Source organism: Arvicola amphibius, chromosome 12, assembly GCF_903992535.2.
Source record: "Arvicola amphibius chromosome 12, mArvAmp1.2, whole genome shotgun sequence".
Classification (NCBI taxonomy): Eukaryota; Metazoa; Chordata; class Mammalia; order Rodentia; family Cricetidae; genus Arvicola; species Arvicola amphibius.
Window position 1 is genome coordinate 86,638,757 of NC_052058.2, and position 60,948 is coordinate 86,699,704.

The 60,948-nt window shown below is 50.7% G+C and overlaps 1 protein-coding gene across 1 annotated transcript; it reads left to right on the plus strand.

Moving 5' to 3' along the window:
* Positions 1-14,488: 14,488 nt before the first annotated feature.
* Sox13 (SRY-box transcription factor 13) lies at positions 14,489-60,029 on the plus strand. The gene is made up of 15 exons (XM_038348632.1): positions 14,489-14,789; positions 48,922-49,120; positions 51,749-51,860; positions 51,939-52,025; positions 52,830-53,002; positions 53,197-53,265; positions 53,576-53,690; positions 54,992-55,074; positions 55,153-55,154; positions 55,258-55,418; positions 55,826-55,935; positions 56,033-56,129; positions 56,454-56,597; positions 57,592-57,808; positions 58,378-60,029. The coding sequence occupies exons 2-15, from the start codon at positions 48,923-48,925 to the stop codon at positions 58,652-58,654; spliced, it is 1,845 nt and encodes a 614-aa protein (XP_038204560.1). The 5' UTR covers positions 14,489-14,789; position 48,922; the 3' UTR covers positions 58,655-60,029.
* The last annotated feature ends 919 nt before the right edge of the window (positions 60,030-60,948 follow it).

The following is a 60,948-nucleotide window of genomic DNA, read 5'->3' on the forward strand; positions in this document are numbered from 1 at the left end:
CCAATTTGCGCCACCTTCATCCTGCCTCAGCTTCCCAAACACTGAGATTATAGGTGACTCATGCCCATTGTTGAGAGGGTTTTGTTTGTATTTTTGAGACAATGTCTTGCCTGAGTCTGGTGGGTCTTGAACACATGATCCTTCTGCCTCTACCTCCTAAGGAGGTTCCAGGCATGTATCATGCCCAGCATCCGCGTAGCAATTCTGCTGCTGCAGTGTAAGCAAGCCTAATATCTTCCTGAGGGAATTTTATCCCTCGGCGTCCTGTGTTACACGGTCTTGGTCTCACGGGGGGAGAAGCTGGCCTTGAGGCCAAGGAGCCATTAAGGGTTTCTTCAGAGGCAGCAGGGAAAGCAGAGAGCATGCAGCCTCCTCCCTGTGTGTCTGGGCTAGCCTTGATGCTTCTCCTGAGGGCTGTGTTTCCACCCTCCACATTTAATAAGCCAAGAGAATTGAAAACAGTTAAGAATGGAAGATAATACAGCAGACAATAAAAAGATAAACTAAGAAGAAATAAAAAGACTGTTAAGAATAGTTAAAGGGGAGAGGGGACAGCAGGTAATAAAAAGTAGAAACCAAATATACGCCAAATAGACTAAAAAAGAAATTAAAAGATAGAACAAAGACACCATAAGGCAAGGGTTAGAAATAAAAGGCAGTGAGAGAAGAGATAATATAATAACAGTAAATCTGGAAGATAAGATGAGATAAAAAGAAATAATATGAAATAGCTAGGAAGACAAGACAGATTAAAAATGACAGAGATAAGTAAAATCATTAAAACCCGAACAATAAAAGACTAAAGAGATGAAAACAATAAAATGCATTGTGAGGCTAGCAAAAGCAATGAAGTCTCCAGCAGGTGTGGCAGCTCGCATCTACAGTCTGAGCATTTGGGAGGTAGAGGCAGGAAGAGTAGGAACACATGGCCTTCTTCAGTAACAAACTGAGTTCCTGGCTAAACTGGGCACATGAGATGCTGCCCCCCCAAAGAAAAATGTATATATGCACATATATGTGTATATGTGTATATATATATATATATATATATATATATATATATATATATATATATATATATCAAAAGACTTGGTTACGGGGAGAGATCGATTTCCTTTCAAGGTAACATGATGCAGCAATGCAATCACACAAGCCCAGGCTCCCTCTGGCACAGCCTGATGGAGGCATCCCACTCACACAGACCTTGCTCTGAGCCACTGTAACAATCTGCCAAGGCTCCCTGAGCCAGGCCCCACAGAGTGAGGAGCTCGCCCAAATTAGTTGACTCCCAGCTCTGGAGGCTGAAGGTCATGGTCAAGGGCAGAGAGAGACTGGTTGAGCCCCCTACATGGTTTCACAGAGACACTTGCTCTAGTGACCACTTAACTCCATCATTCCTGTAAAGCCTTGGCTGGCATGGTGGCACATGTCTTCAATCCCAGCACTTGAAAGTCAGTGTCTAAATGCATAGCCCTGACTGTCCTGGAACTTACTATGTGGAGCAGGCTGGCCTTGAACTCAGAGAGATCTGCCTCTCTGCCTACTGAGGTCTGGATTTAAAGGTATGTGCCACTGTGTTTAGTATGATTTGAGGTTCTGATGCAATTGATTTTGAGTCTTTGGTTTTCATTTTTGATACACATATTCTTCATTTCACTTGGGTCCACACAGCAGAGGTGAGGCCCTTAGAGGCACAAGGCTATGGCATCCTGCCCCATCTTCCCTTATGATATTAAAACTACACACAGCAGGGAAGGTCCTTGCCACAGTTCTCTTAGTGTGTCCATGAGGCCAGAAACTTCTCTGAACAGAAATACTCACAAGGCCCAAGGCTCCTTCTGAGAAAATATGATCTCCAGGATTGTTGGTCATGCCTCATTCTCTTCTGCCAGTGGGCCTGGTCACCACTGCCCATTAACACATTTCCTCCTCCTCTTCTTCTTCTTCTTCTTCTTCTTCTTCTTCTTCTTCTTCTTCTTCTTCTTCTTCTTCTTCTTCTTCTTCTTCCTCCTCCTCCTCCTCCTCCTCCTCCTCCTCCTCCTCCTCCTCCTTAAATTTTTTCAAGACAGGGTTTCTCTGTGCAACTTTGGCTGTCCTGGAATTTACTATGTAAACCAGGCTGGCTTTGAACTCACAGATCCACCCACCTCTGCCTCTGGGATTAAACGAATGCCCTGCCACCACCTCCAGGATAGAACGTCTCACTCTTAACATTTTTTTTTTGTCTTGTTCCAAAGCAGGTGTGCCAGTCTGTCTGGGATGTTGGAACAAAATTCCACAGACTAGGTAATTTATAAACAACAAAAATTCTTGAGAAACCCTGTCTTTGAAAAACCAAAGCCAACCAACCAACCAAACAACAAAATTCATTGTACACAATTCTAAATAAAGGATGGGAAGGAGGAAGTCCATCATCTAGGCCTCAGCAAGGTAGGAATCGTCAGGTAAGAGTTCTTCCTCAAAGTTGGCAGACAGCGCATGTGTGTCCTGACATAGTGGAAGGGGCAGAGACACTTCGAAGACTCTTTTATAGGGCACCATCCTATTCAGGAAGGCTCTGCCCTCACAACAAAGTTAGCTTCCAAAGCCCAGGCCTCTGTGTGCCATCCACTTGTCACATTCAGCTTGTGAAGTTGACCATCAAGGGGGGTGGGGGTGGGACACAAACATTCAGGCCACAAGCACATTAGCGCATGCGCGGAAGCGAAACTACTTTTCACCTTGTAGAAAAAAGACGCACTGAATCTTGTGAAGGAGGTCAGCCAAGGGAAGGATCGCTCAATTCATTCTCCTCGGTGGTTGAGGAAACATAAACCCAGGAGACTGACTTGGAGTGGTAGCTCACACCTGTTCTTCTGGCTCTCTAAAAATGGAAGCAGGAAGCTCACCACAAGTTTGAGATCAGGATAGACTCCATATTGAATCAATCAATGGTGAAAGGCCTGCCCCATAGTGTCCTGTATGCTTCTCACTCAGACTAAGTAGGCCAAGAGAGCTCAGCCCCAGGTTGCCCTGGGAGTTGGCTTTACATCTGGGAAATCTTAGTGTGCCTTTGACTAACACTCTGTTGTAGCCATTTAAAACCCCCTCACAACTCCTGATCCAGGAACGCTGCCCTTCGTTTTGCTCTGCGCCCTGCAAGCTCTGTGTTGTCCGCCCCCGCCCCCTCCTCGAACCAAGAAGGAAGCCAGGGCCGTCAAGCTGGCTTTGAGCAGGCGCTGCCTATCCAGGGTAGATTTGGATGCAGTTCTCAGGACAATCAGTTGCCTTTGATTTGGTCTTCCCTAATTCCCCGGTGGGCTCTTAGGGATCAAGTCTTAGAGTGACTCTCCTCAGATCTCTTCTCTTGAGCCTTGGCCAGTCCCGGCCCTGCTCCCTCCAGGATCTCCCCGCCTCCCTGGCAGAAACCCAAAGTGGTGTGAGAAGGGAGGGCTGAAAGGAAAGTGAAAGGACCAGCCTCTCTGAATGGCCCCTACTCCTCCTCCCTAGCCCCCCCCCGCGTTGTCATGGAGACCAGAACAAAGCCTCTTTTTTCCCCCCCCTCTTTTCTGGATTGTTAATTGTCTTTACTCCATGGTGCCTTTGTTAATTGTTGCCAGTCCCTCCCAGGATGGGGATCTAGGTTTCCTCCAGACAGGAAAGAGGGTTTTAAAAAGTTAGGTGGTGGGGGTGGGGCGCTCTAAGCTTGGCTGGGGTGGAAGTGAAGGGCTCCCCAGCCAGAGACAGCATTTCCTACAGTGCTCAGGCTTCTGGGAGGGAAAGGATTTCTTCACTGTCTTCCTGCCCCCTTTCAGGTGGGTAGGAAGAGATGGGAGAGATAAGTTGAAAGACAGCCAGCACAAAGTGTATGCATGTGGACGTTTGTGGTGTCCTCTGAGACGCAGGTGGCCTGCCCTTTAAACTGGGACAGTAAAGACATGCAGACATGCAGCCTGCGTATTATTACCTGAGCATGAATCTGGATACAAGGGTCCGGGGAAATGGCACAATGCTTAAAGCACTTACTGCTCTTGCAGAGGACCCAAGTTCAATTTCCAGCACTCATTCTCACAAACATTCGTAAATTCCAGGGAATCCACTACCCTCTCTGCTCTCTGTGGGCAAAACACTCATACAAATCAATAAATTCGTGTTTTTAAAAAGTTGTACATGGTTGCTGGACATGGCGACACATGCCTTTAAATCCCAGCACATGAGAGGCAGAGGCAGGCAGATCTCTGGGAGTTCGAGGCCAGCCTGGTCTACAGAGTGAGTTCAAAGATAGCCAGGACTACACGGAAAAACCCTGTCTTGAAAGACAAAAATTGTATACAGTTGGGGGAGGTGAATAATGAGAGAGAGAGAGAGAGAGAGAGAGAGAGAGAGAGAGAGAGAGAGAGAGAGAGAGAGAGAAACACATGTACAGGCCACGTCCTAGAGTAAGAGTGACCAACCCTTAATTCCTCATTCCTCATGGCGACTAAGATGTGAGGGATAAATTGGAGGCATTTTAGAAGTGTGTGTGTATGTGTGTGTGTGTGTGTGTGTGTGTAAGGCATGTGTGTGCGTACATGTAAGACTCACCCATCTGTGTTGAGGGTGGCATGGGTTGGGTCTTCCAGTCGGAAGACTGAGAGCCGACTGTCACAAGGAAAGCAGAGAGCTGTTTGCTTTTCTAGGGTCCAGGATAGTGTTCGGGGTATTAGCAACACTCAAGAGCTGATTTCTAGGGTTCAGATTCTAAGTGTTACCCAATGTGGCCCATGTTGCCCACTGTCCATGTACCAATTACTGAGACACCAAGTTTTGCGAAGGACTTTATTTGAGAACAGCCACATGAGGAAGCAGGAGCTTCCAAGTTGCAAATATGTCTCCCCGAGGGTAGGGGTTGGGGCATTTATGTGGCCTGAGGTGTGAAGAGATGTGACTGGAGAGGTGTCCTTAGAAACCCTGGCCTCCAGAGGTCAAAGGGTCACCAGCACAGGCCCAAGTCAAGGGGTGGTGGTGGTTTCAATCCTTGAAGACAGACAACAGAGTACCTATACCTCCCGTCTCCCGTTTTTGGTTAGTAGTAAGACCTGGTATCATCATCAATTGAGCGCCATTGGGTGGAGCTACCCAACCTAGCCCAAGCTACACGATGCAGCTCTCTAAACTTCACATGGAGGAGGACCGGAAACAGGCAGGGCAAGCCAGACAGAAAGCCCATTCTTCCTCCCTTTTCTGTTCCTCTGCTTCTGCTTCAGCGCTCTCTCAGGAAACTGGCCCTGGCTAAGGAAAGCAATTTAGAACGTCTCTGGATTTAACCCTTTTGTGGCTCCCAGCAGAGGCCACAAAATTTTGCTGGTGAGATCCCATCTCTAACCTCAGAAGTTAAAGAGAACGTCCATCCCTGGGTAGTCCGAATCCACCAACGTTTTAGGTGCTAGCTGTACACAAAGCACATTGGAGATTGGAGTGGTGGCCCCATGCTTGTGATTCCAGAATTTGGGAGGCTAGGACTGGAGTGTTAATGGTGGTCGGTAGGGTCTGGATTGGGTATTTCCAGTATTTTGGCATCTTGTTCGAATAATTGACTTAAAGGCCAGTAAAATTGGAATGAAGTAAATAAAGCGGAACACAGATTGTGAAGCATTAAGTAAACTATTCCAAAGTAGAACGATAGTACAGGCAGCTAAGCTATGGCCGTCACTAGGTCTTTAGAGTAAAAGACCACTGTAAGGCTTGAAGTTATAGTCTGGGTTCTTAGGGAAGGAGGAGTTAAGTTGCTAAGAATCATAGTAGCGCAGTTCTCTATTTTGAATGACAGCATATGTCATGATGAATCTTTTAAAAAAATCATCTGCATGCCTAATTTTAAAAATTATCTTATACCTCTCATGCGTAGGTGTAAGATGGTAAACAGAATATTCTCCTTCACAGTACACCAAACGGTCAGTTTGCCTTCTGAACGCACACAAAACTAGTTTAATAGATCCATTTTAGGCTTGAAAGCCATCTTTTCTTTCTCTCTTTTTTTTTTTAGCCATCTTATAGTAAAGAAACCAGGTTCATTCCTGTTTATGATTAAATCTGTTTCTCAAGAAGTGGACTATGCCCCACCTGTAACCTTAACTACACATGGCTCCGCACTGCCTGTTCCAGGAAACGGCAAACATGCCTTTGTTTCCCACAGTTGTCATGACCATCTTGAGCTTCCCCCGAGCTATAAAAGACTTCCTTACATCCAACGCTAACCTACTGAACCCTGTCTTGGGGGAGGCAGCCCGTGCACGTGAATAAAAAAGCTTGCTTTAATTCATTTGGTCAGAAGATTTGGGTTGGTGGTTTGTCTTCTTGCATCTTTGGGATTAACACTGGAAGAGCTCAAGAGCAGAGAAATTTAGGTCATTGTTCAGAGTGCTGCCCACAGCAGGTGAGGGTCTTAGGTTGTTAGAACTTCTGTCAGGGAAGGGGCATGTGTGCATAAAACATGCAGGCAGAGACATAAGCTGCCACATGAATGGTTAGATCAGGGGTATGGTGTAGTCTAAACCAAACGAAGCCCTAAATTGTTAAACTACGCCCTATCAACTCGTCTGTCTTACGAGCATCAAGGAATTCAAGGTCATTTTAGTTATGTACCGAATTTGAGGCTAGTCTGGGCCACAAGAAACCCTGCCTCAAAACCCAAACCAAATCAACCAAACATGCCAACACGTTAGGACAGGCTTGATGTGTGACTGACATCTATAATTCTAGCCCTTGAGAGACTGAGGCAGAAGGATCATCTCAAGTTTGAAGTTAACCTGGCTACACAGTGAGTTCCAGACCAGTCTAAACTATAGTAAGGCATCCAAATAACCTTTAACATCACTTGAGTAATTATTATTTTTAAGTATTTATTTTATTTTATCTCTGTGTGTATGGAGGTTGTGCATGTGTGTGTGCAGGTGCTCACAGAGGCCAGAAAGAGATGTCAGACCACTTGCAGTCGCCGGATGTGGGTCTGAACCGTGGTCCAAAAGCAGCAAGCCTTCAACTGCTAAGTCATCTTTCCAGATTGGGTACTTACTTATTTTAAAATTTCATTTATTTTTTGTGTATGAGCGTTTTGCCTACATGTTTTGCATGCAGGGCCTATGGAACCCAAGAGATGGTACCAGATCCTTTGAAACTGGAGTTGTAGATGGTTGTGAGCCACCATGTGTGTGCTGGGAACAGATCCCAGGTCTGTTGCAAGAGCAGCCAGTGCTCTTAATAGCTTAGCCATCTCTCCAGCCCCAGGGTCGTTATTTTTTAAGAATCTACTGCAGACTCTAGAGATGAAATGGGGCACGGGGAAGACAAGATTCCCCTTCACAGAGCTTAGGTCTGAAGGGGAGCAGAAAAAAAAAAAAAAAAAAAAAACAGGAACAAACAAAGCAAGTGCCAGCTGTGGCTGATGTCTAGGAATGTTTTCATTCTCATCAGATGACGAGTGCCTGCTCCGTAGAGAATGAAGTTCAGCTGGGTTAAAGACACAATGAGAGCTGTCTGTGTGCTGCACACCTCTGATCCCACCACTGGGCAGGTGCGGGCGGGATCTCTGTGAATTTAAGGCTGGCCTGGTCCATAGAGAAAACTTGCCTCCAAAAGAAAGAAAGGAAGGATGGAGGAAGGAAGGAAGGAAGGAAGGAAGGAAGGAAGGAAGGAAGGAAGGAAGGAAAGAAGGAAAGAAGGAAGGAAGAAAGGGAAGAAAGAAGGAAAGGAAAAAAGAAGACACAGTGAGGGGAGAATCATGAAATATAAACAAATTATTTGATAAGTTATTGGTTTTCCCAGTTAAAGTATTTTCTGGAGAGGGTAGTGGTTTATAACAGCCTGTTTTCAGGTCAATTATCTTCAGAAAGTTCCTGAAGCAAATAATGAAGCTATTTACTGAGTGTTACCTTTCTGGAACAAATACCAAGGTCATGTGGAGGTAAGCAGGTGGCCTTGAAAGCAGAGATGCCGGTCTAGCCTGGCTAGGATGGTGACAGCAGAGAAATGGATTCTCTGACGGTCTAGCCTGGCTTGGATGGTGACAACAGAGAAATGGATGGGCTGGGATATATTTTTGGAGACAGAACAATGACAATCACTAAATTGTCTGGATGGGAAGAAAGCAAGATGGTGGTTAGATTTTTGCCTTGAATCACTGGGTAGCCAGTGGTACCATTAGTTCAGGACAGGCTTGGGGTAGTGTGTGTGTGTGTGTAGGTATGTTGAGTGAACTAATTGGCCTAGAAGGAATCTGTGACCCTAGTTACCCTGGATGTGAGGCTAACAGTCATAAATTCAAGACTAGCCTTAGTAACTTAGTGTGACTGTTTCAAAATTAAAAACAAAAACAAAAAGGTGAGTGTCTGGGAATATAGTTTAAGGTAGGGTACTTTTGTTTGCCCAGCATACGAGAACTCCTAAATAGTTTAATCACCAGTGGTGGCAGAGGCTAGGGGTCGTTGGTACCTAGTACCCAACATTATGAACACATAAAATTTCACCTTGGAGGACATGGACATGGCTCAGTTGGTAGAGTAGCAGCCTAGCATACCCAAGGACCCTTGCTTTCGTCCACAACATCACATAAACCTGCCTTTCTGCACGCTTATAATCTCAGCATTTGGGGGGCAGAGGCAGGAGGATCAGAAATTCAAGTTCAGCCTAAATAGTTTGGGGATAGCCTGGGCTACATGAGTCTCCTGCCCCCACTTTTTTTCATCTCAGGAAAGAAGGTAGGTAGGTAAGAAAGTGGGGCACAGGAGAGGATCCCAGAACAGAACACCCCTGTGGAGACAGGACAGAGAAAGGACACACTGTGAAGGTGGAGGATATCCTGGAGTGTGGGGGTGCAGAGTGGGTATTTCAGGGAGTGAGTTAAAGGTATAACTTGATGGTGTGACTGTAAGAAGGATCTAGTCTTTTCCCAGACTTTTGTTGAGTTAGGCTTTTGTCGATCTGTTGTTTCCTCCCTCCTCTTACTGTCTATAACTTCAACTTCATTTTTTTTCCATCTCTAGAATGGTGGCAATGATACACAATGCCACAGAATCAAAGTAAGGTGCCAGCATATATTGTATGGGGAAACAGTACCATGTCTAAGACTCAGCAGGCAGAGGCTCCATAGCTTAATCTGGTGACAGTGATCGGTGATCGGGGAAGGCCGTTACAAATGAATCATCAGGCAAGGAGTGCTGGAGAGAGAAACATTACCTTTAAGCTCTCTGTCACTGGTTTTAGAGATGCTAGGTGTTTGACTTTGCTTTAAATTATTATTATTATTATTTAAAATATTTCTTATAGTTTTTTTAACTTTATTTTATGTGCATTGGTATGAAGGAACTGGATCTTCAGACAGTTGTGAGCTGCCATGTGGGTGCTGGGAACTGAACCTGGGTCCTCTGGAAGAACAGTCAGTGCTCTTAACCGCTGAGTCATCTCTCCAGCCCCTAAATTATTATTATTATTATTATTATTATTATTATTATTATTATTATTATTAATTATATTGAGATAGTGTTTCATGTAGGCTTAGCTGGTCTGGAACTCTCTGTGCAGACCAGGGTGCTTCCAACTCACAGAGACCCACCTGCCTCTGCCTTCTGAGACTGGAGTTAAAGGAGAACAAATCCATGCTCAGTTCAAACTCTGTCCTTCCTATCTGTGGTAGTTTGAATATATTTGGCGCCATAATCTTATAGGGAGTGGTACTATTAGCAGGTGTGGCTTTCTTGGAGAGAGTATGGCCTTGTTGGAGGAAGAGTGTCACTATGGGGGTGGGCGTTGAGGTTTCCTATGCTCAGGATACTGCCCAGTGTTTCAGTTGATTTTCTGTTGCTTGTAAGATGTAGGACTCTCATCTGCTTCTCCAGCATCGTGTCTGTCTCATTCATGCTTTCTTTCATGATGATAATGGACTGAACCTCAGAAACTGTAACCAAGTCCCCTCACTTAAATGTTTTCTTTATAAAAGTCGCTGTGGTCATGGTGTCTGTTCACAGCAATAGAAACCCTAAAACACTATCTGTCTCCACTGCTATAGCTAAGGGCAGGGGCAGGGAGCGGCCCACGGAGGGATATCCCACTGAAACTAGTCAGAGACCAGAAGGAAACCACTAGGTAGGGATGTGGGGGCATGTTGTCTGGGAGGAAGAGAAGAAGGTGGAACCCGGATAACTCTTTCCTGGCTTCTGAAAAGGTCCCACCAGTCACTGCTGTGGGATCCCTGATCACACTGTGACTGTGAAACTCCTAGATTGTGCTAATAAAATTAACCTTGGATTGGGGCAGAGCCAGTGACTATTTGACAAGAATTGACCATAGAGAGTATGGAGGACCCAGGAATATGGATAGAGAGATGCACAGGAAGGAGCAGGAAGGTACTTAGAGATTTGAAGGCTTTTTTGGTTTGGGATGGGTGGAGTGACGCTCTCTAGCTGAGCCTCCCACCGAAAAGGAAGGTCAACTGGTTGCTTCTCAGCTTCTTTGATCTACCAGGTTTCCACCCAACATCTGCCTCCCCAGTCTTTATTGGTAAATAGAACAACGTAGATAAAAACGACGGTTTGTGTACCCTGAATGTACTTAGTGGATTGTGGCCCTCCAACCTTTAGGAGGTCTGCCATATATATAACATTTAAAAGGTTTTAAGTTTTCTGCAGTGAATCATGATCATTCCTAACAGTGACTTTTGATGTCTCCAAAAGGATGATGGGACCCTGCAATGACAAAGTCATCTAAACTGTGGTACTGCCATAAAGCTGACAACCACCACCGAAAGATCAGGTTTGGACTGCACACTGCTCAGGACATCTTCAAAGCTGCTAGCTGAGATGGTCTAGCCTCATAGACTACTCCAGCCAGGACTTAAGATAAGCTCTGCACTTCCCATCACACCACAACTGGACAACAGCTGGCTCTCCCAGGACTTGACCATTATCTCAGTTTCCTCAGGGTCTCCTAAAGATGCCATCGTCCCCAGATAACAGGAAGTAATTTTAAGGATAAGATGCCCACATTCCCAAGAGGTGGGATGGGTGGGTTTTGGTCACTCAGTGGGTTATAGATGTTTGTCATTGTTTAGGGGGGTTGGTTGCTAGTTATTATTGGTCATGGTTAGAGAAAAACTAACAAAAGAGGTTAGATTAGGAATCTCTATGAAAAGAGAAAAAGAGGGGTATAGGAATAATAGGATAAAAGGACAGATTATTGAATTTACTTTTAGACTAAAAAGCAACTACTAGTCTCAAATATTTTACTTTGGTATAGATTTTTATATATTGATACAAATTTAAGGTTATTTTTTGTTATAACATACTGTATATATGTTTCTATTCTTATTTAAGGTATGGTACCTATGAAGCTCATTTTAAAATAAAATGTAAGGTTCTAGTCCTTGAAAGGTGTGATTACAAACTGTTTAGGATAATGAAAAAATGAAGGCTAGGCCGGGCGGTGGTGGCGCACGCTTTTAATCCCAGTACACGGGAGGTAGAGGCAGGCAGCTCTCTGTGAGTTCGAGGCCAGCCTGATCTACAGAGTTAGTTGTTAGTTCCAGGACAGGCTCCAGGGAAACCCTGTCTGGAAAAACCAAAAAAAAGAAAAAAGATTAGTAGTTGGTAATCTATAACAAACTTTGTAGTCATTTTAGGAATGTTTTCAGGGTTAAACATGTATTAGATAGATAGGTGGTCTTCAAACAATTCAGAGATCTACAGAATATGGCACTTAAGATGTTTTTTAATAACATAAGGCTTTTCACGACAGTGAGACAGATCTGCTCCTGGCAGCACCAATCTACTTCAGAGAAGATGGTGGGCATCGAAGAGCCTCCATGTGGAGTTTGTTTTCATTGTGAAAAAGTTAGCCACTGGACAAAAAACTGCCCTTGCCTCAACTGTGGACAATATGCTGCCCAAATTGGACAAGCAGAACACAAAGGAAGTTGTTGTAAGATATTTATAGTCTGATACATTTGAGAAAGCTTGCTATAGGAAGTTGACTGCTGAACTTTTCCAAGATAAGATATGTCAGTTCTTCAAAATTCCAGCTTCACAGAAAAGTCTGACAGATATCCTAAGCCTGTAGGCTGGAGATGGATGCCCCAGTGTTGCAGAGAAACCTTGACTGTCCTGGAAACCAGCTGGTCTGTCATTTCTATAGTTTTGGATGTTGCTTGCCCTGCTCTTCCTGGTTACTCAGGTAACAGTCTATCCTTCTCCGGTCCCTGACAGGGGTTGAGGACTAGATAGTATTACATCATTTTCTTTGTTACTAAATTCAGAAAGGTAACTAACAAAAGAGGTGTAAGGTTTATAAAGTTGAGAGACATAAAAGCTTAAGTTGTTTATCTAAAAGAATGTTTTAAGGTCTAAAAAGGTTATTTTTAGGTTGGTAATACAAGTTATGATAGAAAGTAGTTTAGGTATAAAACTTTGGATCCACCAAGATAGGATAGATAATGGAGTATTGTCTCCAAAATTGCCAAAAACAAATGGACTGGACATTGTGAATGTAATTCTCCAATGGCAATTATTCTTGTTGCAAATAGTTTTACTATGTTAAGAGTTAAAATCTTCCCTTTTTACTTAGACAATACCTGATAATTGTTACAATTGTATAGTTCTTATTTTATATAGTTTTACTGTTTTAGAGTTAAACCTTTCTTTTTTTATTTAGACAAAAAGGGGAAAACATAGCAGGGTATTCGGTCACTATAAAACCAGATCCTCAGTAGTTAATGTTGGCTTTTCCCATCTGCTTTCCCATACCCTAGCCCTACCTTAGCTCAGGCTTTCATCCTTTTGTTGCTGGTCACTGGTCTAGCTCTATACCTCTGGCTAGACTAACCTCATCAGAGGCTCATTTAGAACCCCCTTGCCTTTAATCAGCCAACTGATAAAAGAGAATGTATTAGGGGCCTGCTCTTTGCCAAGTCCCATCTAGACACGAGGCTCTAACCTGAACAAGAGGCATATCCCTGTCCTGCAGAGTTTACCATCCAGTGGGGTACACAGGCAAAGGGATTGGGGGGTGGGTTCTCAGAGCCCATGCTTGGAGCTCCTGGCCCTGATCTGACTCCTTAGAAAGAATTCTTGAAGAGTTGATACCAGACTAAGACCCAAAAGGCAAAAGACAATGAAAGGACTTGTTATCCAGGCAGGAAATGGGGAGTGACGAAATGCAGTCCCTAGAGGGTTTGGGAACTTCCTGGCTGGCCATCCCTCAGACAGATTCACAACTGGCATTCCTTCAACCTGATCTACTCCCACAGGTCCCAAGACACACTCCAGACGGTGGCCTCTCTAAGGAGATTCCCATTCCAGTCCTTGGTGGCCTTAAGGCTTACCCTGCCTGAGTACTCTAGCCTTTTTCTAGAACTGTAGTTGACCCATTCCTTCACAATAGGGGAATGCAGGAAGAGTTGCCAACTGTGTCATTCATTCATCTTGGTGGTGCCAGGCACCTGCTTGGGTCAGGTCTGTTGTGGACATTCAATGAATGGGCTGAATGGGGAGAACCCTTTCTTCATACACACCTTCCTCCTGAATAGAGCGGGAGGAAATGAAGAATTTATTGGAGAGACTGAAAAATGACTGGGCTAGGGAGTGGTCAGAGATCTGTGGAAGCCGTCTGTCAGAGATCAGGTCGGGTGAAAGCAGGTCTGTCCTCCCCCTCAAGCTGATTTCAAATGAAGACCGTCCTGCCTCAACTTCCCCAATGTTGGTATTATAGGTATGAGCCATGGCCAGCTTCAAGGACGGCTCTCAAGTACGGTGTTTTTAAAAATTCAGTCTTCAGACTGGGACAGGTAGAGCTCACCTTTAATCCCAGCACTCTGGGGGCAGAGGCAAGACGGTTTCTGTTTGTTCAGCCTGATTTACACAGTGAGAAGAAAAAGTTCTGTCCAGGCTCTCTGTTTTTAGAGGAGGCTGTGAGCAGGACAAACAACTTCCCTGGGCTTGTTCCAAGGAGTGAGAATTCTCTATAGCAACTCTCAAACCTGGGCAGAGGGAGTGGGCCGAATTCACCTTTCTCCTATTTTCTTTACTCAGAGGTCACTACATCTCCATCGGCCTCCGCTGCGGAGAATCTCCGCGGTCCCCTTCTCAGCACAGGTCTCCAGCTGTTGAAGCCTGGACCAGCTGCTGGGAGGAGGAGGAAACTCGGTCCCTCCCTCCTACTCCATCTCCCCACCCTCCCTCCTCCCCCGCCTGCTCGCGCCCTCCCTCCCTTTCTCCTCCGCCGCTGTCGAGTGGCTTTCGCAGAAGCGAGTGGCGAGCGCCCTGCTCCAGTCCGGGCTGGGAACTGAAGTGTCGGAGCGGTGCTCCTGGAACCCGAGCTCCGGAGCGGCCGGCGCGGGTCGAAGACCGGGGCTGCGCGCTCAGCTTCGGAGGCTCTGGCTCTGGACCGAGCGGGCTCGGAACTGCGCGGAGGAGCAGAACGCACTACCCGCCGGCCTGGCCCGCGCAGCAGCGGGGAGTCCGGGAGCCGGAGCGCGGAAGGCAGCACGGCGGCGGCCAGCCGGGGGCAGAGGGCAGAGTGTCGAGCGGCCTGGCTCGGCGGAGGGCGCCGCCCGGTCCGGCCTCAGCTCGGAGCCCACGACAGTGGCCAGCGGAGCCCGGCCGGCCGCGGGTCCTGAGCGCCTCCAGCCCACGGCGGGGGGCGTGCCTCCGCCTGGCCGCGCCGCCCCGCTGCCCGCCGCGTTGCCCGGGCATGTGAGCGGGAAGACCAGGCTGCTGGCCGCCGGGACGTACGGAGCAGGAGCCGGAGCGCGGAGCTGCGACCCCGGGCCAGCGCCTGACCGATTAGTAAGTGCGCCCCTCCGCTACGCGCGCCCCTCTCCCCAGCCTCGCGAAGTTTGACACGCGCGGCCCCGCGTTCCTGGGGACACGCTGGCTCTCTTCCGCGTGACTTTCCATCTTAGGCAAAGTTTTGCCAGGCGAAGCCGATCTTACAGGACCCCTCACAATGCCGTCCGGTGGCGCCGCGCTGACCCGAGTCCTTTTGGAGAGCAGTGGCTGCGAGCAGTTGGGGGTGGCGTGCGCGCGCCGCGCGAGCTAGGCTTAGGGAGTCCTCTGCCCGCCCGCCCTCTGCGACCCGCCGCCTCTAGGTCTTTCTCTCCCAGCCTGACCAACCCGCCCAGTTTTAGCATTTCCAGTCGGTGCTTAGACGTACGGTGCGCGCCCCGCGTAGGGCTTGGGTGGTAGCGACGCGGAGCTCCAGTTCCTGGGTACGTGGGCCGCTGGGGTCCAGCGCGCACCCTTCCCACGGCTCCGGTTCATTCCCCGCGGACCAGTCGGGCGCTGCCTCCCGTTTTTCTGCCGTTGCTGCTCTTGTCCTCTCTCCACGCTAGCCTGCCCCTTGCCACCCCTACCTCCCACGGTGGGGTGTCGGCGGAGCGCCTTTCACCCCCTTTTTCAAGGCAGAAATAAATTGAACACAGAGCTGGTGGGATGAGGAAGGAGGTGGTCGCTTAGTCCCAACGGTTCGCCATTGTTTTCCCACCCCACGTTCGGTACGTAAACACACACTCACGCGAGTGTGTTTGTGTGTGCATGCGTGTGTGTGCACGCGCCGACTGCGGCTGCCTAGATTCCCCAAGAGCTCTAGGGTCGCCTGCGAGATCTACCAGCAGCCAGCCTAGATGTCCTAGCAGGACATTGCTTGGAGCTGGGGGAGAGGGACGCGAGAAGTGGGAGTTGCCCCAGAGTCCCTGGCGGAGCCGAGAGTCTGGCTTGGGCTGGAAGTGAATTTTGAACTTAAGACCTGGACCTTTCCGGGAGGACCCCGGGCGCTCGAGCGGCGGATCCCGCCTGGGAGGGTCCCCAGCAGCTGGCGATCTTGGCAGCGATCTCCGTGACGAGGGCTTGGAGGAAGCCGAGGAGTTTTCCTGGGAAGTTTGCTTTAGCTCTGTGGGAATTTCCGGGCCCGGCGCCCCCGCGCTGGCGGAGGGGTCTGACCTACAGCAGTCAGAGATGCTGCTGCCGCTCGGAGCTGGGTTTCCTGAGACCCTGTTTCCAACCACTTCATGCTTTTTCCAGTGCTGGGATTCAGCAAGCTTGGGTCTTGTTCCTCAGCGAGAGGGGCCGCTTGAGTTTGGCGATTTCCAAACATCTTCTGTACTTTCTACAATTATAAAGGGCGGATTGTGCACATATCTTTGAAACTAGCATATGTTAACGGTTTGGAGGATGCTGTTTGAAAGGCTTTAACCTGTACCACCGAGAGCCAAATAACCTAGTAGTTAGAACCAGGAAGCTGGAGTTGTACACACCAGTGCAGCTGCTGGTGGTGCCGCTCAATATATAGGCAGTTTAATACAACTTACTTGCTCAGGTTACTTATCTGTAAAATGTGGTTAAATTCTGACAATATCCACCTCGTGGGGGGTGGTCTTGAAGACGAAAAGTCTTAGTATAATCTCAGAACGCTGTGCCTGGTGCATAGTAAATGCTAGGCGATTGTTAACTGTTGGGGTCGGAGTGTAGCTTAGTGGTAGAGCGCTAGCCTGACGTGCAGGAAGTCCTGAGTACCAGTGTGTGCGTTTGGGAAGTTAGCCGTTGTCTACTGTTATTATTATATATTTCGTTGTTATTATTATTATTATTAGTTTATTTTTATCGATACAGGGTCTCTGTGTAGCTCTGGCTGCCCTGGTATGTCTTTTGTAGATCAGGCTGGCCTCAAAGTCAGATCACCTGCCTTGGCCTTCCAAGTGCTAGGATTAAAGCCAGCTGTTGTCATTATTGTAATAACATTGTTATGGAGCCCAGGGCCTAGTTCATACTAGGGAAGCGACTCCATGGAGTGGCTTCTCCAACCTGGCTCATTACAATTTAAATGACCTTGTACTACAGAGCCCAGAAGAACTCTTTGGGATTGTGCCCATTTAATCAATTTTGGTAATTTTCACTTCTGGGGAGGAGGAGATCTCACAGTTCTTCCTACCTCTGATTGATTCTTGCCATTTGTCAGCCTCAACCTTGAGTGTTTTTCTTTCTGCCTTCCCTTTCCCTCCAGTCACAGTCTTTGTGCAAGGCATTTCAGTCCCTCCTTCCCTCATTCTTAAAAATCAGTCCTGGCACTGCGGAGGATTTTCCCCGGGGACCACCCCAGGAAGGAAGTGTCTCAAGAGGGTTTTCCTGTACACCCTGGTCTGTGCTGCAGACTTGGGATTGGATGTGCACTTGGGTCTCGGGGACTGGATGGATTTCCACCGAGAGGAACCGAGGTGTCTTGGGCTCAGGGAAAGTCAGGTGGGACAGGCAGGCTGCCTGCCCTGGAGGGTTCTGTTCCCTAGGTAGTATCTGTTTCCTGTTGCTGGGGCTCACTTGAGAACCTCTTCTGGCTAGCCTGACTGGCAAGGCATACTGCATCTGGGACTTAGATAATAGAGGGGCAGTGGTGTCACCTTCAACTTTGCGGGGAGTTCTGGGAGTGTAGGGTAGGTGCCGGTTCTTGCCTTTATTGCTACATAGCACAGGGAGGGAGAGCCAGGGGCACCCCCTTTTGCCCTCTGATCCTCACCAGGCATGCGCAGGAGGGTGGGCAGTGTGGGAAAACTTGGTGTTGGGAAGGTCCTGCAAGGAGGCCGTTTGCAGATGGAAACCAGCACAGATGACATCTGCTTCATCCCTTAACAGAGACTTGAAAGGAATGTGCCGGTTACCTGCTACGCCTGTGCTAGGTAGGCAGTGATAGGTGGACTGCCTATCTGTGGGGAGGCTGCTTTCTACCAGATCATGAGAAGAAATACCCTAGGTGGGGAAATAGAGGAGCCTAGGGTGATGGGAGCGTTGGGAGGCCAGTGAAGACTGTCCTGGGCTGTATAGGCTGAAGACAGAAGGAGCCAGCTGCACACAGCTGGGGAGAGGGGCTTTCCAGGCTGAGGCACCCGCAGATGCCCTCCTACGCCCGCCCGTGTCAGAACCAAGTGTGCAGCTTGGTGGTTAGAGATGAGAGCCCGGCTTGTGGCACCTGATGGAGTGACTGGTGGTGGTGGCTGCGGAGGAGGCGGCAGGAGGATGCATTTTATTGTCAGCTCCACAGGAAGCCATTGGAAAGTAGAGGGAAATGACCCAGTTAAGGTTTTTAAAGATGATTTGAGGCACGGGAAACTGCAATTCTCATTGCCCCGGGTCAGGAAATGATGGCGGAGGGAGGGAAGATTGTGTTTTCGCTGTAATTTATTTTATTCTTTGTAAATTTAGTGTGCACACATATCAGCTGTGCCCCAAACCCGTTTGGCAGAAGAGCTTAGAACCTGGAAGAAGTGAAAAAAACTGATATAGGTACATGCATGCTGTATAATACAACTTGGGAAAGGTAATTAATGTGTATATATAGGGTTTTATGTCTTAAAAATTTTAAATTACTCTGTGTGTGTATGTGTGTGTGTGTGTGTGTGTGTGTGTGTGTGTGTGTGTGTGTGTGTTGGTAGTAGGGAGTGTCGCATTCCTGTGGAAGTGGAAGAGAAAGATGGCCCCAGGCGGAGACTGACTTGTGGGGAGGGAAGGGTGGGAGAAACCTGAGGGCAGGTGAGAGTGACTTGATTAGGCTGGGCCAGTAAGGGACCATCTGGAGGAGGTCTCACCTCCTCACTCTGTCATAGATGTGTGATCCAGGTTGCCAGGATGGGCCAAGAGACCTTTCCAGACTCAAGTCCACCTGAAACTTTACTTCCAGTTGGGAAGAGGCCCAACCTGGGCCTTTTGCTGGGAAGTCACCTGAACTGAGAAGTGTGAGAAGGGCTAAGAGCGTGTGCTAAGTGTCATCTCCAGTCCTATTCTGGGCTGTGAGGCTGCCAGGTAGCTGTTGGCCTGAGCTACACGGATCCTTCCTGGGGACCCAGGTTCTTGCCTTTGTGGGGCTAATGCTGGCTCATATGCACTAAGGTTTGGGGCGGCCTTTCTTGAACTGCTATGGCTAAGTTTTCTTTTCTTTTTAAATATTTATTTATTATGTATACAATATTCTTTCTGTATGTATGCCTGAAGGCCAGAAGAGGGCACCAGACCTCATTACAGATGGTTGTGAGCCACCATGTGGTTGCTGGGAATTGAACTCAGGACCTTTGGAAGAGCAGGCAATGCTCTTAACCTCTGAGCCATCTCTCCCTATGGCTAAGTTTTCAAGAAGCCGATGAGAGAGGACTCATAGCTCCTGTCTCATGGTGAGAGAGGACTCCATAGCTCCTGTCTGCCCTCCTACCCTCAGCTCACTGGAGGATGAAGCTCAGTGCTGTAAAGCCCTCTGTGCTGGGAGGGCTGCTCCCTTGAAGGGGAGATATTTTCCTGTTTGCTTTAGAGGGCTTGCTCCTGCCTGAACTTGCTGCCATTCTCCCCCATTCTTAGTCCCCTTCCTGGAACACGAAAATGTCAACCAGGGTGGCTGTCACAATGCCTGTCACCAGACTAGGAACCAACACCCACAATCTCCCGGATGCAAAGGCAGAAGGCAAGTTCTGAATGCTGGATTTTGTCTGGCGCCCCTCTTCTTGAGTGTCTCTTCCTTAGTCTTTTGGAAGACTTGGGTAGGAGATTTGTCACTTGCCATTTGGGTAAGGCCATAGCTACCCTTTGCTACTGTCCCTGAAGTGGGTGTGTGTCATCATGCTTTCTTTCTTTCCTTTTTTTTTTTTTTTTTTTTTTTTTTTTTGGTTTTTCGAGACAGGGTATCTCTGTAGCTTTGAAGCCTATCCTGGAACTAGCTCTTGTAGACCAGGCTGGCCTTGAACTCACAGATCTACCTGCCTCTATCTCACAGAGGTAGATTTAAGGCGTGCGTCACCACCACCCAATCCACCAGGCTTTCTTAAAAGGCACAATATCCTAAGCATGCTCCTTCAGGAGAATTCAGGGCCTCATGGCTCAAGGTTGGCAGGAGGGTTTCCCAGCTTTAAGAAGACCTCTCCTCTTTTATGGCTTGATATCTTTGGGTTGACCTGGAGGCCCCTAGGACTGTCAGGTTTTGATACTGTCAAGAGGGACCCCTAAGTTCCAGAGAAGCAGCTAGATGGTGATCAGACCTTTAAGTTGTGACGTGAGGTAGTAGCTGCTTTCCCTGCTTCCCTCCAAGAACCAGCCTCAGCTTTAGCTGTGCAGTGTGTGGCCTGGTATCCTAGTACCCACCTGTGCCCACCTGGGACCAGATCAGTTAGAAGAGCCCCAGATACTGAAGAGGCAGGGGCTTATGGAGTACAAGACAAGGAAGAAGTGGGGACAATATCACCAGCCGCTGCTCTTTTCTTAAGTAACATTCTTTAGCTAGGCCCTCTGGTCTCTTGGAAGCTGTCAAATCTGGAATTCCGTTCTCCAGATAGTAACCCACATCCCACCCCCACTCCCACTGGCCTTAGCAGGAAGCCTCCTAAACTGTCAATGGGGATGGGACAGGGCTGGGGAAGGAGCATTAGTATCTCCCCCTTCGCTAGCCCCACAAAGCACTGGTTTCAGTGTTCTGGCTTGAGAGAAGAAAGGGGAAGGGGCAGCCCAGGGCGCTCTCCACAGGCTCCTGGCCCCTGGTGTTTGGGTCCGGAATCCCCGCCAGGCTTGGCTCCCTGGGGACCCGCCCCTAGGCGGCCGGCCCGTCCTCCAAGTACCCCGCCTCCTGCCTGCGGAACCGGCCGGGCGGAGAACCGGTTCCTGTGGGCCGCCCCGCCCCTCGACCGGACAAGGGGTCGGCGCCTGCGCGGAGTTGGGGCTGAGGCAGGTGCCTTGGGGTTCAGGTGTGACAAGTGGACGGAACAGCTGATGCGGAGTGGGCAGGCACAGTATCTGGGTGACCCTCCTGAGGCCAACCGCCTTTGCTGACTTCTTTTTAAAAATTGCGGCTCATTAATGAATGCTTTTTCTGTAGCCTTTTTCTGTGCTGGGGAAGGACCCCAGTACCTTGCTTGACTATGCCAGGCAAGCAGGCTAGCACTGAGCCACACACTCAGTCATTACTAGTCTCTAAAAGTAGCATCGGCAGGGCAGTTACTTTTGTTACCAGGGTGAAAAAAGGATTTAAGATATATCTAGATTTGCCAGTGAGACAGAGAAAGGAATGAATGTTTCCATGGGTGACCTAGAGGAGTTAGGTGCTGAAAGGAACTTCCTACCAGGGGGAGTGACCTTTACAGGACAAAGGACCTGGGAGACTGGGCCAGGCCATTGTCTGACAGCCCAGAGGCCCCTGGAACACTCAACTGCACTGGCTGAGGAACTCCCCAGTTCTCCAGCTTTGGCCTTTGTGCAGGGACACTAGACCAGATGAGTCTGGTCCTCACTGCAGGTTTTCTGTGACTCGAGCCATCCCTCCCAACCCCCAGCTCTGCTAAAGGAGTCTGAAGTTTATTCAACCAAGCCAGGGAGGCCTGGGAGCTCAGCCTGCATCTTGAGGGGTGGGGTAGGGTGGGGAAGGTAGGAAGGAGGGATAAAGGCTGGCAGGAAGCCTGCGTGCAGGTACAGTGGGGCTCTGGGAGGTGCAGGTGGGTGTTGGGTGGGACAGGCCTAGGAAGTGTTGAAAGCAGAGGGAAGGACCTGCCATTCCTTGGCTCAAGGAGCCCTCTCTTTCTTTGAGTGGCGGGAAAGGGGTTAGTATTCAGTTTACAGAGAGGCAGGATGGCTCAGTGAAACAATCTGGGGAGAGTCAGGACATCACTGTGACTTTCATGGTGTACTTCCCTTTTCCTTTCTGTGTGCATGTGTGTGTATGTGTGTGTGTGCGTGCATGTGTGTATGTGTATGTGTGTGTGTGCGTGTGCATGTGTGTATGTGCGTGTGCGTGTGTGTATGTGTGTGTGCATGTGTGTATGTGTGTGTGCATGTGTGTGTGCATGTGTGTGTGTGGTGCATGTGTGGGGTCAGAGAACAACTTCCAGGAGTCAGTTCTTTCTGCCATGCCAGTTCCAGGGCTTGAACTCAGGTCAACAGGCCTGACAGGAAGCACCTTCACCTGCCGAGCCGCCCTTGCCTTCATTCTTCTCTGTTCTGTGAGGTTTCCCTGGTCTCTGATCAGTGTTCCTCAGTGTGACACCCAGATTGGAGGGTGACTTTGACTACGTGTATATGTGTAGTTGGGGGAGACCAGAGTCGAGGGGAGGGCTTGTGTTCAGGTGTGGCGCATTTGGCTGTTTAGAAAGGGCTGTGGACATCTGCCTACATGGACGTGGGAGTAGGACTCCTGATACCCAGTCAAGGCTGATTCGGCTTGGAGTGCTTAGAGGGAGCCCCAACACAGTCAAAGAATGGAAAGCTTACTCACATGGCTCCAACACATGGGTCTTGGCATCAGAGTCCTCCTGCCTTTCCCCATCAGAACTCACCCATCCATGTCCTTCATGGGGAGCAGTGCACTGTGCTGTGGTCTCTGAGGAGATGACTGCCTGGTCAGATATGATCAGCCTAGGCACACGGAGTGGTGGCATCTTCACAGGTCACACCATAAGCCATTAACCTGGACACCAGCTGGGGCCTCGTTAATTCAAAGATGATGTTAGATGGGGCTGAGGCTGGGGTGGGGCTGGCTTTACTGTGTGTGATAATACATAGGGACAGGAGGGAGCTTTCCATTCTAGTAGAGCTTGGGCACAGTGTCATACCAGGAGACTGAATGCCCAGTCTTGTCTCTCCCAGGCAGCATAGGGACAGCATTGCCAGCCAAGCTGGCATGAAATGCTTGTGTTGCTTGCCCATCTCTTGCTGCCCTCCCCAAACCCAGCAACAGTGTCAACTTGGGAGATTGTGTTTGACCGGAGCCTCGGCTGCCAGGACCAGGCAGGTGCTGGCAGGGGCTGTGGAGCCCCATGCAGGCAGGGGTCAGGCCACCAGTGCCCGCACTTCAGGATAAACAAGGCTGCTCACAGGCTGGGGGAGGGTGGCCACGGAAGGCAGGAGTGGAGAACAGGTGTCTCAGGAGCTGCTGACACAAAGGGCCTCTTGTCCCGTCCTCCCGCCTCAAGGGGCAGCCCCCTCCCTCGCTGGGGCCTGCCCGGAGTCCAGTGACCAGGTCAGCTGAGGTGCTGTCTCTGAGCCTGTGTTTATGCTTGCTTAAGACAGATCCTGCAGGTACACCCCAGGAGGAAGGGGACCTGCCTCTACATAATCCCATAGCCCAGATGTCTCTATGGGCCTGAGTTTCCCCTGCTGTGACAGTGAGCCCAAAAGTATTTAGGAGGTGAGAAGAATGTACCTGGAGCTTGGCAGGGGGCTGGATGTAGTGAGGATCAGGAGTGGGGATTCCCCAGAAATCCATGGGGGGGGCTGGGGGCTGGGAGAGCTGAAGTCTGACAACACCCCCTCCCCGCCTCCTTTCTCCTTCACCAGAGACCTTTACTGACCTTTACTGCTGGCTGTTCTAAGGCCTGGGAAGACAGTGCCAGCAGTTTGGAAGGCTGTGCAGCCAGGCTAAGTCTTGTTTCCTCAACTGTAACAAAATGGGGGTGATAACGGTAGTGCCCGTCTCAGGCTCTGATGGTGCACCTGTGGAGAGGTGTGACCCACCCTGGCATGTGCTAGGAGAAGCCTGCTGTTGTTGCTGGACTTGGAGAGTATCTGCAGGAGCCTGGGAATGAAACAGGAAACTGGTAATTACAATCTGGTTAAGTACTATAGAGCTGGGCTGCCCAGGGTTTGTCCATAGGATGCCTCTTGTGGGTAATTGACTCTTCCAGGAATGCTAGGGAAGGGCTTGTAAGGGGGTGGGGGTGGCCTTTCAAAGGGGTTCTGAGTGAAGTGTAGGCGTTTGCTGCTCAGGAATGTAGGCAAGGCTCTTCTGACAAGGCCGGCCGCCCGTGAGCCCGAGCACAGAGGGTGAGTTATGGTGTACATAGAGTGGTGGGTAGGGAGGTTGACAGCCGAGGGGTAGCCTGGGCCATCCTGACGGCGTGTGAGGAGTGAGGGTGCGTCCCAGGCTCGGCTGCCCCAGCTCTGTGTCGTGGTAACACCGTTGCTCACTCGGGGTTAGTGTTCAGTTTTTATAGAGGGATGGCTTAGCAAAACACCTGGCGCGAGGTGGGGGAGTCAGAACATTTTACACTTTTAGGTTTGAGTATTGGTTTGGAGCTGTTTACCTGGGGCTTCTTTGGTTTTGTTTTTGTTTTGTTTTTTTTTTTTTTAAATCTTGCTTCTTCTCTGTCTATAACCCGGGGTTGTGGTATTTCCCACACAGGGTTTGCGTGAGGACAGAGGGAGCATGACCAGGTGTCCGGTGCCCCGTGGGTGAGGGTGCTCCCTAAGGTAGGGTTACAGCACAACCTTGTCATGTCTGTAACAAGGAAACAATGGTATGTGTCTCCTCTTCGGCTTTCTAGAGCTGGTGGGCCAGGCTGGAAGTCCAGGACCCCTGGCCTCATTGAGGGCTTTGCCATATCTGCAGGACTGAATGGAGAGGCCTGTTCTCACGAGTGTATGTCACTAGGCAGCAGGCTCTGCGTGGGGCTGCCCGGAGATGCTCCTGTACCTTTCTCACTGGGGAGGAGCCCCCTGGCATCACCCTTATAGTGGTATGTGTTGAGGGTGGGGTATGGGACTATGGGCACCCTGGTCTCGCCCCTGCGGCTCATCGCCTGCCATGGAGTCTCTTGGAGCTTTACTTTGAAAGGCTGGCGCTGAGTCGGCCTCGGTGTATATAGAACTTTCTGGGCTCCAGAGACTCCACCCCAGTGGGAAAGGCACAGATCAGCCCCAGACAGGCCCAGGCAGGACCTGATACCTGAAGTTGCCTATCCATGGGGCAGGCCATCCATCATCCATTCTGTGTGGATGACAGGACCCTTTGGGTCTCCTAACAGCCGCAGATAGCCCATCCTGGACATTGGAAGGGCATGTGCTAGGCAGGGACCACCGTTCCTTCCCTTGCCCCTGTCGCTTGCCACTGCAGCCGAGTCCTTTTCTCTTCCTCCTGAGTTATGTTTCTTAGGTGTCCACAGAGTGAACAGAGACCCAGGAGACAGTTGCTTTGAGGGTGAATGCTGGGAAATAGGGCTGGGATACACACTGTTCGGGGTTCACAGGGCCAGGTGGTGAAGATGGCTTTGTAGGAATTCCGAACACTGCACCAACAAGCAAGAGAAGAGGAAGGCGCAATAGGGAGCCCTGGTCTTTCCCTGGGCCTTGTCCATATTTAATGCAATGTGAGTACAGCCAGTACATGGGACTCACATTTGCAGCCGGCGTCCAAACACTTAGGTTTATCTCTTGCTGGTCCTGTCTGTCTTTCACCGCTGCCTTCCTCTCCCTCCCCATTACAGAGTGCTGACGCTCAGCCTCTCCCACCATAATGGGGTCAGGGCACCCTCAGTCTTTACTCAGCAGGTATTCAATAAATGTGACATAAAGCAGAATGACAAGGAGCAAAGCATATAGGGTTCCCGTGGCCTGGCTTGTGCCCATGAAGGAAAGCTTCATGGTGAGGGGTAGCTCCTACAAGGCAGAGCTGAGCCAGTGGGAACCGGTTTCTCTGGAAGTGACTGGCCTAAGGGAGCCTTTTTCTCCTTGGCCTCGCAGGGATGAGTGTTGAGCTTGAGAGGCACAGAAAGGAAGAGGCCTTTGGTTTTGTTTTTCAGACTGAGTCTGTTAATAGCAATTTATTGCATCCGGGTCTCCAGCCAAGCACATTCTGTTCTCCAGTGTTGGGGGAAGACACTTGGACATGGCAAGGCTAGACAGGAAGGAGGAAGGGATCAACAGTTGTGATTGACGATGGTGTCTTGGGCTATGGAGGCGCCAGCTTCACCACAGGCTAGCTTGAGCCTGGCCCGAGTAGGGAGGGAAGTAGGGTGGGCAGCTCCGTCCTGCACACCATGCCTGACGGACCTTGGACTTGAGCTGTTTGTCAAACGGAGTTTGGGCTGTGATGCTGACCAGGCCTGTAGTATATTCCTTGAGCACTCTGGAAAGACCCCTATAAGGAAAAGGAGGGCAATCATGTACGAGAACTTCCAGAAGAGGGGGAGCAGGCAAGATGGCCACCCCCGTGGAAAGAATGGTGCTTGAGCAAAACACCCCCTTTTTGCAATGTGCTGAGCTAGTGGAATTTCAGTCGGTGGCTGCAAGATCAGGCTGGAGATAGAGGTCTGTGGGTGCCTGGGCTGGGTGTGTGCAGACTGTCATGTGGGGGTCCAGGATAGAGAAAGCAGGGCTGGCATCCGGGGTGCCCCTTCCTCCCAGCTGCTCTCCCTGCTTCCCAGGGCACACCACTGGTCCCCACTCCTGGAGGCAAGTCCCTCACCTCTCTCCTTCTCTCAGGTAAGCGAACTTTATTTTTCCTCGTTTCTCTGTCGTGCTCACTGCAGTCCCCACACTTTCTTCGAGGTCATTCCCAGAAGCCCCGATACCAGACTCCTAGTGGGGAACCTAAGCTCAGGGAAGGTAGAGCCTGATTCCCAGAGCTCTGCTCATGGCTTTGGTTTGGAGACAGCGGTGGCTTTCGTACACCTCAGCTGCATCCCAAGCATGGTGCCACTTGATAGCTGTCGAAGGTCAGGTTCACGTTCTCGCAAGCACACTGTGTGTTAGGCCATAGGATCCTGGACATGGTTTCTGCCTGTGAGGTTTGGCCCTGTCCTTCCCAGGGACAGCTAGTGAGGCCAGTTGCTCATCCTCTCTTCTCTGAACTGACTGACAGTCATCCATCTCAGAGCCAAGGCTCCTGCCAGGGGCTCACAGAAAGACAGACACAGCTCACACAGCTCATGGCACCAGGCTCCATAGCACACGGGCACTTAGCACATCAGCATATGTGGGGCACCGCAGTCCAGAGACTCGGGAGGGAGCCCTGCTGGGTCTGAACTGACGCAGACTGCAGTTAGACAGAGCCCACCCAGTTCAGACAAACCTTGGACCCGGTCACAATACTGGGATGTTGACAATGGGGAAACAGAGGGTGTTTCAGAGACTTTCAGAATGGGTGGCTGCTTCATTCAGGCTGAAGTGTCTCTTATTGTCCCGTGAAAATTCCCAGCAGTCTCTGTTCTTTTCCTTTCCATTTGAAGCCATTGTGGCTGCCTTCTCTTTGTGCTGAATGGCGGGTGACTGGGGGGCCTTGCCTTGACTTGCCGAGGCTAGTGGCTCTAGGGTGTGGGGCTCGCCATGTTGCTCTAACCGTCTGCCTGACCCATGCTGCCCATGCTTTTTTTGATGTCTCCCCACCTTGCTTAAGACTCCTGCCTGTTCAGGCTTTCTGATGAAGGATGAGTTGGTGTTCCAGGCCAATCTCTACACGTCCTTTTTAGAAGGCAACAAGTTTGGTGGTCAGTGTTTGCGAGACAGGGTCTCCTGTAGCCCTGACTCGTTTGGAGCTTTGTAGTTGAGGATGAACCCAGCAGGTGTGTGTTACCGCGCCCTGCCTGGTGTGATGTATATTTTGTTATTATTTTTTATTATTATTATTATTTTTTTTTTTTTTTGGTTTTTCGAGACAGGGTTTCTCTGCAGCTTTTTTAGAGCCTGGCCTGGAACTAGCTCTTGTAGACCAGGGTGGCCTCGAACTCACAGAGATCCTCCTGCCTCTGCCTCCCGAGTGCTGGGATTAAAGGCGTGCGCCACCACCGCCCGGCATTTTGAAATGAATGACATTCCCATAAACTTTACCAAGACTTCATTATGGAAGGACTGAGTGAGATGGGAGAGCAGGCAGCCAGGCTCAGCCCTCTCCGTGGGATCTGAGGAAGTTGTGTGGGGAGTGGGAGGGGGGAGGCTGTAGCCTTCCCAGTATTCCTGGAGAGAGAGACTGAGTGAGAGGCCATGTCAGACCTGGGTTTGTGTCCTGACTCTGCTCCTTCCGAACTATGATTTCTGGCAGATATTGGAATGCCCCTCCCCTTGAAATTCAAGGACAAATTTATTAGATGTTTAAAGGAAAAAAAAGAAAACAACCCTGGGCAGGCAAGCTGTGAATCTCAGCAGCTTCTTGGAGGAGGAGGAGAATAGAGAAGGGAAGGGAGGGAGGGTACCTTGCGATTTGAGTGAGGCCGGCACAGAGGTCAGCTTAGCCACATGGCTGACAAGCAACCACACGGCAGGGAGGGCAGCTTTAGAGAAAAAATAAGGGACGCCAAAGAACCAGAGAAATCTTTCTTACAACAGAGACAGAAGAAAGGAAATGTTAACAGTTTTTTTGAGGGATTCAGAAAAGCAGGCCCGACTGTGGAAGCCGCACGGCTGTCAGCCTGGAAGCAGTTTTCCTAGAGCAGAGTCTTCTCACAGTAGGAAAAGGAATAATAAAAGATAAGAGGATTCAGTGAAGTGGTATGTGTGTTCTTGTTTTTCATTTGTGGCCAGCGTGCAGGCGGCTGGCCACTGAGACTTGTCTTGGGCAGGGATAGAACTGTCCTCAGCCCTCACAAGGTGCCAGCTGGTGCTCCAGTCGGACGCTGTGGAAGATCTAGTAAAAGAAAAGTGTCAGGCGTGGTGGGCACAGACACTGACGCCTAGAATGCCTCCCTCAGCTTTCCACAGCCTTCTTCCTTTGGGTCCGAGTAGCAGATGCACCGTACACCTTGGTCCGGTTCCCCTATGCCTCTGTGTTTATTTAAGTGCTGGCCATCAGTGCAGGCAAGAAGGCATATGTGAGAGCCTGGCTTGGAGGGATCTTATCCAGGTTTTTTTAAAAATTTTTTTCTTTCCCACCTTCCACAGCGATGGCTGAACCATGAAGGAAGAGTAGTTGTATATACGTCCATTTCCAGCTGAGCACTTTGCAGCATCTTAGTCTTCTTGGCCAGTTCTAGGTCTTTGTGATAATCATCCACATTAAGTAGAAGCTTCTATAAATGGCTTGAGAGATGTATTGATTTGGGGGTATAATAAGACAATATGAGCTCATTAAATACCATGACTAATCAGTAAAAAAAATTTTTTTTCTTTTATTTTTATTTATTATGTATACAATGGTCTGCCTGCATGTGTCCTTGCAGACAGAAGTTGGCACCAGATCTTATTACCAGTGGTTGTGAGCCACCATATGGTTGCTGGGAATTGAACTCAGGACCTCTATAAGAGCAGTCAGTGCTCTTAACCACTGAGCCATCTCTCCAGCCCCTTGTCCAGGTTTTGATGCTGTTAACTGGCTGCTGTGATCACTGTTATCAGTGACCATTTCACCTAGAGAAAACCAAGGTGGGAACTGCTGTCCTAGGCACCCTGCAGCTGGGCGAGGGTGTGGGCTCTGAAAGAATAAACGCACAGTGTGACAGAAATGACAGCTTGGCTCAGAGCCATTGCCTTTCCTGTCTCCTCTAAACTAAAGATGGTAGTTCTCACCAGACGGAACCAACGGAGGCCTGGAGCTCCCCCACACAAATGCTGGAAGCGGGACTGTGCATTTTAATTATTTATAATAGTCGACAGCCTTTAGCTGACCTTTGGACCTTGATGCTGGACGCTGCAGGAGCCTGGCAGGAAGTGAAGGCTGCAAGGTTATACGGATCTGCTTCCTCCTTGGACCATGGCGGCAGAGACATGTCTTGATGGGTCATTGTCCGTGCTACCTGCAGATTCCGCGGATGGCAAGGGTTCAGTGGGGCCTGGGGAATCCATAAGAAGTGGCCCCTTCACAGAGGACCTGGTCTGTGGATTGGGGTTTGGCGTCAGACTGACCCGAGGTTGCATCCTCCTCCCTCCTCATAGGTCCTTCCTAGTCTGTGAAGGCCAACCTTGTTAAAGAATCCAGTGATGGCCAAGCCACCGAGGATGGCTATGCATGGGGACAGACATAAAACCATAAGCTTACTTAAAACATCATGGGGTATTGTTGATTCTTTCCTTTGTGTTTGTAAATCGGTTGTGTGGACTTTGTAGATAACAAGACAGTGTTAAAAGGTTGAACACCAGCCAGGTGGTGGTGGCCCACGCCTTTAATCCCAGCACTCGGGAGATAGAGGCAGGCAGATCTCTGAGTTCTCTGCCAGCCTGGTCTACAGAGTGAGTTCCAGGATGGCCAGGGTGACACAGAGAAACCTTAGCTCCAAAAACCAGGAAAAAAAAAAGGTTGAACATGTTGTTTAGTTTGAGATCACTGAGTTGATGAGTGTCTGCTGAGTCCTTCCCCCATGTGGCCTGCTCTGGGCTGCACCCTCATGGTGGAAGGAAGGATCTTAGCATACTATCTGCCCCCACCTCCTCCCTCACTTTGCATCAAAGGCCTGAGCCCTCCTCACTTTTAATTTCATCACTGGGAGAAGTCGTGACTGACCCTCTGTGCAAATGTCCTGGTAATGTGCACAGACCTGGGGGAACCAATGGCGTCCAGGTCACTGCAAGTGGATGGGACTGAAAATCATCCAATGTATCGAGTTCATGGACCGTCACCGAGGCCCCGGGCAGCAAAGGGTGTTTTGACTCCTTTTGTGTCAGGGGAAAGCTGAGGCCTGAAGACCTTCAGAAGCTCAGCCAGACTTGCACAGGGCTGGAGGTGGGGCTCACATCTGGGCAGGCTCCCTCTAGTACACTCTGAACCCTTGCTCCACCCTTCCAGGCCTCCGCAGCTATTTTCCTGGGCCATGAAGGCAGATCTGCTAGGGCGGATAGTCTCCAGCCGGGAGGAAGAGGGTTAAATTCTTCTCAGTGCAGAGCTGGGCACTTCCAGTGACCCCATCATTGACCCCCCTGCCCTCCCCTGGGTCAGGTCTGCAGACTGTGGAGGAAGGGAAGCCACAGGAGGAGCCTCAGTGGTCGGATGGATCAAAGATCCCCAGAAGAGTCGTCCTTCTCTTTCATTAAACAGGGGTGAATGAAGATGCTGGTGGCTTTCCAGGCAGCATAGGAGGTCCCTGGGGCCCTTGGGGTGGGCTGCCACCTGAGGGACCTGCACTCTTAATTAAGCACAGCAAACCTTGTGATGTATTCTTTGTCACGAGAGAATGAGTGGTTTTTGTCAGTAAAATACTAGATTAAAAAAAAAAATCAGAAAATGGGACTGGAGAGATACCTCAGCAGTTAAGAGCACTGGTTGCTCTTCCAGAGGACCTAGGTTAAGTTCCCAGCAACCACATGGTGGCTCGTAGCCATCTATTATAGGATCCAGTGGCCTCTTCTGCCATGCGGGCATGCGTGCAAGTGCAGCACTCATGATGTACAGAAAATACAAAAATAAATACATCTTTAAAACAGTCAGAAAATTAAGCATCAGATGGCCCTTAGGGCAAGTGGGACTTCGGGGCCAGTTTGTCACTGTTGAGAAGGAAAAAGATACCCAGGTGGCCAACTGAAGCCAACGACCATGACTTCAAGTGAGTTATTCCCTGAAGATTGGGATGGCAGTGTTCCTGCCCTCCCCAGGGGCTCCTCGGCACAGGGCAGCTGCTGTGACACTCACTACTCTGTCCTGAGTCCTCAGTAGACAGTGGGGCACCCGGAAGTAACCTTATTTCACAGCCCAGAGTGTATAGAAAATACAGCAGGGCTGTTCTGGAAACCAGGGGTCAGTCTAGCTCCAAGTGGTCACCCTAGAGGGACCCCTGCAGAAGGGACTTCCGAGAAAGACAGCTTTGAGGGAAGACTAAGTATCTTCCTCTCTCCTAGGCGTCCTGCCTCCCAGCTGCAGAATCTAAGTACACCTTGTGTTGCAGGTAGAAGCCTTTCATCTTTCTTAGAGACTGTGGGGAAAGACCTCAATGGCTGAGCGGGGCTCACACTATCTGGTTCTGGCCGTTTCTAGACTCTTCAATTAGTGACTTTAATTATGGCCTTGCCAACAGCCAGGTTGCCCTTTTGACGCTCCATCTCATGCTAGTCCCCAGTCTGTGGGGCTGTCGCGTTCTTGTCTTAGCTTCTGTGTGGATTAAAGGTGTCTGAAGTGCGAGTTTCTAGCTGGTGTGTGTGTGTGTGTGTGTGTGTGTGTGTGTGTGTGTGTGTAACGGAACCCAGGGCCTCAGCACATGCCAGCCAGGTCTCCTACCGCTGAACTGCAGCTCTAGACTTTGTCTCTTGATTAAAAACAAACAAAAGTGAGCCAGGGTGGTGTCACACACCTATAACCCCAGCACTTAAGAAGCTGAGGCAGGGGGATTAACATGACTCTCATATCAGCCTGAGGTATAGTACAAATTCAGGCTCCGTCTCAACAAAGCAAACAATGTGTGTTAAAATATACATAGCATCAGATTTACCGATACACCATTGTAAAATGTAATTAAAGGGCATTCTCTACCTTTATGCTGTTCTATAACCGTCATCAACCCCCCCCCCCCAGCAGGTCACTCTACCCTGAAACTGGCTCCTCTCAGTGCCTGGAACGCTATCCTTTTCTCTGTGTTCCCAGTCCCTCACCAGAGAAAACATACAGTGGTTGTCCCCGACGTCTGGCCTTTCTCACTTAGCATGTTTCATGGTTCATTCATGTTGCCGCGTGTCATTTCCTTCCTTTTTAAGGCAAAGAATCCATTGTATCTATAAACTGCATATTGGTGGTTTGTTTCCGTCTTTTGGTTGTCATAGTGTTGCTCCGAGTCTAGAGGTAGAGCTTGCGTTCGGTTCTTGGGACTGGGTATTCCTGAACTGTGGGATTGCTGTGCTGAGCCGCATGGCAATTCTGTGTCTGGTCTTTGGGAGAAGCCACCCTGCTCTTCTCCACAACATCCTTGTTTTATGTTCCACATCCCAGCTTCCGTCTTTAAAAAGAAAGTCGTCTGAAGGCTGAGGATATGGTTGAATGCTTGCTGCACTAGCGCGAAGACTTGATTCCAAATTCCAGCGCCTTTATAAACAGCCGTGGATTGCTGCACGTTCCTGTACACACACAGACACACACCCGCCCCAGGTGGGTGGATGGTGCGGAGACAGCGTTGCTGGTGTTTGCTGGCCGCCAGCCTAGCTCCAGAGTCAGTGAGAGCCCCTTGTCTCACAGTAAAAGGTGGAGGCGGAGGTGGAGTGAGGCGTTATGGCTTCCTCTGAAGCGAAACCCCGTGAGACACAGATATTCCTCTTTTTACTAGAAGCTTTCTGGCTTTGGGCCTGGTTCCTGGCTCTGGTCATGGCCTTCATCCTCGAAATCAAGGCTCCTTGCTGTTTTGTCATAGGAGGAGGCCGGTGAGGTCCCCTGTTGGTGCTCTTGCTCCCCACCTGTCCCAGTGCAGAACAGCCAACTCAGCAGAACAGTGATACTGGGGTTTAGGGAGTCACGGCCTTGTGGGTGGTGTGAGGGGATATGGGGTACAGGGTGGAAGATGTACAGCCATTAAAGATGGCTGCCCTAAGTACCCTGAAGGCCTGGTGAATGCTGAGAAAACACTTTGCCACTGGGCTGCATTCCCGTCCTTTGGATTTTTGAAATAAGGTCTTAAGGTATATATAGCTCAGCCTGGCCTTGAACTCACTGTGTAGCCTACGCTAGCTTTGAGATCCTCCTCAAATCCTTTGAGATTTCGAGCCTCACGGGTGCTGGGATTACAAGCACTTGTCCCCACACCCAACTCAAAGAATATTTGGCCTTTAGCAGCACAGAGAGTCCCTTGGTAGCAAATTCACAGGAGAAATAGGAGAACCTATTTCTTTTTTATTTCCAGCTCAGTGATGAGAACTGGGATTGAAAAAAGCACCAGTGGGCCCCGGCGATCAGGGAGCAGCCACCTCCAGACTACTGGGAGCCAGGTGACTTCACAGTTTCTGTCTAAAGTTTTAGAGATTTTCTACAGAGTACACATTCCTTTTACAGAAAAAATAGAAAAGGAAAGAAAGAAAGAGTGACCACACCCATTCATGGGACGCAATGCTGTAGAGAGTTTGGGGGTGAACGGGAGGCTTTAGAGAGGGCAGTGACCTATGTGAATAGGTGGCATGGAGGAGAGGTTGGAGACCAAAGCATTGATTGATATGTGTGAGGGAGAAGGGGGCCAGAGCAGCCCTGTGCTCCTCGTTTTCCAGAAAGATGTTGTGATTACAAGCAAGAGCTGTGAGCAGGCCACAGCAAGCTCCCCACATGTACTGCTCTGGTCTCTGGGAGCGAGTGCCGCCATAGCCTGAGAACCAGGGTCCTTCCTGCCAGGCTTGCTGTGAGCTTTCTGAGCTGGGGAGCAGCGCTGGGTGGGCAAGCGGGAATGGGACTGGTTCAAGTTTCAGGTGACAGCTCTCGAGGACCATAGTGGGCTTTGGAGAAGGGCCACATCAGCCAGCCTCTTAGGTGCCATTGGCTGCGACTTTTGCCTCCTTATATCTGGTGTCCTCAGTAAGAGAGATGATTAATCGTAGCTGTTTGAGAGGGCTGATGAATGACGGGACAGAGCTGAAGCTGACACTCTACGTTGTTAGTCAGTTCCTGTTTCCAGATCACAAGGCTGGGCTGCCTGGGCTCAGGTCTCCTCAGTGAGAAACGGAGGTTGACAATGGTGCCTACCTCAGACGCTTCCTCTGAAGAATCAGTAAATGAGTAGGAGTAAAAACAGTTTGGATAATGCCGGACATGAAGTAAACAACCAAGAAAGGTTAGCTATAGTTGGGGGTCCTTAGCCACACGCACTGAGGTGGCTCAACCACTCCCCGTAGCTTGTCTGATTGCCTAATACTCCTGATTCTAAACTGGTTTGGATGCCACCACTATTCTGGTGGAAGCTCTAACTCAAGCTCCCTCCCCCATCTCTCTCCAAACCCTGCCACATCTCAGAAAACTCACCAAATGATGACCCCTTCCCCAGAGATGCTCAAGACTACTCCCACGGGGTACTTAAACTGCCCCCCACAAAACAGACAGGTGGTTTTCTGGTACCTCTTCCCTGTGCCCTCTCTGGGGGTCTGGAAAATCACCCGGGAGCGTTTTAATCCATTAAACCTGGGCTTTTTCTAATTCAGTTTGATTTGATCTGATTTGGATTGTGGTGGTGGTGGTGGCTGCATCCGTGGAGAGGTTAATCAGGGTGCGGGGACTGTTCAGCGTGGAGAGGTCTTTTCTTGGTGCTGCCTCTCGATCCCTCCCTTGCCCACATGTATCTCAGCCCTTTGCCAAGTCGTGGTTGCTGCCTCCATTTCCAAAGAGAGTTGGCGAGTGAAGCCCACGCTGGGGCAGGACAGACTTCCGGAAAGGCTGGCCACTGTTGAATGCTTTGGTGGATTAGAGACGCGAGGCAGCCTCCTCCTTGATTGCCTTCCCCTTTGAAAGGGAGCCAAAGCCAATTGAAAACAATACCTATAAAATTAAAGGTCACACATGAGGAGTGACACCCAAGCTTGGACTCTGGCCTGCACACAGGTACACACGCACATGCATGTACCCACATGAACATTTACTCACATGTACATACACGTGTGTACACATACCACACACACACAAACAGTGTGGCGCGTGTTGGGGGGAAGTACTGTGAAAATAAAAAAAAATGTCAGTCTTGTAACTGTCCCTGGTGTAGATAATGGGAAAGGACATGCAGCCTCTGCAGAGAAAATGGACAAAACACTCTTCACTGGTAAATGAACACAGTATGAGCAAAAGCTGCTGAACTGGGGCTTCTGCAGAACTTGGTTTTTGGGGAGATGGTGACAGGTTTACTTGAGGCACGGGTAGCATCCCATCTAGAATCCTGGGATGGGGAAGAGAGGCCACGGTTAAACAGACTTGAGTGGGTTACTGCTGCCAGGATTGGTGACTGAGTGACGCTGGCCACCTACTTTGTCCTTAGTGTCTGCTCAAGCTGGAGAGCTGGACGCTCGAGTCCCTAGGAAAGCCCTCATACCTGACAAGGTAGATTTCCCATGGCAGAATAGATAGGTGGTCCCACCTGACTGTTGCTATGATGACCTTCCTGTCCACAGTGCCTGTGGCTTTCTTGGTGATGAGCATCAACTGACGTCTTCATTTTTGGAGGCGGTTACCCATCTTGGTTGCTGATCCATTTCTTTGCGGTTGCAGTGGGATGGCCGTAGGCAGCAGAGGGAGAGGAATTAGGAGAAGGGAGAATCAGTCCCCTTTCCCAGCCTGCAGGGGCCCTAGGGATACTGTGTGGAGGTGCCAGTCATGAAACAGGGTGTGGTCTCATGAGGTGTGGAGGCTGGTGTATAAATGCCTTTAAAGAATACCTTCAATATATATCCTGCTTTGGAGCTAAAGCTCTGAGCCCACAGAGATGCACACTTCATGCAATTCATTCATTCATTCATTCAACCAACCGGCTAGCCAACCAACCAACCACCCAGTGCTAAGTGCCATTCTGTCTTCTGCAGACTTGTGCTAAGCACTTTAGATTACAGTAACTTGGTAACTCCCCAGCCAGCCTGCAAGAAGGTAGTGTGAGAAGGTAGTATCAGAAGTGTAAAGAGAAACAGTCTCAATGTTCACCAGGCAAGTTGGGCAGTTCCCTGTTCCTGCCCTCAAGCCTCCAAATCTATCTGATTGCTGTGGTTATAGTCATCATAGTCAACTGGTTAGGAACTGGGCTTCGTCTTTATTATCTCATTTACTGCTCAAAACCGTGTGTGTGTGTGTGTGTGTGTGTGTGTGTGTGTGTGTGTGTGTGTCTGTATCATCACATTTACAGATAAAGGAAGTAGCAGGCTTAGAGAGTTAATACGTCAGCTGTTAAGAAAGTGCTTGACTTTGGATACAGGACTCAGAGGATAGGAGCTAGATCTAATCTGAAGGCCTCTTCCCTAGGGACTAGCTTTCTTGATACCAGAAAGGCACCATGCAAGCTTCCAAAGGAAGGAAGCAGCCAACAGCTCTATCCAACTATAATGCCTGTGAACCACAGCAACAACCAGCATAGCACAACACCTTAAGGCTGCAATAGAGGCACACGCATACCTTGGCGGTAACCGATGGCTCTGTAATTGGTCTTAAGGTGTTTTGACAAGAGAGAAATCATGCCTGGTACTAGAAATCTAGATAACGACTCAGGTCTAGTGAAGCCATGGGTCTTGAAAGTAGCCTAAAACCTCCACCCTATTACACCAGCCCAATCACTAGTTACATCCTAAAAGTGTTGTTCACATCCCTTAGCAAGGAAACTTCTTGCAACAGATGAAAGCCGTTAAAGGAAACTGCAACTGGTCAAAATGCAGAGCTGTGGCACTCAGTCCCAGGGGATCCACCCACAGCACAACTGCACCCAAGGCTCAGGGATCGGTGCAGGAGAATGGAAAGGTTGTTAGAGCCAGAGGAACAGGAAACTTACTGTAAAGTAAGCCACACCCATGTAATCTCACAAACTTGGCTACCTGTGAACTGAGCCTGGATGACACCAATAGACATGCTAATATGGGGGTGGGGAGTGCTCATGAGGCCTCAGTTCTACTCAAAGAACTATAGAGAGCTAAAGAATGCTGAGAGCAGGAGGAATAGTCTGCCCCAGGGAAGAGCACACTCATTGGTTATCCACTTCCAAATGGTCAGCCCTGAAAACGGTTTACATCCATGTGATCCTATACAGACTGAGCAGCGTGTAATTATTTAAAAGTGCATTTGAAGCCGGAGTGGTGGTGCACGCCTTTAATCCCAGCACTCTGGAGGCAGAGGCAGGGAGATTTCTGCGAGACTGAAGCCAGCCTAGTCTACAGAGTGAGTTCCAGGACAGTCAAGCTAGGTTAGAGGGAGGCTGTCTCAAAAAAAAAAAAAAAAAAAGCTCATAGTGGGGGAGGGGTGCATTTTCAGAAAGAGCAGCTGCCACAGTGTTCAAGATGACTCCTGCCACACCCGTCCTATCAATAACAGATATGAGAAAGCTAAGAGAACAGGTTAAGCAGCGAAGTGAAAAATGGAATCAAAAGAGAAGAGATGGCTCAGCGGTTAAGAGCTTTGTTTGCGCTTCCAGAGGACCCGGATTTATTCCCAGCACCCATGTTGCTGGGCTCTGCTTAACTCTAGTCCCAGGATATCCAGCACCCTCTTCTAGCACACACATACACAGACATACATGTAGGCAAAACATGCATGTATATAAAATAAAAGTTAAGGGGCTAGAGAGATGGCTCAGCGGTTAAGATGGCTGCTCTTCCAGAGGACTCCCAGCCCAACACAGCATCTTACAGCTGTCTGTACCTCCAGTTCCAGGGGATCCTGACACACTCACACAGACATGCAGGCAAAATACCAATGCATATAAAAGTAAAAATAAAATAAGAATTAAAAAGGGGGAGGGCGCTGGGGTTTCAGCCCTCTTGGCAAAGCTACTATTTCGCCTAACACCACCTACGATTTTGAAAAGAGAACCGGAGCTTAGTCGGCAGAGCCTAACCTTATCACTAAGCTGAAGCCGCATGCCGCCCAGCCCAGACGTGGTAGCAGGTCTGTGTAGCAAGGATGAAATTCCTCTTGCAGACTGTCTCAACCATCTTCCTCATCTGTGACCATACTTTGGTCCTCATCTCTTTGTTCTTGGGTTTGGCATGCCACTGCATTGTTACTGGAATGGCATTGCACACTGGTGGGCACCAGAGGGAGATGGTATTCTGAGGAGCTGGTGAGTTCTGAAGAGATGTGTCATCCCAGGGACGGAGGGTGCAGTAGTTCATGCTCCATGCAGTGACTGGTCCAGATAAGCAGGGCCTTCTGCTTACTTGGGCTTACTTCACAAGCCAGTGTCCCCAGTGTGAGCATTTGAGGCCCTACATTGTGTAGTACTTGTCAGAGAGGTGCTAGTTGTTGGGGATGCCAAAAGGACATTTAGGACATCAGTTCTGGGGGCACACACGTGTAACAGCAGCTGCTAAGGAGGCAGGAGGATCGAGGCCAACCTGAGATCCTATCTCAGAAATATCAAGGGCTAGGGGGTGGGTGCTTTGACTGGAATTGGATTAAATGGATGGGGGGGTGTGTAGAGAGGGACAACTAAAATTAAGGGCTATTTGAGGAGTAGTATGTAAACCTACTGCAGTAGAAGCTTCTTAAAATATATACATAAATGAGCCAGGCGGTGGTGGTGCACGCCTTTAATCCCAGCACTTGGGAGGCAGAGGCTGGTGTACCTCTGTGAGTTCCAGGCCAGCCTGGTCTACAGAGTGAATTCCAGATAGACTCCAAAGCTACAGAGAAACCTGGTCTTGAAAAACCAAAAAAAAAAAAAAAAAAAAAAAAAAACCTATCTATACATAAATGAAAAAAATCTAAATAGAATCACTGAATAATGGGAAGACACAGCCCCAACTAGATATCTCTTGCCACCAAATGAAACCGTCAAGGTCAGGAATGGGTTACATCTAATTGAGTTGTTGGCCAAAGAGACCCCATGGAAACCCCCGCCCAGACAACCCAGACTATTGCCAAGGCTATTGTTTGTTCTCTGTGAAGTGAGGGTAAGGTGTTGTTGCTGAAGACGGCACTTACATAGCTCACCGAAGAGAGAGGTCGAGCTGGTGCCTATCTAGGGCTTTCATCCCTACTGACTAGTGTTCATGATACTGAAAGGTACGCCACACATGACCAGAGGAGAAAGCTAAACGCCAACCCGGCAACAAACCTTTAAAATAGTGACCTGCTGAAAGCTGTGCTGGTGCAATAGTGGCACAGAAATTGTGGGAGTAACCAACCACTGTCTGATTGGAACCCGTGCCCCACGCTGTGTGGGTCGCCAAGACCCTGGGACCAGATGGGCGAAGGAGCCAAGGGAAGCCAAATCCTGCTATTCTCCTAAATGAACGGTCCAATAAAATGACTCCTAATGACATTCCGCTATGTTCAGGTCAGTGCTTTGCTTGGCCATCCTCAGAGAATCTCCTGCAGTAAATGAACACAGATACAGACACCCCCAACTGGACAGTCTGCAGAGAGTAAGAGACCTTGGAACACTCCGTCCTAAATAGGCTGTCTCCATCAAATCCCTCCCCTCCCCTCGGAGCTCAGAGAACCCTGTGGAAGAGGAGACAGAGATGGTGAGGGCCAGCGGGGATGGAAGAGGCCAAGGAGAGAAGACCTTCTAGACACAACAGGACTGATTAATTCAGGAAGACTGAGGAGGACTAGTGCACAGCGGGGGCTTCCTCCCAGACCCAGGATTAGGCACAAGCCTTACCCAAACACCTGTTTTCACAAAGAGATCCTTTATTAAGCAGGGAGGAAAAGTTAAAGCGGCTGCTTTCTGACTCAGGCAGAAAACGGCAGCAAATGACCTTGCAGGTATAATTTTTAAGAGGAGGAAAAGGGGAGGTCTGTGTTATAATGAATGGGTTAGGATGCGGTGGTAAAGGAGATAGGGGATGAGGAAGAAGGGGAAGGAGACAAGACAAGGGGCAGGGGTATTTGTCCCAGAGGGACAAAGGACTGTCCCTGGATAGAGAGGAGATAGACATGCCACACAGGCAAATGGTGGTTTATAAAAGCGAAGGGGGAAACACCGTATTAGGGTGAGGTATTTAATTTTTATTTTTAAAATTTTTTTGAGATGTTTAATTTTAATTGGGCATGTTTATTAGGTGAACCAAAGGGGGCTTCTGATTGTTGAACTTTGGTAGTCAGCCTCAGGAGGAGGAAGTGGCCACATAAGGAAATAGACCTTGGTTGCTAGCTTAGGGATGTAATTTAGCTAGGCAGAGGGGATAGAGAGAAAGGCAAGGCCTGTCAGAGCTGTGCTCGAGTGGGCCAGTGTCCCTGCAGAGACTGGCAGCGTGCACAGGTCTAACCTATATGCGGTCCTAGTACTGAGACGGGAAGGAGATACAAGCCCCCATCCCTAACTCAGAACCTCTCTCCAGTTGATGATGGCTTGAAAAGGAAAAACCCGTCTTCTCCAACTGAGTCTCCCTGGGTGTACAAACCACACTTAGGGGTAACCCTATGTCCAGCCAGATGGCCGACACAAAATGAATTTAATGTTTGTTGTTGTTGCTGACCTTATAGGTCGTTTGCTTACATATTATGGTTTCCAGTTTTGTGCTTTTATGAGATTTCTGTGTATGCAAGTGTTTTTCTCTGTGTCCTTGTGTTTCTTGTGCTTTTTCTGACTTTTTGTTTTCTGTTTGTCTGTTTTACCCTATTGTGGTTTGTTTTTATTTTATTATTTTTTAGATGCCTGATTGTTTTTTAATGAGAGAGAGAGATAGGGTGTGGGTTTGGGAAGACAGGAGAATCTAGGAGGAATTTGGGGAGGGAAAATTGATCAGAATATATTGTGCAGAAAAATCTATTTTCAGCTTAAAAAAAGAAAAAAATAGCACAAATCTAAATTTAAAAAAAAAATAGGTCAAGGACGGGGAGGGGCGCTAGAGCTTAATGAGAGAATTCATAGTGACAGACTAGCATGCGTGAAACCCTGGGTTCCATCCTTAGCATCGTGGGGTCGTGGGACATGCGGACGGAAGTCGACTTTAGTAAACTGTGAGGTGGCACCAAAGGATGGAAACCTGTGTGACTTTGCTTGTCCACCACCTAAGGGTGGTGGGGCAGGTTCAGGGAGCAAAATCGTCACTTCCTTTTTAAAAGTCCATCCCTGTCGGTTTCGAGACCTCGGTAGGATGGGTGTATTTGTTCCCTTGTATCATTTCATTTCTTGCAGTGGCAGGGCTGGACTGCAGAGCCTGCAAGGCCAGTGCTCTGTTGATGAGCTCCAGAGTTTGGGATAGAGGTGAGAGGACAGGACTCTGTCCTGCTGCACTCTGGCTGCTTGGGAGCTGCCAGCCCCCTCCCAGATCACGAACAGAGTACAAGGGTTTTAGGAGTCATATGCCTGGAGACTGATGAAGTCTAAATATATATTTGCAATTCCAGGAGTGGTGTGGGAAGTCCATCTTCCTTCTCCTGCTCCCTCTGTGCTGAGCCATATGTGGCCAGGTTTTGTTTTGTTTTGTTTTGTTTTGTTTTTTTTGAGACAGGGTTTCTCTGTGTAGCTTTTGGAGCTTGTCCTGGAACTCACTCTGTAGACTGGGTTGGCCTTGAACTCACAAAGATCCTCCTGTCTCTCTGCCTCCCGAGTACTGGGGGGATTAAAGGTGTGTGCCACCAACGGTTTCTTGAAGTGTACATGAATCACCCTTGTAAACACAAAGCAAGCGTTAGACAGTTTGTATACAGGAAGAAGCAGAGAGGGTTTTGTTGTTTTAAAAGGGGGTCTCATGTAGCCCAGGCTAGCCTGGAACTTCTGATCCTTCAGCTCCTTTTCCAAAGGGTTGGGATTACAGGCATGCGCCACCATGCCTGACTTGAAACTAAGGTTTTGAGAAAGTTTCTCTTCCAAGTTTGCAAAACTGCCTTGGTTTCTTTTGACCACTTTTTCCTCCGTCAGAACTCAGTCAAGATGTGAACTGAGAACACAGCAGTCAATTTGCCTTGGTTGGGCTAAGACATAGGGGTACTGGATGATAACTGGGCATCAACCAGTGAGTGCACAATGTAGTCTTGGCATGAGAATGACCTCAGATATCCCACCTCTGTCAGACAGGATGCACCAGCCCTCGGCTTCTGTAGTTTCTCTCAAGGAGGAGACAGTGGAGCACCCAGTGCTTGTAGTTGAGTGGATGCTGTTCTGGGGCCTCTTACATTTTGCTTCTCCTTCCTTTGGTTAATGCTCAGGTCTGTCCCTTATGGGGTTGTGACAAGGTCGGCCAGTTCCTGCTGCAGTGGCCTGGAAGTCTTCCCTTTCTGGGAGACAAGGATGGTCCAGTTGCATTCCTGGTACTGTTGGGAGGGAGCATGCCTGGAGACACTGTCAGTTCTCCCTGGAAGACCTCTTGGGGACACGTCACAGTGTGAGCTCCAGCAGCACCTCCGAGTTGTCCCCTTCCCAGTCACCCTCTGTCCTGACCACGCCTGAGGCTGGAAGGCCAGGTGGGGTCGGGGAGACCATCTCAGCTACTGTTTCTTCCACTCCACTGCTTTCCAATGGACTCTTGACAAGGGGCTCAAGTCTCTGAGTGCCGGGGAAGAAAGCTCAGTGCTGAATGGGTTCTGGGCTAGAGACACTTATAGGTAGGGCCCGCCGCCTCTGCCAGACTGGGGACAGGAGCTGGAGTCTCCCTGAGCCTCTATCTGAGATGCCCAGGTGGATGGATACCGCTTTGGCCAGCCAGGGGTTATTGGTCGGTCCAGGGGCTGGAACACTGGCTTTTCTTACCCAGCTGAGACTTAGACCAGCCACAGCTGGATCCCATCCGCCACAGGCTGCAAGAGGTGAGGGGACCTTCAGGAAAGCTTCGTCCCCAGCCTGTGGCCAGCCCAGCTCCCAGCGCTGAGTAAACACAGAGATAGGATCGGGTGGAGCCAGGAAGGGTGGCAGGGTGCGGCCTGTGGGAAGAATGACAGGATGTGGCACGGGGCACCATTCTGGGCACCCACGCCTTGGGACTATTGTTCAGGGCAGCCTGAGGCTCTCAACTCTCTGGGGTTTCAGAGGAAGTGCAGTTCCCTCTGGGACCGGTGCCTGCCCCACCCATGCTGCATGGCTCTCTTTCCCTGGCCGTGATGCCCTTGGCACCAGCCACTCTGACAAGTTGTGGGAAGGGGCAGCGGTGGTTGTTGGCTGTGCCCAGGGGCCATCCTCGGAAGGCCTTCCTGTGCCCCAGGTCTGAGTCACAGTCATGCTGTGATAACTGGAATCTTCTCTACATCTAGACGAGTGGGGGGGGGGGGCGGAGCTGTGGTTAGGGAGGAGGAAGAACTCAGAGGGAGGACTTTCTTTGATTCCCATTCAGCTGGGTCTGTCATTGAGTGATTAGAAGAGGAAGTGACTGATGGTTTGTTTGGGGGTAGAAAGGGGCTGGCGCAGGATGGGGAAGCCTGCTTATGGGGAGAACAGGAGCCATCTCGTGTTCGGGCAGCATTCTGCCGCTAGTCCTTGGAGGGGCTTCTTTCTCCAGGCCTTTATCCAGACACTGGATTCAAAGTCTCGCGCACCAGTTCAGTCTTAGTGAGACAAAGCTAAGAAGGCTGGAGTGCAGAAGTAGAAGACCCGTGAGGTGGGCTCCCTAGGAGAGGGGAGTGTAGAGAAGGGGTGCAATGATAAATACAAAAGGCAAAGTGGCTGCCTTTTGGTGGGCCCTGCCAAGGTATGCCACTAAGCAAACATGGCCCATGCAGCAGAATTAATGCCAGAGGTTTATTGGTGGTGGTGGAGGGGGAAGCAAGAGAGCGAACAGTTGTGTGGGAGTCGGTACACGAGAACAGGGAGAACAGGGAAGAGAGAAGAGGAAGAAGAGAGGCAAGAGAGCCACCTGTGCCTGGCGGACACTTTTAAGGGGGCACACATGTCACGTAACAGCCCTAGCTATCCAGGAACTCGCTCTGTAAACCAATCTGGCCTCAGACTCACAGAGATCCACCTGCTTCTGCCTCCCAAGTGCCAGGATTAAAGGCGTGTACCTGTTCAGCCTCCTTGCTGGTGGAAGGTCCGCTATGGTCCTTGCTGGCGGTAGTTCTGAAGCAGGGCTGTCCCAATAGTGTGATGCTGGACAAGAGGGAGGGCGGATAACACAGGGGAGCATCCATTGCGCTTGTGGGCTCCCGTGGGTTTATGAGTCTTAACTAGGATTTAGGGTTGCAGAATAGGGTGAAGCTGGGGAAGCCCATAATTGTCTGCTGCACACTGAGGGCTTTGGGCTTCTGGGCATCTAGAGAGAGGGAAATCCCCTGAGAAAGTGTAGCATGTGCTTTGCAAGGAAGGAGTAAAGGAAGTTGGTGGGGTCTTTAGTTCCTGGAAAAGGGGCTTAAGAAGGTAGGCTCCTAGGGGGTCTTTAAATCCAAAGACTGAGGAAGAGGTTTCTTATCATTTGGGGGTAGGAAGAAAAAGAAATGAACTTGCTCTGTTGCTGGGTGTTGCTCACACAGGGGAAGGGCAGGGAGCAGCATCCGGTCCCCCATGCTGCAGGCACTGTGCTAGACCTTGGGGCCACAATGATGGGTGGAAACAGCTATATATTCACCCTGCCTTGGTTGGGTTCCCAAGCTCCTGGGTGAGTCAGAAACTGCAGGCATTCGAAGGTATCTTCAGCCGTGATTTAGTCCTGTGAAGGCCAAGTTCAAGGTGCCCAAGAATGTAAAACATGCACGTTTCATAGGTTAACTCTTCTTCCTGGGTTGTCTTATGCCCATGTTACTGAAGGGGAAACAGGCTCAGGGAGGTTACTTGCCCAAGGTGGCATAGCAGTGGCTATTCAGAGTTCGAGCGCAGACAATACCCAGGTCTGTGTGACTTGGAGACTTCTCTGTCACCCACTTGACTCAGCATCCTAGGCTATTCACATCCATGTACAAGATGCTCACCGTGCGGTACTTAACCCCCATGGACTCCTGTGAGGTGTAGCTAACTGCCCAGTGTGCAGAAGATGAGACAGGCCGAGAGGCTACTTGCCAGTGTTCACACAGGGTCAGGCAAGAATTACAGACTCTAGCCCTGACCCTGACCTTTACACCGCCGTGGGTAGGGGACCGTGCTTCCTTCAAGGCTGCGACAGGGCAGGGATGGGTAGGCATGAGGTGGTCCAGGACTCAGCTTTCCAGCAGTACCTGCCAAGGCCTGGCTCTTAGGCCCAGGCTGTGCCTCTCCTTAAGTAAGCTCGGAGCAGACCAACCAGGAGCCCTGTCCTGCTGAGCCAGGTGCTGCCTGTGAGCATATGGGCCCCAGGATCTCTTAGGGTTACCTGAGGGCACTAGGCTGAGGTGACAAGGTTGACAACGCCAAACTCGTCTGGTGTCAGTGGGAGCCATTTCTTTACTTCACCAGTGCCGGGAGCCCCAAGATGCCGCTTAATAGCAGATAACCCCAAGTATGGGCTAGGGGTGCTGGGTGGGGGTGGGAGAGGTGGGAAAGGGCATGGAGGCTCAGGGTTCCCCTGAGGAACACACTGACAATGACCTGCATGATGTTGTGTCTCCCAGTAAATACATGTAAAAAGAAATTGAAATGCTGGGGTGCTGCTCCGTGGCGGAATGTGCACTACCCGTGTGAGGCCCCGGGCGCAGCCCCATCGCAACCCCGAATAAACAAACAAAACTACAAAGAAGATCAGGTGTGGGGGCTGGAGAGATGTCTCAGTGATTCAGAGCACCGGCTGCTCTTCCAGGGGATCCAGGTTCAATTCTCAGCCCCCACATGGCAGTTCACAACTGTCTTTACCTCCAGATCTAGGGGATCTGACACCCTCACACAGGCATACATGTAGGCAAAACACCAATGCACATAGAGACAAAAATAAATAAAGAATAAAGAAAAAAATAATCAGGTGACTCTTGGGCACTGAGGCAGGTGGATCTTAGTTCCATCTGGCCCACACGGTTAGGCCTTTTCTCAGGGAAGAAAAGGTGGGATGAGTCTTAAGAATGTTTAGTCTAGCCACCAGTGGCGGTGCAAACCTTTAATTCTAGTACTCGGAGGCAGAAGCAGGAGGATCTCTATTAGTTCAAGGCCAGCCTGGTCTACAGAGTGAGTTCCAGAACAGCCAGGACTACACAGAGAAACCCTGTCTCGAAACAACAACAACAACAACAACAACAAAAGACTGTTTTGTCTGGAGCTAGAAAAAATGGCTCGGACGGTCAGAGTGGGTACCACTCTTGCAGAGGACAAGTAAACTCCAGCTCCAAGGGGAATCCGATGCCTCGGGCCTCAGCATGTCCATTCATGAGCGCGCACACATAGGACGCACACATAATTAAAAACAAAACAGATCTTTAAAAGATGTAAGTGAGAGGGAGAAAAGAGGCTGTTTTCTCTAACCTAATCTATCAGGTTGTGACTACAGCTGATAATGAATGCTGAGTTTTGGGGACCCTTGGTGTCTTTGATGTGGTACATTCCCACCCAGACTGGCTCAGTAGCCACACGTAGCCAGTGAGGCTGGTCTTGGGCAGTCAGGACAGCCCTCGTCGAGCGGGAGGTGGGTGGGTGAATGGTCACCATGTCCCGTGGGGCAGCATTTGGCCTCAGGCACTTGTCTGACCGTGGGCTCAGGCTGCGGTGGCCGGGACTGCTTCAATTGAGGCAGGAGTTGGAAACCTGAGGCCGGGTCCTGATGAAGAAGGAGAGCCCTTGGGACCCAAGTCTGGCCAGGGGAGGCGATCTGGTGGCAGCCAGTGGTGTGGGATGAGGTGGCTGAGCGCCTAGGGATCAGAAGCCCACAGGCCTTCATTGTGCGCCTGTCACACTTCCTCTGGCTTTGTTGCTTTTGTCCAGCACCCTATTGTCTGGTTTCCTTTTGTCCCGGCTTTCAGCCCCGCTGCCTTTTATTTTCCAGCCAGCCTGGTTGTTTTCATTTCTTTTGTCTGAAGTTCCTGAGAGGAAGGTTTTATTTTCAGCGGTTTGATTAATTCACAGCTTGAGCCCGGGTTTGTTTGTTATGTAATTGCTGCCCTCAGCTCCAGGATAATGCCCCCCGCCCCCACTCCTGCCCCCTGTGGGGCCTGGCTCCCGGCCCCTCCCCAGCCGGATGGGCTGAGCTGCCTGCTTTCTGCAGGTTCTCCAGGCAGCCCCCCTGGGCCAAGCCGGGCTGGGGTCTGTTTTCTCTTCATCCAGGTGAGATGGGCCCCAACTAGGGTCAGCTAGCCTTCTCTTGCCCTGTCCTATCCTGGGTCCTGATTACCTTGCACTCAGAAAGAGGGTGGGGGAGTCTATAGGATACAATCAAATCAAATACAGATGTATATATCTTAGTTATAAATTCCTGTAGCTGTTCATAAAACACCTTATGTATTCCGTTGTATGCAAAGCTGTAACATTGTATGATCCAGTACCAGAATAGTTGGTGTAATCTATAGACTGCAGTATACCCTGTACAGAATTGATGTCATATGCAAATTCACTGGTCGCCCTGTTTTCAGTCTCACTGAACAGGGGTTCAGGGGGCCACCGTGATCTGAAAGCATTAGGTGGAAAACCGTAGAAGTAAATAATTCATAGCGTGTTTTTGTTTTGCTTTAAACTTATATTTGCGTCTGTGAGGAGGAGAGGGGAGGGAGATATTTGTGTCTGGACATGAATGGAAGTCAGATGACAATTCTGGGGTGGTTCTTGCCTTCTACATTTATGTGGGTTTAAGGGTCTGTTAGTGCATCTGATGGTTGTTGCTCTTTGATCCCTATGTGTTTTTTCCTGTTGCAGAGGCTAGGAAGGCAAGTGCCTTCTTGCTGTATCACCCCGTGGCAGGAGGGCACAGGACTACCAGGTTAACCCATTTGTGAAGGAAGACAGAGAGAGGGCTCCTAACCTAATACTCTCTAGTGAGGCCCCACCTCCTAACACTTCTGCCGGAGGCCAGACCCTTGTGTGCCACCTGAGACCAGAACGCATCTCCGAGTGCTTGCCCAGGGACTGGAGAGGGTGAGAGCTGCTGCTTGCTCTCTAGTCTGATGTGACCCTGGAAACTGCTCTCCAGAGCCCTGCAGACTCTCACCCTCGGGTGGCACTAGGCCGTGTGATAGAGGAGAAGGCCACTTTGTGCACTTCACGAGAGTCTACCAAGCATATTGCAAGATGAGCATGGTGGCACAGGCCTGTGACCCAGCACTTGAGTTCAAGGCCATCCTCAGCTACATAGTAAGTTCAGTGCTAGCCTAGGCTATCTGAGATCCTGTCTTTTTATTTTTCGAGATAGGTTTTTTTTCTGTGTGGCCCTGGCTGTCCTGGAATTCACTCTGTAGACCAGGCTGGTCTCGAACTCACAGAGATCCGCCTGCATCTTCCTCCCGAGTACTGGGATTAAAGGTGTGCGCCACCACTGCCCGGCTCCAGTACATATGTTTACATACATACAGTGTTCAGTTGTCTTGGGTTCATAACCCTCTTTGGCTTCCTCGGGTGAGCTCATCAGCTCAGTGGCTCCAGCATGGCAAGAAACACGAAGTGTTCTCTTAGCGCATGCAAGGCCCTGGCACCGCAAAAGCAAAAGGAGGGAGTGGATACCAGAGGTGGGAACCCCTGGATAGATTCTAAAAATTAAAGAAATAAGAAAGCAGGTTCCAAAGTAGGCATGTGTTTTAGACATATGCATCTTTGAGGGGTGCCAAGAAATGCTTGGGTTTGGGAAACAAAGAATGGGGCACCTCCTGGGGGGCAGGGTGGGCTCATAAACTGGGCCTTGGACCTCACTTACTCAGTGTCCTCTGTCCCTCTTCCTGCAGGATGTCCATGCGGAGCCCCGTCTCTGTGCAGCTGGCCCTGGATAGTGCTAGCACCATGGTGAACTGCACCATCAAGTCTGAAGAGAAGAAGGAGCCTCCCCACGAGGCCCCCCAAGGCACAGCCACTGCGGTGGAGCCCCAGCCTGGAGACCCAGCCCTGGCTCCGCAGGAAGCCGCCAACTCACGAGCTCCAGCTCAGGTATCTAGCGCTTTCTTTCGAGGGACCCCATTGGTTATTGTTCCCCCTCTGCCTTGTGGCTCCACCTGGTGCTCATCTACCCTTTCCACCAGGCCTACATACTTTTGTCTAGTTTGTGTGCAGAAATGTTCTCTGCAAGGACAATGGGGCCCCGGGTGAGCCCAGGTGAGCAGAGCGGGGAGCCACATGGTCAGGGTTAGAAGCTGGGTAACCCGTCAGAGCAGGACTGGAGGTGTCTCCCTCCATCCCTACCTGAGTGGCCATTTCAGACTATAATTTCCTTAGGACGAGGGAACAGGGGTTGGAGAGATGAGTCAGTGGGTAAAGCGCTTGCTGGACACGCGAGAGGATGGGAGTTTGGTTTTCCAGGACCCTTGTAAAAGCCAAGAAAGTGCGGCAGCTGCCTGGAGGCAGAGATGGGAGTCCCTGGAACAGGAGGCTGGGTGCAGTGAGAGATCTGCCTCAGTAAATAAAAGGACAGGTGCTTGCCAAAGTTGGGCCTATACCACACGCACGTGCGCACGCACGCACGCACATGGAGAACACATGTACACAGAGAAGAGAGAACTGAACTATATGGTAGAAATTCTGCAGGTCTTAAATTTGTTTCCATACAGAAGTTTAATTTGATGACTCTAAGGAGGAACTCAATTTGGAAGAGTGGGGGTGACCAGGGGACACACTTTTGGAGTGGTAAACCTTAGACCCCAGGAGGCTTGGCTTAGATGAAACAGGGAGCACTGCTGCTGCTTCCCCCTCCTCCTCTTCCCCCTCCCCCTCCTCCCCTCTTTCCCTTCCCCCTCCTCCCCTCTTCCCCCTCCCCCTCCTCCCCCTTCACCATCTCTCCCTCCTTCCTCTCCTCCTCTTGTGTTTGAGACAGGGTCTCCATTATGATCAGGCTAGCTAGGAACTCACAGAAATCCACCTGCTTCTACCCCTGAGTTTTGAGGTTAAAGGCTGGACCACCATGACCTATTGAACACTTCTTTTTTCAAAGATTTGTTTTCATTCATTCATCTATCCACATACTTGTTTATATTTTTCAATTTTTCAGGTTTATTTATTTTATGAGTTTTGGTTTCTGTTTTTGGTTTCATATTGTTGTTGTCTTTTTTTTTTTTTTTTTTTTTTTTGCCTGAGTGTGTATATCACATGAGAGCCTGGTGCTACAGAGGAGGGTGTTAGAGCCCCTGGAACTGGAGTGGTTATAAGCAACCATGTGGGTGCTGGAAACTGAACCTGGGTTCTGTGCAAGAGCCACAAAATGCTCTTAATTGCTGAGCTACCTTTTCAGCCCCATTTCTCTTTAAAAATTGTGTGTGTGTGTGTGTGTGTGTGTGTGTTTCTGCCTGGTCAGAGGTATGCGCACGTGAGTGCAGTTGCCCTCAGAGGCCAGAAGAGGATGTTGGATGTAATTGGAAGTTTCTTTGGACCACCAGCCAGCTCCCAAATAAAGACATGGAGAGTTGTTAATAATTATGAATGCTCAGGCTTAGCTTAGGCTTGTACCACTAGCTCTTTTAACTTATTTTAACCTGTTTCTATTCATTTCTGTTTTGCCTCAGGGCTTTTTAATCTTTCTTTCATTCTGTAAGTCCTATTTTCCTGCTTCCTTTGTGTCTGGCTGGCCCCTGGCATCTTTCTGGCGCTTCCTTTTCTTTTTTCTCTTTTCTTTCTTCTTAAGCCTAAATTCCTTCTATTTATTCTCCCTGGCTGGAGGTTCTGCCTGTACCTACCTTCTTCCTCGTGATTGGCTGTTCAGCTTTTTATCAGGTGCCTTAGGCAGGCAAGGTAAAACAGCAACACATCTTTCCATAATTAAACAAATGCAACACACCTTTACCTAGTTAAATACTCTGCAACAGTTGGATCCTCCAGAGCTGGATGTGGGTGCTGAGAACTGAACCCCAGTCCTCTGCAAGAGCTCCCAACTGCTGAGGCAGTGCTCCAGCCCCGGGGATCATTTAGGGAGGCCACAGTGGGTGCCCGAAATCAAGCAGCGTGACTGGAACAGCACGTGGGTTCGTAGGAATAACTAGACAAGGTGGGTTCTGTATTAGTTACTTTTCTAGTGCTGGGACAGAATGTCCCATGGAAGCAACCTAAAGAAGGGTTTGTTTTGGCTGACAGTTCGAGGGTACACATGGTGGAGAAGGTATGGTGGCGAGGAAGTTGAGGCAGCTGGCCATGTTGCATCTGTAGTCTGGAAGTGGGGAGACGAAACTGTCCAGGAGCCTCCAGTCAGGGCAGGTTTTCCTTCTGGGAGCATCCTCATAGACAAACCTACAGGTGTGTTTCCATGGTGATCCCAATGTATCGGCTCCTCATTCAGATGCTTTACTATATGGATCCCAGAGACAGTCCTGGCTTTCAGAGAGTTGTCGGGGCTTGTGTGAGATCCAGCCCCTTGTGAGCCACTAGACCTGGACTGATACCCAGGTCTCCTGTCCCCAAGTCTCTGTTCATCTCACTGTATCAGTTATAGGGTGGTGCGAGCCAGGCCTGGGAATGTGAAAATGAGCAATATCCCATAGTCTTGGTCCCTCGGAAAGGACACCTTTGGGGTGCTCAGCCCTGTCTGTGCTCCCTTTCTTGGGAGCGGCAGTGATAATTCATTGTCTCTTGCAGGACTGTACCTCACCAGAGAGCAGTGGGTCCCCAGACCCCAAGAGACCAGCAGCTTCTGAGGCCGCTTCGGGAAGCCAGGAGCGGTTGGACTTCAACCGCAACTTACAAGAAGGTAGGATGCTTGAGTCGGAGGTGAGGTCTGGCTGCTCTCTGGTGGGCTTCGCCCTGCCCTTACCCTGCCTTCTTCCAGTTGTGCCAGCCATTGAGAAGCTGCTGTCCAGCGACTGGAAGGAGCGGTTCCTGGGAAGAAGCTCTATGGAAGCCAAGGATGTCAAAGGTGCTGGGCCTGTGTGGTGTGCGGAGAGCAGGGAAGGGCATCTCAGCCCTAGCCCTTCCCTTCTGCTCTATCATGCACTCTGGGTATATCGGGCAGTACCTCATTCCCACCTGGCTCACCTGGGCGTCTCTAAGCAGTTAGTTGTCTGGCCCATCCCCAGGTGGGAGCGGCCTGACTGGAAACAGATCCCATGGGGGGTGGATCTAGGCTCTCATTAGGGGACCCTTGGGACTTGAGGCTCATCGTTCAACCTTCCAGGTCCCAGTCTAAAGTGGGCCGAAACTTTCCACGTACTGTTGGCAGTTGAAGCTAGGCTTCCAGGACCACAGTGAAGGCCGCGGCTTACCTCCTCAGGGTGACCATTTTCTCAATGTTGAGTATGCCCACAGTGGGAGCGTTAAATCAATGCTTATGCTCCCCGCATTCACGGATGAGAAGCCCCAAAGATGGAGGCCTGAGCTTCGGCATTTTCCAGAGGCTTCCTGACTATAAATGGTCCCCACTTGAGTGCTTGGAAGTACACTGCTCATCAGACAGCCAGGTTGGAATGGAAGACATGAGCAATCACAGTTAGGTCCCAGACAGACAACTTTCCACGCATTATTAGCTCGTTCATCCTCAGGCTGATCCTGGGAAGTAACTACCATCATGCCAAACAATAGATTTTTTTTTTTTTAATCCCTTAAAGTACAGAGAAGTTGGGCACTGGCCTGGCAGGCTCCTGGGACAGAGAGGTCATCAGATGGGTGGGTGGGCAGATAGACAGGCACACTAACAAAGGTGGCGGCATTTCACCGTGAACAGGGACCCAAGAGAGCCTGGCTGAGAAGGAGCTTCAGCTTCTGGTCATGATTCACCAGCTGTCCGCCCTTCGGGACCAGCTCCTCACAGCTCACTCCGAGCAGAAGAACATGGCAGCCATGCTGTTTGAGAAGCAGCAGCAGCAAATGGAACTGGCCCGGCAGCAGCAGGAGCAGGTGCCAGCCAGGGCAGGGGCTTCTGAGGCTCCTTTGGGGGGTGACTGTCGGCAAGAGGAGACCAGGTTCTGAGAACTGGTGCTCTACCCCCACCTCTACCCCGCATGCTCCTGGGGAAGACGTGTGGGCTGTGGCAGGCGCTGGAGGAGGCCAGAGCCTTCCATGATTTCCTTGTCGACTCCGTGTCTCGCCAGATCGCCAAGCAGCAGCAGCAGCTGATTCAGCAGCAGCACAAGATCAACGTCCTCCAGCAGCAGATCCAGGTGACGAGGGGACAGTGTGGGCAGAGCCACCGGGGAAGGGGACGGCAGAACAGGCTCCCCCTAGGCTTGATGGAGAGGCCATATTCTTCATCCAATTTTGCTCTGATTCCTTCCAATTCCGGAGTCCTGTTTTGAGGGGGTGACAAGTAGATGGGCTCGTAGCTGTCATACGGGGTCAGATGGATCTTGTGGAAAATTGTCCCTACCCTGTGTTCTATGCATACCCACCCTACCTCATGTCCTGGGCAGAACGACATCTGGGCAGCGCTTCGGGTCCCCAGTGACTTACGGTAGGTTTCTTTGCCTTCAGCAGGTTAACATGCCTTACGTCATGATTCCAGCCTTTCCCCCAAGTCACCAGCCACTGCCTGTCACCCCTGACTCCCAGCTGGCTTTGCCCATCCAGCCCATTCCCTGCAAACCAGGTGAGTGAGACAGGGAAGGGCCCACCGCAGAGGCTGCTGTCGTGAGATGAGAGAGCACATCCATGCTCAGTGGTCCATCTGGGCCACAGTCCTTCCCGAGCTTGGTGGGAAGGATGGATAGGAAGAGCGCACTGTAAAGCAGTCTCAAGAGAGAGAAGGCTAGAGAAAGGCCCGGGAGGCTCCCTGAGGAGGGGGCACTTGATGATTGGGTCCTGGGGGGGTAAGGAAGTGAGGGAGAGGCTGGAACTGAGGTGCAGGGTGGAGGGAGAAGAGGTGGCAGAGGTTTGTGAGAGGGGCAGGGATGTGGGATCCGCTGAGGATTGGAGCATGGGGTCTGGGAAGTGGGTGCTTGGGAACACTTGAGCAGGGAGTACATTGTCTCTAGTTGTGGGCTGTGGGGATGAAGGTGACTGATGGGATGATCCCAGTGATTTCTGGTGACAGAGTTGGGGACAGGGCAGACATGCTGCCTGAAAATGCCCCGACGGGATGGGTAGCAATGAAGACTACTGCTCTACCCTCCCCGTTCCACAAGCCCACACAGAGTGCCAGCTCTCTGCTACAGAGACAACCTTGCTTGCCCGCTGGGTTCACCCCGTCATCACATCCTCAGACCTTACCACCCCATCTCCACCCTAGCTAGAACAAAGTGCCCTGACGCACCTCCTGCACCTCCTGCGAGCTTATCGCTACCTGCCTTGGGGCTGGTGATTTGTATACAGTCTTATCTCTACGGAATTGCCACGCCCCCTGATGCTAAGCCTAGTGAGATAGGGTGGGTAGGAGAGGGAACTGTACAGCCCAAGGATAGGTTGTGGCTTCTTGAATACCTGGTTTCAAATCCTGGTGCTGCCGTTTGATGGCTTCGTGGGCAGTCCACCGTGATCTCTGGAGAACCCCGACTGACACACCTGTAAAATGAGACTGGTGTTCTTACACAGTCCCTTACACAACCGCAAGCATTTTAACCCTAGGGGGAGAGCACGTGAGGCATTCCTCCCAACAGGGTCGCTTTGCCCCCGACACTCAGCAAGTACAAGACCGGAGTGTGCCCTCCCATGCATGGACCGTGGGAAACTCTTTAGAGTTGGTTAAAAAGGACAGACATGGCCATCAGCCTGCAGGGTCCATGTAGGAAGAGGGGGTGATGGACAGTCCTGTGGTGCTTGGACCTGATGAGGACAGAACGAGGGGGGCCGCTCTAGGCTCCACCCACCTACCTGTAGCCCTGGGACCTGTCACGCCGGTACCTGCTGTTCAGGTCTCATCTGGGACTTTGCCCCTTGCTTTTCTTTCCACAGTGGAGTACCCGCTGCAGCTGCTGCACAGCCCTCCTGCCCCCGTGGTGAAGAGAGCCGGGGTGACCGCCCACCACCCCCTTCAGGTACTCCCCTGCCCTGTCCACTGCGTGGGGTGCCTCCTCTTTTGCTCGCCTTCTTTCCCTCTTGGCTGCTCTGGGCAGGTGTTTTAGTCTCACTTTCTCCCTGAGCCCTGTCTGTCCCACAACGCGGGGGAAGGGGTGTCCTTTGGTGTCTCTCACTTTCTGACTTTCTGTGTTCCCCAGGAGCCCCCCCCAGCCATTGAACCTCACAGCCAAGCCCAAGGCACCTGAGCTGCCCAACACCTCCAGCTCCCCCAGCCTCAAAATGAACAGCTGTGGGCCGCACCCCTCTAATCACGGGGCTCCCACAAGGGACCTGCAGTCCAGCCCCCCCAGCCTGCCTCTGGGTAAGCTTTCCTCTCTGCTCTCACCCAGGAGAGGACAGTTGAGTCAGATGCCACTGTGGACACGTCCCTCCCCTTTCTCGGTTACAGTTTGGGGTTTTAAAAATTCCAAGGCACTCTATCACTGAATTCGACTCCAGCCTCTGCATTCTTAAAGCCAGGGTCTAGGCTGGCTCGGAGGAGGCCTCCTTCCCGTGGCCCATGTGTCCTCCAGTATTGTATTAGACAGCCCAGAGTCTTCATTCCCAGCCTCTTTGGTGTGTGGGGGATGGGCAGAGAGAGTACTACCACAAAGATGCCACTACGAGGAGTTTCTAGGAATGACGTGGCAGGGAGTGTAAGAAGTGTGGGTTGCCCCTGGGATAAAGCCCTCAGGTCCCCTGTCCTCCACTTGGCTCCCTCTTCAACAGGCTTCCTTGGTGAAGGGGATGCTGTCACCAAAGCCATCCAGGATGCTCGCCAACTGCTGCACAGCCACAGTGGGGCCTTGGAAAACTCCCCCAACCCCCCATTCCGCAAGGTATGTGCCACACGTCCTCTTCCCAGAGGGCAGGAGCGCGTGATAGAAGAGGCGGCCAGGGTGACATGGGAGGTACTGATATCTCTGTCTCCTGCAGGACCTCATCAGCTTGGACTCATCCCCAGCCAAGGAAAGGCCGGAGGAGAGCTGTGTGCACCCGCTGGAGGAAGCCATGCTGAGCTGCGACATGGACGGTGAGGGCTCTGATCCTGGGCACCGCTTCGTTCCACTAGGGCCCCCCTGTCTGTCTCTGGTCACTTCTCTCCCTCCTTTCTTGGGTCCTGCTGGGATTAAGCCCTCAGGTCCATTGTGCCCGGTGTCCATCCTTAGGTCTGCTCTGTGGGGCCCTGCAGTTCTGGGCCCCTGCTGTGCCAGTTCTCTGGCCTTTGCTCCTTGCTGCTCCTCTGCTTCCCACCTGAACTGAGCTGACTACTGTGTGAGCCTCCCCAGTGCCTCCTGGTGGCCATGCAAGGGATGTCTGCCGGCCCTGTTGCTGACTCTGCCTACTCATCCTCCAGGCACCCGCCATTTCTCTGAGTCCCGGAACAGCAGTCATATCAAGAGACCCATGAATGCCTTCATGGTGTGGGCCAAGGATGAGCGGAGGAAAATTCTCCAGGCCTTCCCAGACATGCACAACTCCAGCATCAGCAAGATTCTTGGTAAGGGTCAGGGATAGTGCGATAGGACTGGGTCCCGGGAGCCAGCTAGGTCCACTTAGGGCTTGCTTGGTGATATTCCATGTCCTGTTAAACCCTGGTAGAATCTTAGATGGTGTAGGAGTTGTGTTGTAATGGGCATCTGGATCCTAGGACCTTGTACCAGTGCAAGGCTGTTCTGGTTGCTCCTTCCATTGGGACTTAGTGCCTTCCTTACCTCCCCCATACCCCAATGCCTCCTAGTCTGTGCTGTGGCAGTAAACAGGAGATTGGTATCCTGGATCGTCTGTACCAAGACTTTAAATGCCCACTGTGTCTGAGACTGAGGAGGGGGCAGAGCAGACAAGGCTGAGGGAGGGGGATGTTTTCATGGCTGAACCCTTCAGTAACAGTGCAGGATTACTGTCTGGAGCACCAGGGTTTTGTTTTTAGCTTTTTTTGTTTTGTTTTGTTTTGTTTTGTTTTTTATGTTTTTCGAGACAGGGTTTCTCTGCAGCTTTAGAGCCTGTCCTGTCCTCTTGTAGACCAGGCTAGTCTCGAACTCACAGAGATCCGCCTGCCTCTGCCTCCCGGGTGCTGGGATTAAAGGCGTGCGCCACCACCGCCCGGCTTGTTTTTTAGCTTTGTTGTGCGGGGGGTGCAGCCTAGGAGCTGGCGCATGCTCAGCAGGTCCTCTACTAGGCACCTCAGACCGACACTGGATACTTGGTGGCCTGGAGTGACTTCTCTCCTATCAATGCCCTTGGGAAGACACCTCTCGGGTGGGAGTTGTTCAGCGTGAGGGTGGTGCCAACTACCCGTCATTACCAGGCTCACCCATTCCCTCGCCCAGCATCCAGGGAGCATCCGCACTGGGCCAGGCCCTTGATGAGTGCTTTCACCTGTATTATCTGTTGATCCCCACTTGGGGACCAGGGTCCAATCAGGGTTTCTAGGGCCTGGGGTCTGGGGCGATTGCGAGAGTCTGGCCCTGAGTTCTTGCCTGGGTTTGGATTAGGCTCTCGCTGGAAGTCCATGACAAACCAAGAGAAGCAGCCCTACTACGAGGAGCAGGCCCGCCTGAGCCGGCAGCACCTGGAGAAATATCCTGACTACAAGTACAAGCCGAGGCCTAAGCGCACCTGCGTCGTGGAGGGACGGCGGCTGCGCGTGGGCGAGTACAAGGCCCTGATGAGAACACGGCGCCAGGGTGCTCGCCAGAGCTACGCCATCCCGTGAGCAGGCCTCCCCTCGTGGCCAGAAGCAGCCTGTGGCTGCTGCGAGAGGCTGGGTTCATGTGTGGCTGGCCTTTGTGTGAGGGCAGGCAGGGTTTGTGTGGCTGCTCCCTGGGCATCTGGGTGCAGATCTGTCTGTCATCTGCCTATGCGTGATCCCTGGTGGATAACGACTGTATGTAAGACTCTGGTGACCGGGGGGTTGGGTCCGACCCAGAATGACTGCGGGGCGCCTGCCACCCGAGACACACTGCAGGGATTCGGCCCATAGGAAGGTTCCTTAACTATAACCCTGGCAAGCACAGGCGTGGAGTCCTGTAGTCAGTGACAGTAAAGTGAATAATATTCATGTGCCACCTTCCGAGAATACACCCATGGCTCTAGATTTTCCATCTATAGCAGACAGTTAATTTGGCCGTCAGGATGCACATACAGAGCCCAGGGTGTGACAGTTCCCCAGCCAGGACAGGGGTTGGAATGCCTGTGATGCCCGGAGGACAGCCAGCAGCGGGGAGGGCTGGGCGGGCACGTGGGTACATCTGTAACTGCCCCTTTTCTCCGCCTCTCAGCCCGCAGGCTGGCCAGGCACAGGTGAGCTCCTCAGATGTCCTGTTCCCTCGGGCAGCAGGCATGCCCCTGGCACAACCATTGGTGGAGCACTATGTCCCCCAGGGCCTGGACCCCAACATGCCCGTCATCGTCAATACCTGCAGCCTCCGGGAGGAAGGGGAGGGCACAGATGACAGGCACTCAGTGGCTGATGGAGAGATGTACCGGTACAGCGAGGACGAGGACTCAGAGGGCGAAGCGAAGAGTGATGGGGAACTGGTGGTCCTTACAGACTGATCCCCAGCCAGCTGGGCCTGGCCTGTCGCCCCTGGGGAAGACCTTGTTCCCAGCCAGCCAGCCTGAACTATGTTGGTACTTGGACTTGGGTGTGCCCAGGTGATGGGCGAAGCTGTGCACTTGTAGATACATTCCCAAGGTGGGGGGAGGGCTCTCCTCCTTACCACACCTTCGGGCACATCTGAGGAGTTAATGGCTGGGCGGGATTCATGTGGCCGTGATGAGGGGCCGAGCTGGCTGAGGTCTTTGGCCCTCGGGGCTATTGGCCAGGGAACACTGGATGTACCCCCTCTTGTAGGTCTGCCTACCTGAGGGGATGGCGGGTACACACCTGTCCCCCAAACGTGCTTTGTTTCCATCTTGTCCTGGCCACCGCAGCCATGGTGGGACAACATGTCTGCCCCAGAAGCTCCCACCCAGGTCACTCCTCTGTCATCTGGATCACTTTGTCCTTTGTGCAGAAGGGTCTGGCTATCCTGTCTTTGTCTTCCAAGTCCATGTGCCTCTGGCTGTTGCGTGTGCGTGCGTGCGCGCGCATGCGTGCTCACGTTGTCATCTCGCTTCTCTAGGCAGAAGGTGTTTGCTAAGTGGCTGCTGTGAGCCAGGCATGTTGATGAGCTCTGTGACGTGTCTCTTGATGCTTCTCTGGGGGCCTCTTCTGTGCTCTTTGTCCCCAAATTGCTACCTCTTCGTCAGTCTGGTGTCTCAGGTTCTGTGTGTTCTCTCCCAGTGTGCACTTCTCTGTTCCTCCGTCTGTCTGTGCTCCCACCCCACCCACTGGACTCTCTGACTTTCCGTAGGGCCCAGCCTGCCCCTGGGACTGGCAGTTTTCTGACCCCGTGCTGACCCCTTTTCTCTCTCCCGACTTTGCCAGTCAGTTCCCACGGAGTCATTTTTAGCTCCTAGTACTGTGAGCGTGTGCCTCGGCCTCCAGGGGGCTTTGTCCCGAGTCCCAGCCATGGGGGCCAGAGGACTGAGGGCTCCTCTTTTTGTCAGTGTCAGCCCTGCAGAGGGGACCCCATGGCAGCTGGTCTCCATCCCTTCTTCATGAGCGTGGGGTGGGTTCCTTCCTCCCTCACTCCGTCTGGGGAATGAGCTTCACGCCAGATGAGCATCCTGGTTCTTTCCCAAGAAAATCAAAGATCATTAGCACCTAGCTCCAAAGATCTGGAACAGTCCCCAAGCCAGGGGAGGTGACCCCAAACCCCACATGGCCAGGTGCCCCCCCGTAACCCATTTCTCTCCAGACTGTTTCTTTTTATGACTGTAAACATAGATAGTGCTTTATTTTGTTACTAAGATGATAATGATGAATAACTTAACCAGCACATTTGTTTTCTGATGGCATAATAAAGACCGACCATTTCAGAATTCGGACGCTTGCTCTGAAGAGAGGCTGTCCTCAATCCGGTCCCAAGTCTCGCGCCAGCCAGGCACTTCTGCCCCCTGGTGGCAGCATATGGGAGCATCAAGCAGAGTGTCTGGAAGAAATGGCTTTGTCAAGAGGGAGACCATAGACAGGCCCGGGAGCTGGGGGAGGAGGTACTACAGTGGCTCAGCTCTCCTCTTTGGGCTTCACTGTCCCACCTGAAAACAAGAGCCTGGAACTTCTCCATGATTTCTACCCCTCTCTGGGAGAGGGAGCCCCTTAAATCCAGTGAAAGCGGTGGGCTCATCCCGGAAGAGCCATCACACACAGACACTGGGTCTCCAGTGGTCTTCAAGTCTCTGTGACCTTGCCCTTTAAATGGGGATTTCAAAGGCATAGTTGTGACATTATCATCGCTGGGGACAGGGTTGGATAAAAGACCGAAAGTCTTCAAAATCAATGGGATGCTATGAGACAAATTCTGGTTAAGTTAATACCATCAGCATGGCATGGGGGAAGCAAAACCAAATCAAATAGCAATTCTTGTGAAAGAGATGGGCCGGATTAACAGGGTTATGTCTTCAATGAGGGAGGCTACAGGGTAGTGTATTCCACACAGACTTAGTTCGAAGTGTGTCAATCTTGTCCAGACCCCCTCTTTAGAAAAAGCCACTATCATCTGAAAGGGCCCAGAATCAGCCTGTGAGAACAGAAGGATCCTTAGAGGAGTAGTCACAAGGGGCCAGGGCCATGCAGTCCAGGAGGGAGAAGAGAACGTTCAGTTTCTGGGTAGCAAAGGTAGAGGCTGTGAGACTGAACCTGAGCTGATTGTCTCAAAGATCACTTTGGGGGTGGGCTGCATACATACACTTCAGCAAAGACATTCAGAAGTATAGCGAGCTTCAGAACCCAGGAACTTATGGCT

What these genes read in the sequence shown, in the direction of transcription:
- Sox13 (XM_038348632.1), top strand. Translation starts at nt 48,923, where the DNA reads ATGTCCATGCGGAGCCCCGTCTCTGTGCAGCTGGCCCTGGATAGTGCT. An exon ending in CAACCGCAACTTACAAGAAG is followed by an intron (nt 51,861 to 51,938) that starts GTAGGATGCTTG and finishes GCCTTCTTCCAG; the next exon opens with TTGTGCCAGCCATTGAGAAG. An exon ending in CAGCATCAGCAAGATTCTTG is followed by an intron (nt 56,598 to 57,591) that starts GTAAGGGTCAGG and finishes GGTTTGGATTAG; the next exon opens with GCTCTCGCTGGAAGTCCATG.